General features: G+C 47.9%; 1 protein-coding gene across 2 annotated transcripts; it reads left to right on the forward strand.

Moving 5' to 3' along the window:
• Positions 1-12,817: 12,817 nt before the first annotated feature.
• On the forward strand, positions 12,818-51,551 carry LOC143178935 (homeobox protein prospero). 2 transcript variants are annotated; one of them, XM_076377876.1, is made up of 5 exons: positions 12,818-15,385; positions 16,232-16,717; positions 19,932-20,086; positions 49,485-49,629; positions 51,226-51,551. In XM_076377876.1, the coding sequence occupies exons 1-5, from the start codon at positions 12,818-12,820 to the stop codon at positions 51,403-51,405; spliced, it is 3,534 nt and encodes a 1,177-aa protein (XP_076233991.1). In that variant the 3' UTR covers positions 51,406-51,551. The 2 variants fall into 2 exon arrangements, with proteins under 2 accessions (XP_076233991.1, XP_076233992.1); XM_076377877.1 differs by having other exon boundaries at positions 16,247-16,717.
• The last annotated feature ends 20,538 nt before the right edge of the window (positions 51,552-72,089 follow it).

Raw genomic sequence — 72,089 nt, forward strand, 5'->3', positions numbered from 1 at the left:
GTACTTGAGAGAGCTCACCGTTTCCCTTATTCCTTCAATCAACGTCAGCTGGGGAGGCGAGTCTAGTGTGTACCCTGAGCAAATACTCGCGTGCTCGGCACTAGAGCAGCATAGAGCTCAATGACTACATCATCCACGAAGGTGGTGGTTAGCTAGACGCGCCTTTGCCCCATCCGGGCAGACAGTCATCGAAATCGATTCTTTCTCGTGAAATAAACGGCCGGCTTGCAAATACTGGACGGTATTGTAGTAAATATGCGTCCGCGCGCCTCTCGCTGAAATCGCGCTGCCAACGCTCGGAAGACGCGGTGCTTTCGAATCTGGACGGGTATCGTGACTCGAGTGAGCTGCGATCATTTGGTGGGGAAAAGTTCACTCGAATGATGGCTGAATGGTATTTCTTACTGTGCTATTATTTTTGGATTTATTATCGATCTTTTTGGGGGAATTGTAATTAGAAATATTTATGTTTTTTGAAACATAGCTAGAGAAGCGAAGCTTAAATGGAGGAATATTTCCTGTACTTTTTTTCTGAATATCTTTTTTGTTGGAGAATAGTTCCTTTACTTAAATCTTCTTTATGAAAGTGTTTATACTACTCAACAAATTTCTTCCTTCGTATGATTTCCATTCAGGTCTAAGGCTAGATTTAATAAGTTTGAATTTTTCATAGGGAACGGGCAAATTGAAATTTAGTATAATTAATAAATGAACCTTCACTAGTAGCTTAGAGTCTCATAAGCATCCCTCGACGTATATACATCTTATTTTTAGACTCATCATTATGAGGCTGAAAAAGTAAAAAAGCTATAAGTCAGTAGACCTCAAGCAATAATTTCCAACAAACGAAAGAAAAGGAACGTAAAAATAGTTCAGACTTAACAGAGCCCCCGAGCTCATCTACATATTCGCGACGCCTCGATCTCCTCAGGCAACCATTCCCCAGCAGAATCGCATTTCGGGTGTCGATGTCTCGTGGCTGGAGAGGTCTCGTTAAAATAGGAAGGAAGAGGGCCGGATACACGGCGGTTACGCATGCATCATGGGTCGTCTAAACAAGCTGTTTAGACGACTTCAAGTTAACCCAAATTGACTCAATTGGATTAACCGCGCCGTGGCTCACCCGACACTTGGGAACCGGCCTGTTCCGGCGTCACCGTATCCGCGGGAGTGCCAGTCCTTTGCTTCTCATGCAAATACGCGTCGCGTTATTCCGCCGTTTCAGTCCCGTCCTCTCCCTCGCTTCTTTCCTACTCCTTTTTTTCTCGCCCCTCCTCGGTTGCCTCGTTCGCGAATTTAGCTGGTTAGCTAAATTGACGGCGTTTGGGAAAATTGGCTCGTCCACTGCGTTCGCTCGTGGGGCTAAACAGAGGCTCTCACAAGAAGCCCCTTTTGTCTTCTCTATCTCGCCAGATCCCCTCCCCTCTCCCCTTTCTTCTCAACAACACATCCATGATTCGCGACACGTTGCATCACTCGGTCTCCCAGCCTCTTTCGACTGATTCGCGGAGAACGAAGTGTCTTCCGCTCCTCGAACCAGTTTCGCGAGCACACGTGACGCGGTGACGCACGTCTCGTCCTCCTCTGTCCTGTCTCTCATGTCAATTTGCGGCCGAGGGCCGCGGAAGGAAGAGACGGCGAGGGAAGAGGCGCGGGGCGACGCGAGGAGGAAGAAGAGAGACTCCTGAGAGGGGCTCGCGTTAAATCGTAGGATCGGGGGAGTGTTGCGTGGATTGGAGTGTCCGCTCCTTGGCTAACCGTGGACCCTATGCGTCCGTGTGACGCTCGCACATCGTCGTTCCTCCTCCACGCCAACCTCGCCGCCTCTCCGCTCCTCCTGGCCCCTCTGGCCCGATCTCTGTCCTTATTATCCCCGACCGAGAGAGCTCGTCTTTCTCTCTTGCGACCGCTCTCCGCGATGTATGGATCGTCGGAAGTCACCTTCCTCATTATCATACCAACAGGCTAGCTCGCTCACTCGGGCACAGCCTTCATCCTGTGCCCTAGTCACTTACGGATCAATGGTGGCCAACCCAAGTGCGGGACAGCCGATCGCTCGACGAACGTTTGCCCGAGCGTCGGCCACGACCCAGCGGCCGCGAGAACCACTGGCCTGGGGGACAAGACGCAAGTCCATTATACTCAATCACGGCGTGATTGGCTCAAACGATCAGACCACCGCTCGCCGCGCGTCGTTCCACGGAGATCCGCGCGCGGACGTGCCGCGTTTGGGCCTCGTAACGTCAAGAAAGGAAAGATCCTGATTTGCAGCCACTTGTCTGGCTACCGAATTTCCTCTTCCCTTGCGCGACACTGTTGAAGCTCGGAGAACGATTCTAGATGCTACAGTCTTTTAATAAGAGAGGTTGAAAAATATATAGAGAAATGGAGTTCTGCTTGTGTGGATAGCGACTCTTCATGAAGGTGTCATTACTAGCGAATACAATATTGTCCTCAAAAATGTATCCCTCGCTATGTGAACTTGCCTGTGAACTTCCCTACGAAGGAATACATAAGTCAGATTGTCACTTAGAACTCCATAATTACCATGCCTCTTTATACTTCTCAAAAATTCACGTCCCTTTCAGAAAACAGAAAACAATAACGCCACCTATTCATATTTGCCTCACAATCGTCCCATCCCAAAGTCAATCATCCCATTCATTCAAAGACAGCTCCACCCACGAGCTCCTAATTCATCAGCATCCGCTCAGCGGGCTAATTCGCGGCGACCAGGTGCGTCGCAGCAGAACGAGCAAAGGTGTGTCCCATGCATCTCGTTTCCAGGACCTCGAAATGTAGACCAAGGTCCAGCTGCAACAAAAGCCGGGGCTCTGCACGATGCAGACCCCATTTCGTGTCTATCGCCGCATCTGTTCCGCCAGATACGAAAGATGACTTTCCATCTCCTGATCTCACCCTCCCCATATTTATTGCAGCCATATTCGAGCAGGAGATTATCAGGAAACGACGGCTCGCGTTCGTGCTATCTCGCTATCGTAGCCGCGCACACGGCCACCTTAATGACGTGGAAACCCGACCATTTTTCGTTCTCGTTCTTTTTCCCTCATTTCTCCTCGGCTGGACAATGCGGCGTCACGAAGGAGAATATCGACGCCTCCGTCAGCCGTGTTGCAATGCGTCTTCCCTTTATTTCTCGTTCGACTAGCGAGACGTACACCGGGGGCGATAAATTCGTAAATAACGGTGCTGGAGGAGCCGAAAGTGTCGGTTTCTGGTTGCTGGCATACTTTCTCGGCGCTTCCAGACGTCGGTCACGAGCCAAAACGGCCGAGCACGGGAACTTTGGCAATTGAATATAATTAAGCAATCTCGGTACGACTGTCGGAACAGCCGGGCCACGAGGTGGCGAGGGGGAGTGGTCGGTAGGAGCGCAGCAAAAACCGCTGGTTCGAGAACAGGTTGGCCGACTGCCATAAGGAGACCTCGCCTCGGAATGCCAACGACAATAATGCCGATAATTCTGAACTAGTCCTGACTGCCAATATGCTGCGGACGTATCTACATAACTGCCTCGTGAAAGTAGCCGGTCGGCCAATAAAAAAGCGAACAGAGAAAGACCAGGAGCCTGTCGTTGAGCCTTCTCGATCCGCTTCTCCGTTGATTGCTCCGCTACGCGAATCTGGGACTCTTGCTTGGCACGGGATAAAGGAGGAGTGGCCTCTTATACTAAAAACTGGATGCTCTGTCGGCCGATTAAGTAGCTACCCAAGTGATTCGGGGAGGGAGGCCGTGGACGAACCGAAGAGCTGAAAATAGTGGATGCAGCCTCCACCCTCTGATGGCGAACTTTGATTGTTTACGTTTTAATTAAAACTCATCGCAGCTATTGGAATTAGTTTTGGTATTGCCGCTCTGGTATTAGAAACTGACGGAAGTTCGCGGTGTTTCTGATAAATAATGCATGGATTGCATGCGCTTTATCGCTCGCAGCGTTGTGCGCTGGGTGATCTGGAAAAGGGGTCGAAGAATGCTGGGGTGTATTATATTAAACGCAATGTGAGTATTTTATAGGGGACTAAGTGCTCGACAGAGCTTTCTTGTCTTCGAGTTTCAATTTTTGATGCTTCGTTGATTTGCCCTGTTGCGATTCGGGATCCAAATTCATCTAGATTCTAGACTTTGACTAGTTTAAAACTGATAAACTTATACAATTAATTACTTCTAAAGTTATCTGCTTATTTGAATATTAATTCACTATGAATCACCCCAGAGAGGTGCTTTAATCTGATCTCATGGTCCAAAAACTAAGTAACGTTCAGATACATGTAGAACCTGGCCTCACAAGTTCAGCGTGAAAGCCTCTCATTCCCATTCATCACACACTACCCACATTCCAAGGCAAACAGTTTCCGCTTCATTTTCCAGACCTAATTCCATGCAAAACGTTCAAATCCACTTTCATGCTCGAAATCTCCCTCCAACTAAGGAGGATTCCAAAACAGTTGACTTCTTCGAAGGTTGCCACGCGATTCACGCTACAGCAGTGTCACCCTTATCTCCAGCGGATCGGAGGGTAACGTCACGTTAAGAAAAGGAAATGGGCAGACCGTTACTCCACCCAAGCACGAGTCAACCGACCGTCTCGCGCGACTCTTAAGACGTTGGAAATGTAGGGGTTCCGTTTGTGCTCCAAGACGTTAGGGCGACCTCCGTGGGGCCGCCAACAATGGCAACAAGAAGCCGAAACGTCGGTTACGCCTTGCCAACGGCAGCTGGCACGCGCTACTCAGCCCTAAGGAGACCTTTCCTCTGCCTTCTTCGCCCTTCTCCATCGTCTTGCGCTGCTCGGGGACGAAGGGGGAGCGCAACCAGTCTCGAGAAGTTACCTTACCTGAATCCTGGGGGGATACCTGGACATTTAAATCGGGGGACGCCGCATGGCGAAACCACCTGAATACTAGCGAGGGGGCCTTCTTGATCTTGCAGCGGCGTAGAACCTCAGGGATCAATTCCAATTTTGAGAAGTTTCTAACTCTCAGCTTCCTTCAGCTTTCATTTTAAACTGTGATACTGGTTGTCAGTGGGGTATCAGTGTTCAGAGGGACCTGAAGTTTACTGAAATTTCCTTCCTCAATTTTGTAATTCAGAGAATTCAAATTGGTTAAATTTTAGTATTACAGGATTAAATTTAAGTTTGAATATCTATTCCAGGTAAAGTAATTAATGCAATACACCAGTAGCATGAGATATGAAAAAGCAAACTTTACTTTATGTAATTTGGTTCTACTGACTAAACTTCTTTGACGACAAATTTTTTATTCATTCTCTGCTTAATTATAGAATAATTGGAATGGCATATTTGAGAGATACTATACAAGTCAAAAGAAATAGAATAATAATGAGGCCTCCATATTCCTATCAGTCAGCAATTAATGATAAATTCTACATGATAATCAACAAGCAGTTTCGACCATCGCGAAACCCCCAAATTTAAATCCCCCACGAGCTTTAAACGACCGTCCCTCGCCAAGGTGACGTCTACGCCACTGAGGGCAAGGACCGTTGTTCCTACTTCCTTTCCAGAAGGAGGCCGAAGGGCGCCGCAGGATTTTTTGTAGCCTTCAATATTAGACGTTAGCGTTTCCCACAGAGAGAAGTCATGGGAACATATTGAAACCTCGCAGTGAACATCTCGTGAAAATTCTCCGAGATTTGCGATCGCACCTTGGAAGCTTTTCCTTTTCATATAAAAGATCCACGTTGAAATCCTCTTCCTTTCCCGACCCCCCTTGCAACCCCAGTATCTCTCAATATTATCGAATAAATGTACGTTCCCTGTCGCCCTTGAGTCTCTCGAAGACACTATTGTCCTATCTCTGCGCACAAAAAAGAAGAGGCGAAGGAAAGAAAAACTGTGCAAAAAAATCGTTTGAAATTTAACGCTCGCCCCTTTAACTCGCGCGATCCTCGCGTTCGGGAAACTCGCTCGGGGGCAATGTCACGGGCAGATCGCGGGGCCGGTTCCATTCATCTCGTTGAACCGAAAAACTCTCGGTGTATCTCATCGGTACACGGTGCCGCGGTAAAAGTGACGTCGCTCATTATATCGGCACGTATTATCTGTAACGCGGGCATGAATGGCGCGAGCCGAAATCGAAATGAAAACCGGAGGAAAGGTCATGTGCCTGGCTGGCTGGTAGCGCGCTATGAATAACCACGTCGGCGTGGCGGTGGTGGCGTTGACCCACATTGTTTTTGAAACGCGATTAAGCTCATTGAAAACGACCGAAGGCAGATTAATGGGGCCTGGGTCGCGTAATCGCGGGGAGCGAGGTAAAAAGCGAAACAAATTTAACGAGCTGTGAATTATGAAAATCGGTGACAGGCTGCCGCTTTTAAATGATTTCCCAACCACCCGACCCCGCTCAGCCCGCCGTCGCCCTTCCCTTCTCGCCCACACCCTCTCTTCCGCGGTGCGTTCCGACTCTGTTGCACTCGTCGAAGTTTGGTTTGGGCGTGTGCCAGTGAATCGAAACGATTCGAATGCAAAATAATAATAAAACGCCGGGTGAATTGCGGCGGCGGGGGGGTTGATCGCGCTGTGGGGGCGGCGACGGCGAGGGTGGGGGCAGGGTGGCGGGGTCAGGAGCGCATTAACGCAATTAACCTCCAATTAATAACACATCAATTGACACCCGGTCAACTTGTTGCATCGGAGCGGCCCGATAATGTGCGGAACGCGCGTGAGCCGTGTGTGTACACACACCAGTCGCCGAGGCCGCGCTTTCGTATGCGTGCACTATTGTGCATAGTAGGCTGCTTCTGGGAACTGGGCCAGGCTGAGGCTCTTTTCCGCGTGGAGACTCGGAGAACTGGTTGGAAGAAGTGCTGCACCATTTTCGTGCGCTAAGTCTTCTTGGAATTATTAGTCTGTCGTTGATTCTGAATGATGCGATGAACTTTAACGCTTTTGCTGTGAAGGTGCGAGTATTTGTTCGAGATTCTTCGAAGTACGCAGAGGGATCTTAGTTTTAGGGGATGTTCTTTGGAATTTATGATCTTGGAGTGTCGAAGTAAAGGTAGATGTTCGATCTTATAATGTTTTTTGGTTAAGTAGTTTTTGTATTTAAATTGTTACGTTCTAGCGTTCTGTATTTAAACATTGTTGAAGATAGATAGACTTTAACGTTTCTGTTTTGCTCTGGCATATGCTGGAAGATTACTTTATCACAGCAAGTAGTTTAGCTTATCATATCTATGATTTAGGGTCGTCCTCTCACACATTGTATTATTTGATGACACTCGAATGGTTAATCGAAATTGGTCTCGGAAAGAGTATCGGTTTATTTTGCTTATCAAGTATATTGGAACCGCCCCTGGCTACAGAGCAGCTCAACACTGGTATGAAGAGCGCAGGAAAAGAATATTTTAATCAAAGATAACATTTTCGATTTTAATACTTCATTACAAATACCAAAATTCCCTTAAAAGAATTACAAAAACGTCAATGCTCCTTAAACAAAACTGAAGAAACAGAAAACTAAATAATATTCTCCATCCTCAAGTAAAAAGTAATCCCCTTTTTTAAAAATATCACACATTTTTAATTACTCTTGTGTATGTATTTCTAGATGCAGCGCGCAATATATTCAGTAGGTGTCCACGTGCGTGCCACTGAAGGGTGCATCAGGTCGCGTCTAATAATGAAACGAATGCTAGAATAATTTTATATCGAGGGGAAAACGGTGCATAACTATGCGCGTGGGTTCATACGTCCGATGGACATGGACTGATGACCAGAGCCAGGTTCCCATGCAACCCCCTGCGAACACTCTCGCCACATGACACCTACAGGGGGTGGAATTCCGATGCACATGCCGGTAGCTCGGTTACGCCATCTGGGGTACGCGCACCATGTCATACATTCACCGTGTAGAAACCTGCCGTCTACTTGTACGTACGCCTCGCGCCGGAAGGAAGTTGTTAGGGTCGCAAAGTAGAAGTATTGTTTCGTTTTTCGCCGTGGCTACCAGTGCTGGCTGTTCCTTGCCAGTCACGCAATACCGAAATTCCTATTCTTTCGAGGCTGCCTTCTATTATTTCTTGATAATTTAAGTTCACTTGTTTCCTTAATTTAGAAAGAAAACGTACTTATTTGTACCTAGATAATTTATTGTTTGGTAATGTAATACAGTACGTTTAAAACTATCTGAAAAGCAATTTACATTGCTTAAATATTTCATATTTCCTCCCTTTCTGCTTGTCTTATAGCACTCATTAAATTTTCACAATGATTGTCTCTTTCTTTCCAAGGTGAATGTATTTGAGTGAGCTCGTCTGCCTTGGTCAAAAGACTAATCTTTCGATGCCTGTTAATTAGAAGCTTGCATGGACTAGAAAGTCAGGTGAAGGGTCACAAGCTTTTTCACGGGAAATAAAAGAGTTCCCAATTCTGAAGATTCATTGGACAGCTTTTCTTCTATTCGCCCACGGATTCATTAAAAAATTTCAATTCGCCTCTTCGAAATTTTACTCAAGGTCGAGTCACCGATAGGAAGCACGCGATCAATGGTAAGAGATTAACGAACGCCTTTCTCGCCCCGGGCTCTTTTGTGGCCAGGTCTCTTCCTGAATTACCCAAACTATAGGTCGGAGTTATCAGCGTCGATAGCTCGAAACAATGGCCACCTTGGGTCCTAACCCCTTAACGTCGGAGGTCTTCGTCAAAAGTCGACAGAATTACGAGCTTCGCATTTAACTTCTCCTTATAATAGACAGTTAATTTTTAGGGCTCCTGCATCCTCTTCTCGGTCACAACTCTTCCCCTTTTTTATTCCACGTTAATTCTCTTGATTCTCTTTTCTTCGATATTCGTTCAAGTCTTTCTTTAAAGATTACCCTCAGTTTTCTAGAAATTATGACGATGGTATTCAACACGCAGCGTTCGACGTGCAACTTCGACCAGCGATTTTCTAATCTCGTAACACAACCCCACCGACGTGACCTGTAATCACCCCCTCAAATCAAGTCACCTGCTTAAACGGTAAATATCGCATGACGCACAGGAAATGTCTGTTCGTGGTTCATCAGGCTGTTTTCGCCTCGCTCGAAGGTGATCAAGTATCATTACGGACCGAAACGTGTGGTTAGCAGTGTCAAAATTACATTTATTTCCTGAACCTTGCTAAAAGAGATATTTCTAAATTATTTGCCTTTGGAAAGTATCGAAATTCTCAACTGATTTACAATTCAAGAAAAATCAATTATTCAATAAATACCTCTAGAGTAACCCTACCAAGTTAGTAAAATATAGTCAAAAGATGGGATTAATTAACGAAGGACAATATCAAAAGAAATTGTATTGAATACAAATTCAGAAGCTTAAAGAAATTTCCTCAAAAATTCGTCAGCACATCTGCCAGAAATATATGCATGAAACTTTCTCGGGCACATTTTTACTGCGTGTAATTAGCCCGATGTCTGTCTACTTCCGAGTCGAGGTAACAGTGGGAGAGTTCCTAAAACCATTTCCGGCTGTGCACCTTTTATTCGCCCTGTCCCACGCATGGCAGCGTAAAAGGGAAGTACCGATCAAAGGTAGGAAGGACAGGAGTTTCTGACCCCCCTCGAAGAGCGCTCGTTCTTCGCAGGTACGATCGTAGACGTTATCGAGCCTGAGACCATATGTCACCCTTTTCAACCAACGCGTACACCCCCTCGGGCGCGCCTAAGATAATTGCTGGGGAGCAGTATCTACGGACAAAATCTTTCTTTTTGATGGAACTGCTCGGAAATTGTGGTGGTTCTGTCCAAATCGAGCGATATTCGCTGACACCTTTCAAAGTGCAAAGTATTTCATCGTTACAGAAGCAAATGATGGAGTATAGAATACTATGCACACGTTGGGGCAAGATATCTTCTTGAATTCTCTGATTGCGATGTGTTTCGAGAAGCTTCTTATCACTGTCTGCGTTTTCATTGATTTATACTACTAATTGAACTAAGAAATTTGAAATGGGGTATTCGTAAGTGAAGCTTTATTTTTCCTGTCAAAGAATAAAATTCTAACTCCTCTTCAAGCCTTTTTTACTCACATGTGACTACTTTTGAACGTGTTCCTTAATTTCTATAAAATTCTGAAAGAGTTATCGGTACGTAATTCATCAGTAATTCGTCAACACTGAGAAGGTTAAGCTGCCCACCACTTTCTTGACACGATTGCAATAGAGAGGTATCGAGAAAAACTGTTAGAACGATGCTACCACCGATTCGACGCTTTTGCCACGTGTTGCTATATACGCTGTTTCTCTTTGAGCCTCCTTGTTGCTTCATGAGCCATATACATATGCGCGTCTAGTCGCTCCGCCGATATATAGGGACGAGTAGTACTCGTGTCCTCGAACGCAGGCGGCTCGTGCGTAGGCAAACTATGGAATATGTCGGCCTATTGAGCGCAGGTGCTTTAAGCTGCTCAGCTGTTGCTTCGGATCCCGTGCACATTCACGCGAACACATGTACGCCGGCGTTGATATTGGTGCACGCTAAGCAGCGCCGTATCGGGGCTGCGGTGCGTGCAAACGCGGAGTCACGTGCACCCACGCACTTATGCGTGTCGACAATTGAATCGTGAAGCGATCAGGCCCTGTCGTCGGCGAATCTATTCGTCGAGGAACTCGATCATCATCGTGTGACGAGCACGTCGTGAGAAGCGCGAGTTCTTTACTGGCGATATCATATTTAAAATTAAGATCCTAATTTTGGAAACTTCTGCTCGGTAGAATCTATCGTGAAAAAGTATAATCATTCTGCTTGCATGAGAGAATTTTACATATTTTTAAGGGTATCTGTCTCACGAAATATTTAAAAAACTGTATAAGTTCTTTCCCCTTCTAGACTAGAGTAATATGACCGCATGACGATTAAAAATAAATTTTTAATCCCATAAATCAAAAATAAAGATTCATATTCACAAAATAAGTAAAATTCCTCTAAATCTCCAAACACTTTCCTTGCCCTAAAATTCAGAAAGGAACGACGAAGAGAGCATTGAAACGTAGACCGTTCCATCCCCCCAGGTTGACCAAGCCAGATGGCACGTCGATTAGCGACCGAGGATTTTCTATCAATTACTTTTTTGTGCTGCTCCCCGTCCCCTTCTCAGCTATCGATCAACGACGACGCGCAATCCCTGGCTAAGGTCTACTTGCCGGAACTCGACCTGCGTTTCGAATAAGAAATTCAACGCAAGTAATTTTCTTATGGCCAGTCCACCATGCAGGCCACTCTCTTCATCCACCGATCCTGCTTGTCACGGAGTTCACTATACTTCCAAGCTTCGGTTGAACTCTTGGACAAGACATCGGGCTAAGTTGCAACGGATTTAGCTTCGAGGTTTGTCGTCGTTGGTCGATCACTATATTTTTAACCGATGACACTTGCCATCTCTGTGTTTCCTACCACCATGTGACATAATCGTGCAATGAACCGATAAACTTTCCCTGTTTCACTGCGAAGCTAGGGTGAAAACGAGCTACTATATTTTCTGGCAATATGAAATTCAGAAGTTAAATCAGAGAAGAATGTAAAATTTGAAGTTCTTAATAAGATAGAAAATTAATGCTAAAAACTGAGAAAAGTATGAGTAGATTAGTCGAAATAGTAATAAGGTATCGTGTCTGTTATATTAATTGTTTTTATCCTCAAAGTCAGTCAAAAACTTCCATACGACCCGATTATTAGATTACCGCGAGTTATATCGGACAGCAGACGTTTTTATCTACGGAAACGCGAGGGTCTATAGACGGCGCGCGTCAGAAATAAAATACGATTCACGGTTGAACTGTATGTAGAATATCGATCAGGTCCCATTGACCGCGCGAGAGTAGGTGCTTTCGAATCTCAGCTAACCGGTGGCATTTTGTGATCTTCCTGTTGCAGGGAAATAAGGAGAGCCGCGACAACGAAAATCGAGACGAGGGAGCGAGGGGCAGCTAGCCCTTTGGCGAGCTCGAAGGATGCAGCTCCCAGGCGGGAGCGCGAGAATTCCACCCGCGAGAGCACCGGCCTCAGTTCTCGTGATCATTAAAAGGAGTAACATCGCATCGACTGGCAGAAAGTGTAACGGAAGCGGCGGCGCCGATCGTAGGAAGAACGCAAGGAAAAGCGTTAGCAGTGGTAACAGCCCCGACAACGAGCCGCGTCTCGCGAATAGAAGCCGTGATCCCGAGACGAGGACGAACCGCCGCCAGCGTGTGATCCCGAAGCCCCAGCTGTTGGCGTCAGCTCCACGACGGAAGGATCGGGGCGCGGAATAGTGAAAAGTAAGCGCAGAAAAGCCGAGGGACGACGGGGGAAGTGGAGGCGCGAGAGAAGGCGAAGAAGGCGAAGACGAGGAAGCAGGAGGAGTTGTTGGGGAAGGAGAAGGGTGCCGACGTTGTCGTCGTCGTCGTCGGCGGCGGCGGAGGAGGAGGAGGAAGAAGAGGAGGAAGAAGAGGAGGCGGCGGCGTCGGCGGCGGAGAGGAAGTGTAGGCGGCTGCGTAGGAGGAGGTGGAGGAGGAGAAGGAGAAGGCGACGGAGAAGGAGACGGAGGAGGAAAAGAAAGAGAAGGAGACTCCGAAGACGAAGAAAGTGGAGTGGGGAGAGTGCCGAGGGTCGGAGTGGGGAGGACAAGGTAGAAGGAACGAGGAGAAAAGGTGGCTGTGGTAGGGGTAACGGTGAGAGTATAGAGCAGAGAAGCAGAGGCAGCGGCGCTGAGCCACGAGGGGCTATTTGAGCGTGAAGGGGAGGGGTGACAAGGAACCCTGGCGGGGAGGGGACGCGGAGGCCTTCGGGGGGCCGACCAACCAGACGGCCGATGATGTCATCGGGGGAGGAGACCGAGTATTTCGCCCCCTACGGAGCAACCACGGAAAGCAAGCAACAGCAACTCCAGAAGAAGCAGAAGCGCACCAGACAGCGCGTGGACGCCGGCGAGCCGCGCAACAACTACTCGAGCATACCGCACTTCACCTCCCGGCCATCCTTCCACGGCGGCGGTCTGTACGGTTCGATCTTCGGTGGGAACGGGCCGACGCATCAACAGCAACAGCAGTCCCAGCACCACCAGCCGCAGTCGCAACAACAACAACAACAACAACAGCTTCAGCAACAACAGGCTGGAGCAACTGGGAGCCAAGGTCACTTAGGTACAGCTACGACGGGTCCCACCGCTCAGCAGCATTCCGCCCACGCGGCATTCGGCTTCTTCGGGGCGCCGGGTTACGGGCCCGCCAAGATGTTGAACGAGCTGCTCGGACGACAGGTCAAACAGGCCAGTGACGCCGGTGGCTCACCGCCAGAGGGCGGCCACGGGATGACTGGCGCCGGCATGGACCCAGCCGCGAATTTGCAATCGGGCGCTGTGGTTAATTGCGACGATCCCGCTACCGCCGAGCTCACCCAGCACATGCTTCGCGACATACTCCAAGGGCGCAAGCTCTCCGCGTTGGCGGTACAGGAGCAGCCGAACAACAACAATAGTATACACAGTAATAATAATAACAACAACACCACAGCGGATCTACTCAAGTCTCAGCAGCAGCACCAGCAGAGCCCGCAACAGCACCAGCAACAGAACAGTGATAGTGCGCGTAGTGGAACAGTGCAGAGTGACGGGGAGGACAGTGGTGATGGGAATAACGTCGTGAACAGCGCGAATCACAGTGATCGTGATACCGTGATGCCGGGTGATGCTGAGGATAGCGCCGAGGACGCAGCCGCGGCGGCACGTGCCATGGAGGAGGCGTTCGCCGAGGCTGGTATGGAGCCTGGGGCCAACCTCGATGGATCGGATTGCGAGCAAAGTTTGCCGCCCAGTCCCACGCAACCGAGATCGGGATCCGTGTCTGTCAAGGAGGAGATACAGGACTCGTTAAACATCAAACGTAGCCCTAGTCACTCGCCTTGTCCGATCGTACCCAAGACCGAGATCAGTTCACCGACGACGGAGATCAAACGAGCGCGTGTCGAGAATATCGTGAACACGATGCGCAGCAGTCCTGCCCTCCAAACGACCACAGTTAACGGCTGCAAGAAACGAAAGCTGTATCAGCCGCAGCAGCAGACCGTGCATCACGTTCTCCAGCACGGTGTCAGTGACAGTATGAGGGACGACGAGGAGGTGAGCGAGGAGGAGGAGGATCCTTCGACGATCAGGCAAAAGCGCGAGGAGAAGGATAACCTGAAGAGCCAGCTGAAGAAACTGCACGAACAGTTAGCGCTCATGCAGCAGAAGTACCTGGAGCTCTCGAGCAGAATGGACCCGGACACGAGCGAGAGCGGTGACGCGCCCCCCAGTCCTCAGCATCAACCTCAACCGCTACCACCTAGACCACCGCGACCTCATCCACCACCGTACAACGGCCTCCCGGCCATCCCACCCGAACACACGCATGCCACGGCAGCTATGTACCACATTGGACACAAAGCCTACCTCGAACAGCAACACGTTGCTCTGGAAAGGATGAAGCAGCACCAGGAAGCCGCGGTGAGGCAACAGCAGCAGCAGCAGCAACAACAACAGCAGCAGCAGCAGCAGCAGCAGCAACATCAACGTCAGAGTTCCCCGCCACCCCCTCCGAGTCAGACGCAGCAACAGAGCCAAAGCAACACGGGCCCGTCCACGCCGCAAACGCCCCAAATGCAAGCGGGGAGCACGCCTCTTCAGCATAAAGACTTCCAAGAGAGGTTAAGTGTGTTCAGAGGTGCTGCGGCGGCGGTCGGTTCTTCGGGCCCCCATATCACTGGCGCAGACCTGGAGGGCTTGGCGGACATCCTGAAAACGGAGGTCACATCGTCCCTCACGAATCTAATCGACAGCATAGTGATCAGGTTCGTTCAACAGAAGAAGCTCCTCGGCAAGCAGAGCGAGGCCGCGCAGGTGGCTGCTGAGCAGCTGAACAAGGACCTTCTGTTGGCGAGCCAAATACTCGAGAGAAAATCGCCGAGGACGAAAGTAGTGGACAGAGGAGCACCACAACCAGCCGGTGGCCCAAACGGGCCACGGGGGCCCCACAGTGGCGGGCCCCCTCCTCCACAGTCTACGGGTTTCCCACAAATCGGACCCACCATGGGCGGTGGTCCCCATGGCCCACATTCTGGCCCCACGGAAAACAATCTTAATCAGATGAACCAGGTGCACATGAGGCAGAGTGGTGGCATATTTCAGACGCCGAAACCGCCGACGATATACGCCATGGCCTCCATGCAGGCGCAGCAGCAGCAACAGCAACAGCAACACCAACAGCAGCGCGAGCACCAGCAGAGAGAACAGCAACAACGTGACCAATATTGCAACATGAGGAGCGACGAGAGGGAAGTGAGAGACTCGGAGCAGAATGAGGCTCTCTCGCTCGTCATGACGCCGAAGAAGAAACGACATAAGGTGATTATCTGCTTTTTTGTGATAAGTAGCCTTTCAGAGGAATTTGTTCGTGAAGTTGGATATTAAGTTGATCGAGAAATTTTGAGGAAATTATTTTCTCTAAGACATTTGGTTTCTGTACTGATACAATTTTTCGATCAACCTAATAGTGCTAGTTGCATGTGCTTTGAAATCAAACCGTGAGAACTTACGTTGACTGCCAGGGTTCTATGTTTTTCATGGTCTCGTGGATATTAAGATTTGTATTGTTAAAAATATAGATACAGTCGAACCTCTATAACTCAGAAGATTTTAACTCTTCCCCTGACATTCGAGTTATAGAGTTTCAACTGTATTTCTATACAAGATCGTTTAGGGAAATTAATACCGCTTGAAAGTTTAGAAATGTCAAGGTTTATCTATTATAAATTTCTTGAAGAAATCTGGAGTTGACTTCAACTTTCAAGGGAGTCAACGTGTTGCAAGATTATTGAATGTGCAGTAGATATAATACTATAGAAAGTTGCACTAATATGGAATACTTCTTATACTTCACAAAAAGAAGTTCAAAAGAATATTTCTAAATCCCACATGAACCCTTAACTGGTATGACAGGGCCATAAAAAATAATGCAAAAATTAGTTTCTTGACATTTTGATCTATGGCTCATAGCCTTTTTTATATCTACAAGTTACTCTTTTTAATTTAATAATGGTGATCCCTATACATTATATTATATTCCCATCATACCAGCTAAGGGTAAATCTCACGTTTCACATTAGAGCAACTGACACTACCTAGCCTAATATATGTATATGTGTAAACCAAACTCAGAATTTCACAATCGTAAGTCAAGGTATCAATTAGTATTACCCTTCGCAGGTGACGGACACGAGGATCACGCCGAGGACGGTGTCCAGGATCCTGGCGCAGGAGGGTAGCGGTTCGCAGGGAGGCAGCGAGAGTCCACCGCCGCCACCCCCGCCGAGACCGTATCACGCGCCACCGCCGATGCTGCCAGTGTCCCTGCCAACCAGCGTGGCGATACCGAACCCGAGTCTCCACGAGAGTCAAGTGTTCTCGCCGTACTCGCCGTTCTTCAACCCTCACACCGGTCATCCAGGCCAGGTACCACCCCCGGGGCCACATCACCTACCCGCGAGTCCTCCGGGCGGAGGTGTAGAACTCAGGGATTCCCCACCACTGCCCCATCCACCAGCCATACTGCATCCTGCCTTATTGGCGGCCGCCCAGCACGGCAGCCCGGACTACGGACATCTCAGGATGGACAGCAACGACCGGGCCAGCGATTGCAACTCTGGCGACATCAGCTACGACGGAGTTCAGCCTACAATATCCTTTTCTAATGCTGCCGCGAAGAAAAAGTCCGTTAAGTGGTAGTTGGAGAGCGTCCAGAACGGTGTCCATCCGAGATTGTCAAGGCTACCGACTGGTAGCCGAGCATTTCTGTTAGTAGAATCAAGCGCATAATGTCCGGTTCGCCTCTGGTACCGAGGCAATATCGCGGAGGGTGGAGGACACAGAGTCTGAACGTTCTCCAAAGAAAGTACGGTCCAACTTTCGGTATTAAAGCGGGAAAAGTATCCGTGCGGGGGAGTGCAAAAGCGACGGGTGAAAAACGACGATGCTTAGGAATGTTTTTCCCTCTGTAGAAGGGAAGCCAGGGAACTTCGAAAAACAACGGGGAATTTCGCGGGAGAAAAAGCTCGACCTGCCAGCAAGTAGAAGGAAGTCGGGAGAATGGCAGAAGGAGGGGGAGGCGGCCAGGGAGGAAGCTCGGACGAATGTTAGATTAGTTTGCCACGGAGTTAGGCTAATGTTGGCTGCACCTACGAGTAGAGTTTGTCCGGCAACAACGCGCGAGGTCGAAAGTTCTTTGCCTACTCGGTGCCCACCCTCGGCTTCGAGTCTCACCCAACTTCGCAAGCCAATAATCTGTCCCGCAATTTCGGAATTTAACCGCGGGTACGAGCGAGAGAGAAAGAGAGATGGGGGAGGAGGCACGTGAACTTCCCATCACGAGCGTCTCCTCGACTTATCGTAGATAAGCCACTTCTACTACTTCTCCCGGCGTATGAGAATCCATGGAACTCCGTTTCTACGAGTTAACTTCCCGCCAACTGGATTCCTTATACTTGGTAACGGTGTTGTATTTCTCATTGTTCACCTCTCTGCTTCCGTCCTCTAGCTTCTCCTCCATGATGCAACTAGAGGCCCTTCAAATTGAAAGTTGGGGAAGTAGAACCACAGTTTAATATAGAAAAATGTGAGCAGAGTACGGAGGTCTATACCTCTATCGTTTCGACTCTTATCAAGATTGTAGTTATCAGAATTCTATTATAATCAAGGATATTCTAAAAGTATTCTTCTGCCTCTTGTGACTGTCTTCATCTATAGTCCCTGCACTTTCTTAAAAATCTGTACATGTATCGAGGTCCAAATGCTCATCGTTTTATCTCTCATCATAATCACAATTCCCAAAAATCTCTAATGAAAGCTGTACCAACAGTACTCTTCAGCCTTCTATGACTGTCTTGAGCTACAGTTGATAGTGCTTTCGCCTATGAGCTCAGGATCGTCGAAAGAGAGACGTGTGTCGCGGGGGCGTGCAAACGCGTCGGCAACGATACAACGTCGGAAACTGCATCGGTGGTGTGTTGGTTCAGGTCGTTCGATCGACACCACGGCTTTCTTTGCCACCTTTTTAGCCGGCCTTTGATGTAAAATCAATGGCGCATTTTTTCACTCCCTCCTGTTGGGGCAGGTCGAGCGCATGGCCGTGCTACAACCTACTGCCGTTCACCGCTCTCCTCTCGATTCACCCTTGTCTGTCACTCTTCGTGCCTTCGACGTAGCCGAATATGCTTTTCACGCTGTCCGAGTTTCCTTTCTCGACACTGCGTGCGCCAGAGACGGGGCTGGTGCACGCAGTGAACGCTTCGGTTAAGGGTAACTGTGCTGTGCCAGTGTATAGAACTCTTTTGCATATATTGTTGCATATGTTGTATACGTTCCTGAATTGCATAAGACTGTATTCTATACTATGTTACGAAGATTGTGAAAGAGGAAAGGTTTAGAAAAAGTTACTGTTTCAGAAATAGCTATCTCTAACACTCCTAGCTTGAAAAAAAATTAGAAGTCAAAGAATCGTTTGAAAAATCAACTCCAAATAAATCAAGTTTGCTATAATTATACCTAGTTCACTCACAGTGAGAAAAATCTATTCCAAAAAAAAAAATGTTCAGTCAGTATCAAAATCCTGTTACATAATTGCACAGCTTCCTTTTCAACCATGCACGCCGCTTAGGTATAATAAGCACGAGACGCGTAGGCGTGGGCCACGCGTCAAGAGGGCACGAGGAAGGACCAGCTCGATAATGCAAGGGGTGACTGCGGGGGCGGAATAACCCTTATTACAGTATGTAGTCTGGCATCTCGTTATCGCCCATCGACGTTACCCCGCGAACGTAAAATGCGACGCGGTGTGCGCGCACGTGTTTGATGCGAACGGCTACACTCGTCGAGCCATTCGCTCGTGAACGACGACTTCGCTCAGCCGCGACTCGAAAGAGTTCGCGCTGACAGTAACACCCAATGACGATGAGCGTTTGTGAAAATTGTAAATGGTCTCTGGCGGAATTAGATAGCTTTCAGATGATCGAGGATCCACGTGGACACATTATCATCGACTCGATTTTTTTTCTCAGGCTTTCCACTATTCTTGGCAAAATTATTATTATGGAATCATGCAGATAGAAATTGGTCTTGTAAAATTAGGACGATGAAGGGTTCCCTTGTTTATTAAAAGAATTCTTAATTCTGTAGAAACTTTATTTATTCTTGACTCCTAATGTGGTAATGAATTCTTAAAAATTCTTATATTAGAAGATAGAATACAATTTTGTAACTGGTAAATCTGATAAGAGTTCCCTGTGAAATGTCTTTCGTCAATTTTTTTGGAACTATAGAGTTATTTCTTTATTACAATTAACGAAAAAGGCTTCACAGGTATTTCTTGCAAACCAGCAAAAGTAAGGAGAGCAGGTAGCAGAATCTTTCCTGAGAAATTTTCCTTTTCCAAGTAAGAGGAAAATTCTTAGGGGGCATTCCAGGCTAGTCAAGGGACAGGCCAAGTCACAGACGATCGGTGAGAGATTGAATACAGGGATCAGCCGAATAAGAATGCGATGAAACCACATCAGGAGATCCTATTACCGATAAGGAGTCGGTAAGGCTTCCGCTGAGGATACGGCCAATCGTGGGTCAACCTCGGCGAGAACGTTAGACCCCTACTACCCTCGCGACATCCACAGCTTGTACGATTTCTAATCCAATTTGATACGAAGGAAACACGATTAAGTTTGAGATATTTGCGTACACGCCATAACATATTGCCAAGCCTATTCTTCTTCTGGGCGTCTCCGTTCCCTGGGCAGCAGCCCACGCTCCACTATAAATAAATCAACGAGAAAGTTGGACCGTAAATAGCGCGGTTAAAAAAATTTCAGCGACCATTTCAGCAAGTATTTCCTTAACCACGGTGAACTCGTCGACGCTGACGCCGATGCATCTGAGGAAGGCGAAACTAATGTTCTTCTGGGTCAGGTACCCGTCCTCGTCCATCCTCAAGATGTACTTCCCCGACATCAAGTTCAATAAGAACAACACAGCGCAGCTGGTCAAGTGGTTCTCCAACTTCCGGTGAGTGGAATATACATCAACTATTTACGAACTCGAGCAAGGACCGTTTCCGAACTTCCACTTCCACTAAGAAACGGCTTCAATTTTCCCTAGAAGCGTAGCACAGCTAATTAGCCAACATCGAAACGGTCCTTGATCCTCCTACCTTGCATGTTCGCCGAGAAGACAACTTTTCGCCGTGTAAACGCGTACCGATTTCCATAACATTCTCGATTCGCTCGCGTAAAGTCCCTTTAGATATCCTCTGGTACGCCACGAGTCGCGGTGGATCTCGTAAATCTCGCGATCGATGTTCCCCTCGATCGACAGCGTGTCGCCACTCCCAGAACACGGTTGTCCATGAAAACGAGGGAAAAAGTGGACACGACTGTGGAAGACGTTTCTGACGGTACCAGTAACGTGTATGCAAACGAGAACGCGCCTTTCAAGGGATCGACCACTCCCTACGTAGAAACGGTCAGAGCCCAAGAGACGAGAGTCACGATGGGTGTGTCCGAATCTTAATTACCCTCTCTTCGGGCCGGGGATAAGTAACGTGGCTACATTGCGGCAGGTGGAGAGCGTAGGAGGCCGTAGGTACTGACACGTACCGGCCAGAAGGCATTAGCCTGATTATAATTAGCCTGAGTACAGTACAGATCCGAGATATAAGGCGGTCGAAGAGGCCGCGCGTGGCCACGCTGGATACATTATTGCCGTTTTCTTATCGCCTCGAGACCACGAACTTCCACCTGGGCCCTCTGACATTTAACATACCGTTGGCGGGTTGTATTGTCTCTTTGCGTGGTGCTTTGATCGTCGCTGAGGGTGGAGAATCTCGAGTGGAAGGATTAGATGAGAGGGGAGGAATAATTTTAGAGGGATTCTGAGTTATTTATTTATTACCTTGAAGTATGGATGTGTGAAGAAGGGTGGTACGATTAAGTCATAAACGATCCTATAAGTCAGAATAAGAAGAAAATCGAGAATGATAGGCTTGCATTTCACACTTTGTTTTTGAGTTATTAGTTAGAGACGTCTGAAGTAGCTATGACACGTGTCTGATTCAAAGACTCATTCTACTGATTCTACTGGAAACGCGCGCTAGCTAGGCCAGACGCACTGGCGGCAGTAGAATAAATAGAATAAGTGCTCGAGTCAGACGCATTTTAGGTAGAGTTTCAGTAGTCAATACCTGGAAAAAGAAGCCTCAAACCTAATTTTGTCATTCTTATGTCTTATTTTGTCTTGTAGAATCATCTTCTGCCCACTTGCACCACTCGAAACTATAGTGTACATACTTGTACAGAATATTTCAAATACTTGCAAATAATTCCTACAAGTAGCATCACATAAGAATTACTAAAATTACACTTATCAATCTCAACATTAGGTTTTTTCCAAACTCATAGCACGAGCGTCAGAATCGCGAACATTCTATGCAGATTAAAATCTTGTCGGGCACCGTCGTCGTCGAAAGCGCCTAAATTTTCCAGAAACTTGACACTCTGAAATACCATGTTCCCTCGTATCATCGACTTCCGATACAGCCGTCACAGTGGCCCGTTCCACCGATCTCGTACGAAATATTCGAAGCACTCGAGCGACCCGGCTAGATCAGCCGCAAAATTTAATTAACGCAGAAAAAGGTCCATTAGAAACGTCCCCATGGAAATGAGGGAAGGGCGCGCTTGAAATTTCGCCGTTGAAAATGAGCAAAAAGCTCGCCCAAAAATGTTGCCCGCGACACGAGGATAGATCGGGCCTGGTAGCACGTTTCCCACCGCTTTCTGGTTCTCGCGCGTTCACGAGCAAAGGCACAAGAGGCATCGTGCGTGGCATAAGGAAAAAAGATCAAGGATACGTGTTTCGGTAGGCAAAGGGTAGCGAAGCAGTGGCAGTTTCCAGGAACTTGTCCCTTGTGATCAACCCCCGCGTCCATCTCCCCTCGCCCTGTTTCGTTCTCTCGAAACATTTCCAGCGAGAAGGAGAGATCGACTAGAGCGGTTGACAAGAGGGGTCGCGGAGTGCGTTACCGAAAGTTTCAAACGTCCAGCGAAAATTGCATCGAAGCTCGGCTTCCAGCGTTAAGCACAAAGCTAATTAACTCGCTGTAACGTATATATTTCGTTACATTTTGTCGTGTCGGCCGCAGGGCTATTCGCTTCCTCTCTCTCTCTCTAGCTAATCCGCCTCCCCATTCTTCTCTGTTCCTTCTACGAGCACAACTCCCGATGACAGAACCAGCAGAACACGACAAGGGCTCGCGCAGAATTTCTCTTCAATCGAGACTGAGGTACCCCTGTCCATTCCTCTCGGTATTCGAATTTTTCACCGCGATATGGAATCAAGAGAAATTATATTAGGAAGGGTGGGTTCTCTTCTGTGCTTCGAGCTTCTTTTTCTTTAAACTGTTGATTGACGATTTGGTAATTAGTTCATTTTATATAATGAGTTAACATTGCACTAGTGCATACGAAATTGTAGTTTCACTAAAATTACAATTAGCAGCAAATTGGCTTTCCTGCTCACCTCTTCTGAGTTCCTATTCAGTATAGTCAACATGCAACTATGATGATTTCAATCATATTTCAATTTCCATCGCTCTCTCCGTCTTAATCACTGACAACACTGGGCCAAAAATGCACAGTTTCACTGTACATTCTCCACCGCCTTTCGCAATGATCGAATGCTCGCCGCAAAGCGCAGAAACATAACCCAGTGCTGTAACGTGCAATTAACCCGGTGACGAGCGATAAAATTAACACGTTCGACCGTCGGCGACAGATAAACCGTAGCGGCTGGTGGAAAATGAACCGCGAGGGGTGAAAAAAAAGGATAATACAACCTCCCTTCGAACCGTGCCGGTTATAATCTCAATGTTTCTAGTCGGTGCGTCCATAAATAATTTCCTCCTCCGTCTAACCCCTAACGACACGCGGGAACGCGGTATCCCCACCCCCTCGCCCCCGGCGATCGTTGAAAGGGAGAAATTGAAACTTTCCTCTTGATAATCCTTGCATATTAGTTTCGTACAAGTTTCCCGTAAAATGGCGATTAAAGGACGCGACGAAGGTGGCGGTCTCGCGGCTCATTAGGCACACTTTCACCCCACGGCGACCCTCTCCTTTGACGACTAATCACGTAAGGGTTTACACCGCCCCGCGGACACTTTTTCCTCGGACACGTACGGCGGCAGTCGTTGTGTCGAGCGTGCTCGATCTGATAGCCTAATGCACGGCTTCCTATGCGGAAATGCCTCGCCACATTATTCTACGTTTTACCGCCCTTCCTTCCACCCTTACTTCCCGACGCCCTCCGCCGACGTTGTACTTTTGTCACGAGAACCGTCCACCTCTGCCACCAACTGCGAGCTCTTTTTCCAATCTTACAAGGGAGCGTTTCCCACTTGTCGGGCCGCACGCGTGAACTGTTTCCCGCCGGTGGAAGACTTAATTAATGGTGAATTTGTGGGCGAAGTGGTACATGAAAATTGGGGAATATTTTTAGTGACTTCATTTTTGCCACATCAAAGTAGAATCATTTAATTAAAATATAGATTTCCAAAAACTAGAATTCAGAAAATTCAAAATTTCACTTTCCCTGAAAATTGAACTCTCTCAAATATCTCTACCTTTTTCGACAAAAAATTTGTTCAGAGTTTCAACCCTCCTCCACCTCTAAAACATCCAAACACTGGAATCAACTCCCCTCAGTCACGAAATAATCAAACCGAAGCCATCCACCGAATCGATAATTAACATGTCCACATTACCTATCGCGACTTTCCTCCGCTTCTCCTGGCAAGGGAAAACAGTGAAGGGGCGCGAAAGGGATCGGCGGGGGTCGGCTCGGGGGAGGGAGGCAGAAGGACAAAGCGATTCTTCGCACCCTATTTTCTCACGCGGCCGTCGAATCGTTCGCGCGTCCGATATCTTACGAAGACTCGTTGACGTCGGCCGTACATCATCGGATCTGCTTATACCGACGACGATATTGACAGCCTTCGTTCGATGGAGCTCGCCCGGGGGGGATGATTGGGGTCGTCGATGACAGAGCTGCGACGCCTCTGTTCGATGCACGTGTGTGCGCGCCGTACTCTCTCCGCCGCTCTGCGGCACGTTGTGCCAGCCATACGTGTCGTCTCTCTATCTGCCTGCATCTCCGCCTCTGTCCGTCTGTTTGTGCGCGAAATAAGGGGGAAAAACGCGGGAGGCACGGAGAGAAAGAAAGGGTGAGATCCGCGCGCGACTCGGGTTCGAGCGTTATCAGATCCTACGGCAGGACACGCGACTCGGTCGAGCGATCTTATCGGCCGGATGGAAGGAATTTTATGTCGTATAATGGACAGTGGCCGCACACGACACGGACCTCGCCAGACGATGGATTTGCGACGCGATGTGAAGCGGTTCTTCGATGTACGTGGAAATCCAGCAGCGATTCTTTTTTACTCGTTCTCGTTGCCTGTGGTTTTCGTGTCTGCTCGGCTTTGTTTGAGGCGCTGTCGCTGTCAGTTGCTTTGGAAACGGAGAACTGATGGGGATTTATTTTGGGGAGCGTTTGAATAGTTGTGCGGTGGTTCGGTTCGAAAAGGGTCCGTAAAATAATATTCTGGAAAATGGGAATTTTATAATAGAAATTAGGGCTTTTGTTTTAATTAGACTGGTGACTTGAGTAGCTTACAAATTAATTTGGTACTTTTGATGTTTGAAGTTTAAATCAATTCTAACCTCTTTCGATGTTGAAGCTGTCGACCTTTAAAATGATAAATAACGTTAAATCGCTGAGAACGCGTAACTAAACTAAAAAGGAGTGCAAGAAGGGATGGTACCGTGCTTCGCTGCCACGCGATATTTTAAATGCGTGTTAATGGTCGAGAGCTGAAAGTGTCTAGAACACGGGAGAAGTAATAATAAGGGAAGGCGCGCGATATAAACGAAGAATCGAAAGCTCTCGAGCGGTCGAATAATGAAGTCGACGATGAATTTACCCAGTCACGCTTTCGAGGGGTCGCTTATCGTCTCTGGATCCCCGATAATTCTCCAGCAGGGGGTGTTTACTCGCGCTTCTCTTTCTAATTCCTTCTTCGCTACGCTCTTATCAATCGACGATCTGTATCGCGCTGGACATTACCAGCCGCCCTGACCCCGTGCTGGTTAGGGTAATGACGCGGCAATTTTCTAAACTGGAATTTCCTTTTCCAACCCCTTGATTGCCGGCCCTAACACGCGACAGTCGTTAACAACCACCTTCCCTTCGCCATCTTATCATTTGTAGTCCACTGTCTTCCTTCGGAGTCCTTGACCACTTCGCCAACGAGGATATAAAATATTCACTAGAATATTTGGGTAATAAATGATGACATTCTTAGCGCTGAATCATCGTCGGAAAATTAGTAGATTATTGATCCGATGATAAAGAAACACAGTAGTGATCAATAGAATTGCACCACTATTTTAGAAATGTAGATTGCTCATAATGTAACTATTATGCTAAAACTAGTAGCTATACTTCTTAATAAATTGATCTATTAGATAAAGAAGGTAAACTAAACCTTCCAGTCACATAAACAGAAATCTTATTAAGGTAGTGCAATTTCTGTAGCTACTACTGTAGTTTTATTATTGAGACTATTTCGCCTTAGGTGCGTAATAATTGAGAAGTAGGTTTCTTCTTGATAACAGAAAATTAGTAAATTTGTATTGTAAAAGGACAGATAATGCTAGTAAATTTCATAGATGATCTACTCTTGACTTTTACTACTTGCATAAAGCCTGTATGATTTATTCTTGACTTTTACTACTTCCATAAAGCTACTGACTTCTACTACTTAAATTAAGGCGATCCTAATAACGTTTCATAGATTACTAGAGCTTCTATTTTTAATGATTCAACATCCAGCCACCCTGACTTCCTCCAAAAAAACTATACCCACCCACAAGTGATGTACTCGTACTACCAACCCCAACACTAACCCCAGACTTCAAACATCCCAACACTATCAATACAACCCTCTTCCCCATAATACCACAACGAACTTCACAAAGCCACATCCCATGTCAAATCTACACCCAACCCCATCACACCACCCACGGAACTTATCCACCACCTCAGGCGCCCCAAGCAACACCTTCCCCGAGTCCCTCGACCACCAAAACCCAGGAAGTCCCCAAGAAAAAAGACTAAAAGAGGAGTCCCCAGTAGAAATGAAAGCCTTAGGGAGCCGATCGCCCGGGGTTCACGGAAGTCTTGCCAGCAAACGGGCCGCGTAGGCCTGAGGCAGCCTCCGCGCGGGACTGCCGCGTGTGTTCGCTCCTCGGTCGGCGGCTTGCGTTTTAATCCCACAAAATTGTGCACGGTTCGCAGGAGGGTAGCGCGCAGGGGGTCTGACAGCGGAAGGCGTGCGTGGGCGGCTGCGTGGTAAACAGCTCGCCGGCGAGGACCATTTAGCAATGTTGGCGTGGCACGCGTGTTCCACGTATGCACGTGGAGGTAGGAGACCTGCACACGTGTGCGTCGGCACATACGCTCGTCATCGCGACGGCCGCCTCTTATTGCGAGGAATAAGCCGAGCTGCCGAGCCGAGGGAAAGGAAAAGGGGGACAGGAGAAAATTCGAGCCTTGAGGTAGGCGCACACGCGTGCATGAGCGTTCCACGCGTCTCGCCCACCTATGCAGACGCTCGCAGCCTGGAGGAGACGCGTGCTTACGTTCGCAGGTAGCGGACCGTTCCCGCGGAGTATGTGAGCTTCCGGGATAGAGCCGGAAGAACGGCAGCCTTGTAATTACTATGCACTCGTAATCTTTTCTACATTCCCCCACGCTAGCCTGTTCTTCTTTCACTCCTGCGTTCGCTTCCTGGTCGCGTTCCGCTGTTCCCTTTCGCCCCTCTGGCCATCGTTTCGAGTCGCTTCTCGGACGATGCGTAGGCGACACTGTAATTGGCCCCGGTCTCTATCCCCACGACTGTGAAACTCTGCGACTCTTCGAAAAAGAGTTGAATACTCTCTTTGCACTTGGTCCCGAGGACCGACGTATGACTGGTTGCTCACCGAAATCTGGGATAGGGTATTCTCCCGCGGAACTTGGTTCCTTTGAATGGGCTAGATGGATTTTCAGCCTGGCAACAAGTTCACGATTGTCATCCACTTTTCCCTGTCGAGTTTGCGATCTTCTCTCTCTCTCGTGACGTCCTCCCGAGCAGACGATCCTTTGGGATCGTTGACACCGGGACGTCCTCTCCCTCGAGGATCCGTATCTGAGGAAAGTTCTCTTTTCGATTTTCTTCTCCTCCCGCGCCCGGTCCAGCCCTCGACGGGGAAGAAAGGAGCCTGGGCAAAATGAGCAAGTACGAGTTCTTTGAGACAAAAGGCGACGGAGGAAGCGAGAGGCACGCAGGGCCAGAGGTAATACGCATCGAACGTGGAGGAGGGACGACCGCGGGGATACAGTGGCGAGAAGAGGGTAGAGCGGAAGGTGATGATGAGGGGGTGGCAGGACGAGAAAGGGGTAGAGGGACAGGAGGGTACAGTGGCTCCAGAACCCTCTGATACGAAGAAAGAAACTTTGGTCTTTGACTTTCGGGCCGCGGCCTTGCTGACGGCTATACCTGGCCTTCGAAGGGAAGGAACGAGGAAGAAGAAGACGCGGTCTCTTGAGCCGCCGCGAGGCCCTCGAATCCACAAAGAAGAACCCCGTCCTCGTGTTCGCCCCGTGTCTGCACACTGCCAGTTGTCCCTCAAGCAGCTGTATGCGTACGCCCAAGGAACCGTGGTTACTCGAAAGACATAAACGATCCTATATAGATCTCAAAGAATCTCGCGCCAGCTTCTTGATTAAAACCTGACCACGCAGCTAAATGAAGAGCAACTCGCGCGTTTCGATGCTACCAACAGTGGCCTCTCACCTGCAGGTACCTGCACTACCGACCTAACCCTCTGATAGACTTTTATTCCCTCTCGGAGTGCCTCGTTCCGGAGCTCCAGGAGTGCTGACAGAGTCCCATTGATCCTGTATCGGTAGCATTCACGTAATTATTGAATTCTTTTTAACGTGAGGCCAGTTTGCTTTTCCACCCACGCAGCGGTATGCACACTCCACGCACATGTTGCTTTCAGGAGGCTGGAATGCGAGCTCTCGCCAAACGGCACTCTTTCTCTGACTCCAGCGTATCAATTGTCGATATTGCACGTTGGATGGTGAATCGATAGCCAGCTTCTGCACCAACCCTCCTGCCCTCCCCCGATCACCGCTGCTCGCCTGTGTCCGTGGTCCGACGAGCATTTTCCAGGTTCGTGCGCGTCAGACGGTGGTATATCTTGGAGCGACTTGAAAGAGGCACGGTGGCGGTCGGTTGTTCGCTAGAAAGCGAATTTTTCGGAAGAAGGGTAATCCGGCTTACGGCGGTGCAGGCGGGATGAAGCACCCTGCATCGAGCCAGCTTACCCCGTGCGTGGTGGTTGTGCGCGTAAACGGCAGTCACTTAATTAAAAATTACTTAATTACGTTCTTGGCACTAATTAGTGGCGCTTGGCTCTCTCTCGCCCGTGCACCTCGACTGCCTAGGCGCACCGCCTCCTCTTTCACTCCTTTCTCTTCTGTCTCTCTCTCCTCTCTCTCTCCTTCTCTCTCTCTCTCTCTCTCTCTCGGCTCGCACCGCCCACACCACGGCCTCCTTCAACCTTCTCTCGCCCTCCTCGCCCGTTAGCTGCCTCCTCCATCTCCTCTTACACCCTCCTTCGCTTCTGCACTCCGTTCACAGCCAGCCGGCAGCGAAATCTCTGTCTTGGTTCGCATTCTTCTTCTCTCTTCCGCCGCAGCGGCAACCGAAGCCCCCTCCTCCCTTCTCTCCACCTCACGCCGCCGCCAACAATCCACCGCCGCCGTTGCCACCGCTCCCTCTTGCCCCTTTTCTTTCCCTGCTCGCCGGAAGTCGGGCTAGCAACGAGTTACCCGAAGCGCCGTAAACTTCCGGTTAACGTTATTCCTCTTTTTATTCAGTTTTCTTCCCGGTTTTCACGCAACGACGACGAGCCACCGCCCCTCCCTCTGCCTCGTCCCCGCTGTGGGATCCAACTTCCGCCGAGATTACCCTTTTGTCGACGAGCACACGACCCGCGGAGTCATCTTTGAGACTCTTCGTATTACCTCTGCTCGCGAGCCCTCCTCCCTTCTACGGCGCTGATAACGCGGAGCTGAAGCGTTTACCGTATCGAATCTCGGCTCTCAGTGGTGCAGTTCGCGTGGTTGCGAGCGTTCTTCAGTTGCGAGGTCATCCCCTTCGAGGGACCTGCGGCTAAGGTAGTGGTACCTTTTCTATACCGCGTGTTTGCTTCTTGGGGCAGAGTTGAATATCTTTTTGAAATTGATTAAATTGCCCTGTCGTGAACTCATTGCTGATGAAAGCATAAACGAAAGCAGTGCCCTAGAGTTGACTTAATCCTTATCAAAGGGTAGAGTCACTGAGAACTCAAATTTATTCAAGTTTAGAAAATTGAAGAAATCGAATTTGATCCTATTGGAGATATAGTATTAAGGTTTTTGAATCATCTCGTCTAGAAAAAGTAGTCTTATTCCTAGACCATTCTTCTTTCAAGAGGCAACAATATTTCTCGCCTTAGTAATCTCACAATTCTAAATTTTCTCTACCATTCACTATGCCTTGAGAGAAGTCTGAATGGTCCCCGTGGCGAAGATCCCTTATACGACACCTCCCTGTCGAACGATCACGAAGAATAGAAGTTCTGATCAGTCGGACGAGAGCGAACAAGCTTACCACCCTCGCGAAAATGTCAGTGCTGTAACATAAGGGGTTTACGCTGGCGTTGCATCAGGCAGGCAGGCAGGCAGGCAGGCAGCCAGTCAGGCAGCAGCAGCGCCGTTCCTTTTCGAATTTTTTGATAATGAACACAAGTAGGAGAAACACGAAGGGTATTGGCTGGGCGGGCAGACAATGCGGTGGCCGCAGGGTTATCGCGGGAGAAACAACGAAGGAGGCGGGGGTTGGCTGACAGGGTTTCGATGGGAGCGAGCCTCCGTTGCGCGGGGAGAGAAAAGGAGGAGGAGGAGGAGGGAGGGAGAAGCGGGCAGCGGAGGGTGATGCCAGGGGACTTTATAGGGGATGTAAGCATCGCCACTGCAAGGCTAATCCGCCACTATGAGCTGCTACTTGCAGCATGAGTACGGTACACTCCCTGCCAAAGACTCTGTTCCCTGCCACCCCTCCACCCGCTCACCGCCCCCTCGGGGAGTCTTCTTTCCGGTTCTTCCTGTTGGTCGAACGGAACGGTTCGTTGACCCTGGCAGGAGAGAAAGCACGGCAAAGGACGAAAGCAGATATTGCTTCTTCGTTGTTCTCCCCTGATGAGGGTGGTGCAATGGTCTCGCGACAATTAACACTCGGGGTTGATGGAACGCCGCAGCTGACTTAGGAGTGATTAGAAATGATTTGAAAGTAGACCGAAGTGAACTCGAAACTAGTCTGAAAATCTAAAGTGGGTTACAGTACATGGGGGAGGTTTCGTATCATTATAAATCTTAATGAATCTTATCAGAGACATAGCATAACAGTCTATCAGCCTAAAAAAATAATCTCCGAAGTCCACCCCATTCGTACCCCAAAAACAGTAGCCACAGAAGTATAAACCACTCCCACAACTTAAACAAACGCAGCTCGTCCAAAACCCTCTAAGACCCTCGCGTCATCTTCCCCGCAGCCAATCACGGAGCGCAAATCTAGCGACCGATCGGAAGCTCGCCAGGCTAATTGCAATCAATTCCCAGCATCCCTGTCCCCAGGACAAAAGTACGAAGAACAATTGATTAGATCTCCACGGAGCGCGGATATTGCACAGTGGCCTGATTACGCGAGGCCTTCGAGTCCCATCGTGCCGCGGGTATTTAATATCTCGAGAAAAATGCCGGTGACTGATCATAAAGAATTTCATTGTCCCAGGCACGTTGAACAGAGTCCGAGGGGCTCGTTATCCGCGCTGGCATTGTTCGCCGAATGCATTCCTGCCGGGCGCAAATTACTCCGAAACATCTCCGGGTGCCGCGGGTATCAGCTGCTCTCTAAGAAATATTGGAAATAGTTGGCCGATCCGCGAAGGAAACACTTGGCACGGTGCCTAGTTCCCTCTCGGCGGCTTTAGCGTCCGGATGCGCGCTACTTGCGATGCATTACTTAGCCGGCGAGTGCAAGCATCAAGGGGCGATGAGGAGGAGAGGCAGAGGGAGGGATAGAGGGGGGCCAGACCCAGAAAATTCATCGTCCAATGAATGCGCCGTCTCCAGCGTCGGCTCTCCTCCTCCCCCTTCCTTCGTTTTGGTTTTCCGACCTCTCTGTGTGCACACCGCCGATCGCCTTCGCCGCGAGTACAAAAGGGATGCTCCAGCCGCGGGGGGTGGTCGAGGGGGGTATTAAAATGCGATATTGACCGGTCGGTTCTCCGGAGTGACTAAATATTGATCGTTCTCCTTTGCGATCCCTTTTGTTTCATCTGCAACGGGAGAGGCCAACTGACACGAATATCTTCTTTGCCTGCCTTAAGACGAGAGACCGGGGCGGGTTATTACCGGGACGGGCTCGGTTTTCTCGCGACACTGATTCCACTCCTTGAACCCCTTTCCTCTACCCCAACCTGCCACTCGGTGGTTAAGTACACGCGGACTCGCCGAGCCTCTGGCTTTGTAATTGTTTTCCGTGGAGCAGGGAGGCGCGCATTTTTTCAGACGCACTGAGAAGAGCAGGTTCTGGGAGATGTAAGAACTGGGAGACCAGAGGCGGCTGGTTCGGCTAGGAGACATAGGCGTTTTAAGTAAATTAAGGGAGACCCTAGAGACATTGCGCTGGGTCAAGGAGGAGACTTGAAAGATTTGGGAGGGTGTAGTTAAGTATAAATATTTTTTTTAGTTTCTTGTCAGTGCGGAGTTTGTAGCTTGTATGTTGTCGTTTCACAGTGACTGAATTTTTGCCTTCTTTGGTCTCACTTAGAATTTTAGGGATATTTCTTTTAGAGGCAATTTTCGCAGACATCTCAAATTCACGATTTCAGACAACTCAGACAAAGTTTAAACAATTGGTCACGAAAGGACCCTTTAATCGAGCTCCTATTAGAATTACAATACCGAGAATAGAACCAAGGTTCCTCTTCCCCATCCTCCAGTCACACAGGATTCTTCATTCCAAACTCCCGTTACCTCCTCCCAAACTTCGCCACTCAAAACAATTATTTCAAACGCAGTCTGCATTCGTCAAGCCAAACGTCACTTCTCCCATAATTTCCCTCCCTCTTTCGCTTTTTCGACTGCACCGGGGCACAGCAGAATAGTCAAAGGACCTCTAAATGAATCCCATAATCGCGTCATGCATTCCATTATTCCGCGGTGCCTGGTGCGCGTGGTCCAGACGTCGAGCGTCATTTTTCATCCACGTCGTTCGTAAGGATTTCCGCGAAAAATCGTGCGCCTGGCCGAGCGCGTCCTCCGTCCCCCTCCCGCGCAGAATCTGTCGAGGGCGAGGAGCTCTGCAGGGAAAAACGCGAAATGATAATGTACCCCGTATCCCGGCCTAATCGGCTTTGTATCCGCCGTGATGGCTGGTGGACCTGGGGAGAGGCAGCGAGGGACGAGGAGGGGGAGGGATGACGCTGGGATCCTGGGGGCAGCTGGGAGACGCGAGTCTCCTACGGCCTCCATGGAGGATTTAATTTACATCCACCGGCGAAAAACGCGGAAAACAGTTTATCAAAAAAGTTACCGCGCAGGCTCCGACGACGGAGAAATGGAGGACAGAGGAGGCGAGGGAGCGAGAGAGCGGCTGAGGGCGGAGGGCGAGAGGAGGCGATGCCGGAGGAAAAGGGGGTGCGGGATAGAAAGAGGGTTCACGACGGCAGAAATGAAATTGTCCGTGCATGGATTACCGTCGACTTCGTTATACCCTCGAATTAGTCTCCCTCTCCCCTCCGCCCGTCGGCTTCCCTCTTTCTCTCGGCTCTACATGTCCATTCTTCTACGTCTCTGTCGGCCGGCGCATCGTTTATTCACCGCTCCTAAAACGGCGCTTAAGTATTTTTTAATAAAACCTCTTATCCCGTGCGAGCACTTATACCCTCTGTCATTTATCGCACCTCTCCGCGGCTCTCTCTACTGCTAGATTTCTCTTAATTGCTCGGCCGATAAACACCGTCGTTCAAGCTTCTTTCTTCGGGAGTGAGGCTGGGACTGAGGTGGTCTATGGGGAAATCGTGTAAGCGTTCTTGTGAAGGTGATCAGTGGCATCTATAGATTCTTTAGGCAGAATAGGAGTGGAGATACTTATTTTGGTCGTGTATCATTCTACTTGTTCTTTGTCACACGAGATATTGTGACATGTCTGGGGATTGAAGAGAGCTTCTCGTTTGAGGTAGCGATTTTTTTATCACTATCGAGGCTCGAAAGTATCGTCGGCCATTGTAGGTGGAATTCGAACGAATTATCGGTGAAGAGGAAAGGTTCGAGCGAGAAGAATGCTCGGACGTGATCCCCGACGCGTGAAACGCCTCTCACAGGGGCGGCTCGTCGAGCGTAACTTTAAATTTCCCGCTAATCCCTCCGGGAATCGGTTCGATGCCTCTTGTGACGTTTCGCGGCAAAGCATCGGGATTCGAAATCGGCGTGAACCGAGCGTAAAATTACTGTTTCGGCCAACATTTACCCCGACACTCGCGGGGGTAACGTTCGACTGGACACCGACTCTGAATTGATTTCATTTGAAATCCCATCCCCCCCTCTCGATGTCCCTCCTACCTTTTCTGTGTCCGTCGCTCGCCCTCATCCCTCCTCTCTCCCAGCGGATCGTTGTTCGCCACCCTCGATTTTCTGCTTTCTCTCTCTCTTCCCCTCTATCCCTCTCTCTTTCTCTCTTTCCTCTGCACCAACCTTTCTGTCTTCTCTCCTCTCTCGTTTGCCCTGCGTGTCCCATTCTCGCGCTTTCTCTCTGTTCCCCTCCTCCTCTCACCCGTTTGCTCTCCTACCCCTCGTTCAAATCTCGTTCGAGGTCCGCGACGCCTACGTACAAGCCGGGCGAAATGCGTTTCGATCCGCGCCATTTTCTATCGGTCCGCATATCTCCGCGTGTCCACCCCCGAAGCGGCGCAAAAGGGGACGGGGGAGGAAAAAAAGACGGCGGCGGAAGTAGACTCATTAGCCTGGGCAGCGCGACACATGGATGGAGAAAGTGATACCTGCAATCAATAACGGGCGTCGGTGCGCGCCCTTTCGAAATTTCTGCAATATCGCAGGACGATTGCGAAACGATGCGTGCGGGGCGTATTCGGCGATGCGACGCTGGCCTTCATCAGGCTTCTGTTTCGTCCTTTCGTGCAGCGGGATCCGAATACATGGTCCTGGATACCACGTGTGGCTTCATTCGAGGTGGGTCTCGGGATGATTGGGGGCTGAACAGGGAGAGAAAGTGGGGTTGTTGAGAAGTGGTTTAAAATTGAGGAAAAGAAATTAGTTCTTTAAACAGTACTGTCTCTGGTTAGTACTGCCACTAGGTAGCTTTGGAAGTCAGAATTAGTTTGTAAGAATAGAAGTAGGGAGTTTGGTATCAAATGTTAAATTAGAGACCCAGTTGAGTAGAGATGTATAATAATTTAAATAGGGCGTCAAATTAACTAGAAATCTGAATTAAGTAAGAATCTGAACCATGTAGAGATCCAAGTTTAAATGAGTGTGAAGCGCTCAAATATGAAGACAACTTACTTAAACAAACAAACGACACAGCCTAATGATGTAGTTTACTTCCATGACTATCAAAGCTAGGTCGAATGACCTCCCAGTACTAAACTTCTTACTGCAAAAATACGCATGCATAGATAATCTTCTAAACACCAGCTTCACCAGATACAAAGTCACCCATCACTGTGTACAGTCAATGAAATACGAACACACATGCATACCATGACTTACAAGCCAACGAAGATGCTATGGAAAAATTAGACGCCATCGGTCAGCGATATAACGCGAAACGTTACGGTTGGCGTTGCATCAAAAGAGCGTATTACAAGATAATTGAGCAACTCGGTTAGCTCAAAATTCAACGAGCCTCGTCGATAGACTCTGGTTGATCAATGAACCTTGAGCGAGCCAAAGAGATCAATGAACGCGAATGACTCGATGATGCCAAGTAGGAACAAAATAAACGGGGCCTCTTGTCAAGCTCGTACGAGAGGTTTAAATGAAAAGGCTAGTAGTTTTAAAAAAAGAGAGAGAGCGAGAGGGAGAAAGAAAAAGTAGAAAAAAAGAAGGAAGATTCATAGGATATCCAACAACGACCAGCCCCAACCCGATAATATCCGTTGTCCATTCAAAGATACGGGGAGAGGGTTGGTATCACTGATCCCGGCGCCACGTCATTCGATATTTTTGTCAGTAAAACGATATCAGGCAAATTGCATCTGTCCTTTACGCCGTGGCTCGGAGCCAGATCAAACGGTATTCGTCCCTGGATATTACTCTTCCCTCGGCAGCGTCTGCTCCCAGGCACCGCTTTCTCGTGCCTATCTGGGCGTCGATCGAGTACCTTTCGACGCTAGAAAGGACGCGCGAGATCGGGCGATAAATTTAGAGACGCTTCCTGATCGGATTTATCGAATGATTCACTTTGTTTCCGCTTTGAAAAGCGTCATCTACCACCAGCACTCTCATTTTACATTTGGACCGATTAGGATCGTCGTCTCTGTGGAATATACTTTCAACTACTTGCTATAACGAGGTAACAAGTAGTCTCACGTGAAAATATAGTAAAGTTCTTAAATAAAGAAGCAGCTTGAGTGACCAATTTGATGTGATTTAAAAAATAATGAGGTTCGAAATTAAACCGTGCTATAAGCATAGGCAAATCATCAGCGTGAAATAGAATTACGTCCTAAGTGTTCATTAGAGGCTTTCATGGGACTAATCCCATACGTAACATTTCACTTTAGGGTCCCACAGAATAGATTACATATTCATCATCCACAGCTCCATTTAACTGCCGACTTTGTAGTTTCTCTTCACTCTCAGTAGTGATTGACACATAACAAATATGAAACCTCTGATCATTAGATCTAACAATCAAAAACTGCTCCCTCAGTAACCTAATTTAATTCACGACTCGTTCTGTCATCAGCTGTACCTAGAAGCGACTATAAATTCGTTCCTAGAACCTCGACTAGCGCCTAATGTACTTTTAATTTGGCGCTCCTCCAGAGTAACTGGTTCAAACACGCGGCAGAGGCCGAGAACCCTGGGCAATGGCCGCAGGAACGGGACTCTTATTGGCGTCGTATGTAAATCGCCCATATGCCGAGTCGACTCTTAAGCACACTGCAAGCATGCGGGCAAACAAAGTACGCAAAGCACGACTATCTTACGACACGGCATACGGGCGACAAGTAGGACGGTGTTGTTAAAGGAGTAGCAACCTCTACTGTGTCTACGGAGAAAAATATCGAAGGCCATGCTTCTCGCTCGTGGAGGACTTGGTTGCGTAGAGGAATAGAATACCGAGAACATATCTCGTTCTACATGGAATCCTAAATAATTAACTTTAGATAAATAGATAAGTAAGTAGATTTGATGAAAACAGAGATAGACTTAAGTAAGACTTCAATTTGTAGTAATATTATTTCTAAGTGGGTTAGAAGATTTACCAGAGATTTGAAAACGAAAGTAATAACTTTGAATCGAATTTCCAGCGTATGTAAAATTTGTATAAAAATAGAATTGAGATGATGAAGCCTTTAGTAAAGTGTCCCAAACTTGTAAGTAGATTGAAGGTCTTTCAAGACCAGTTAACTCAGAAAGCATGAAATCCAATCTACCAACGTCGCGTCATGGGACGATTCTCATCCAGCGTTCTTTTCTCAGTTGAGACAAGGGTCCCCGTATACCTGGGTCCTATAGGGACGAGGATCGCTTAAGAGCCATGAACGTAAGCCGTCCGAATATTTACGGTAGCTTCATCCGAGGTCCCCGGTGGTCGACAGTTGTCTAGCAAATCCTATTTACTGTTACCCAACAGACTATGAGTACTAGAGACGCTGGGAGGGTGCCTATCGCCCCTAGCTAACCTACTGCCCTACTGCCATGAGTCTCACCCCTGAAAGAGACTCTCTCGTATCTCTCCTTTCTTCCTTCCACTAGCACGCTCTTCGTCTCCCTCGTGTTCTCTCTAGCCGCAATCGGCCTCTTGCTTTTTTTCCCTTGCCCCTACCCCCATACACGTCGCCATCTTTCATCGCACGCGTAACGGTCCTTCATAGATCGGATCACGCGATGGTCTCACGATACTCCGTGGGACGAGCAGCCGTGTTTTTCGAGGATTCTTGCATCAGGGAAATCGTCCCCTCTTTTCAAACGCACCCCTTCAATTTTGCTGGTCATCGGCCCACCATTGAATACAGGAACCGACAAATCGAAGGGTATCGACAGACACTTTTGAACACGTGCTGAATTATGAAATTTGTTAACTGTTAGTTGGACCCCAGAAAAACACTTGGGTAGCTATTGTTTATTCTCTACTTTGATGCAACTCATTTGCATGACGAAGGTTAGCGGTGGTATAAGGTGGAATCCTACAGAGATGTTTTCATTCTCGGAGCAGGAAGTATCATCGCCGGAAGGTTCCCTCGAAAAACGCGACCTAGACCCGCGTCACTATTCCGGCTTGCAGCTCTTTCAGGCTGCGCCCGTAATGTGGTTTAGCGTGGCATGACAGGAGGTACACTTGACGACAAAGAATTATTGATTTTTTCTGAGCGGGTTGAACGAGTTGCTGGGCGGTTGAGCGGTCCCGGTAGGGTATTCGACAAAGGATGTTTTCCGAGTCCCTAACCTAGGTAACCCTTCTCCTACGCTTCTCCCAACCGTGTGTACGTGTTTTCATGTGTTACCCGGACTCCGTAGGCGTACTTGCACCCGCGTCGACGTGCGTGCACGTGTGTACGTGTGTATGCGCCAGGGGTCCGTGCTGCTGTATCTTTCCCTGTCCCTCCTTCCGACTTTCCAGCCTGTCCTCTTCCCCTCTTTTTCGTCTCTCGCTGCCCGCACGCCGTGTGTACTCAGCCGATGCACCGAGGATTTAACTGCCTCATTGTCGTCCCAGCAGGCATCGGAGCTTCGGGACAGATGTGCAAAATTTAAGGTTAGAATACCAGAGAAATCGTCGCTGACGACGAGGTCCCGTCTCGCTCGTTTCAACCTCTTTCATGATCCTCGCGATGACGGTTGCCCCCTCGATCCTCTGAATGGGGAGCCGATGACGGACGAGTTTCCTCGAATCCAGTTGATAAATAGGCTTGCGGAGGTATTCGTCAGATGTGATGGTCACTTTGGGGTAGTAGGATGGTTCTGATTATAGGTCTGGGTGAAGAGACAACTGCGGTCTGCAGTGATACTTCTACTGTCAAATTCATTAGACAATTTAGGATCGAAGTAAGGTCTCGGTCCACTTAGAGTTCTAATACATAAGTTGAAAGAAATATAGAAAAGGACAGAAAATCACTCCTTATCATAACAGATCAGCAGACTCTGCCAAGTCCAAGACCCCATCACCAAGCGTCCTCATTTCTCCAAGAACCTCGCCACAGATCTCCCTTCTCTCTAGTTAACAATCATCATCCCGCTCCCAACATATCCCCATCGCGATCAGACAGTTGAACGAGTCCAGTCCAAAAGGTCAAAGACCCCCGGACTCGAAATCCCAGCAGAAAGGCAGCCGGTTGCACGGTCAAGTAAGACGCTCGAGAATGCATCGTAGCGGAACCCGTAGGTAATTGAACCATTAAAAATTCGCTCGATTCAGCGGGTCTCCCGTAATCAAAGAATACTTTTAAAAGCAAAGTGATCGGGCACTTTGGCCCCGCGTCTGACATCCCCTCCAGCGTTGTAGCAGGCTACTGACGGCCGCCGCGCCACCGCCGCCGCTGAAAGTGCATCCACGTTAGAGCCTCGGTCTTTTTGGCGCACCGTACACCCGAATAGTCTAGTCTAGCTTTCGCACCTTATGCACGCGAGGCTGCACATGCATAGTGCAACACGGCCGGTGCACCGGTTGGCGCGAGGCGGGACGGGGGAGGGCACGGCCGCCAGGGAAAATCGATCGAATAAAAAAATGCTTGGCCGATGTCGACGTGTGACGAGGACGCGAATCGCGGCCGATAGGCGGAGGTGGAGGAGGACGAGGACGACGGCGGGGGTTAAAGGAGGGGTGGAAGGCGGACGGGGGCTTAGTATGCTGGCAGAAGGAGGGATAGTCCGGGACCATTGAAGAGTGAAACCGCTCAAAGCAGCTGCCCCCACATCCCCCCTCCCTCTGTCTCTCTCTGTTGCACCAGCGACCAACCTTTCAACCTCCTCCTCGCCCCTGATCCTCGGCTCGCTTCGGCCTGTGCGCCCACCGACCCCAGAACCTCGACTCTCTCTTGCTCTTCGTAGCTTTGAAAACCACCCCTCTCCGCTCGGACGGATCGTGCAACCCTGCACTGGCCCCCTCTCGCCTTGTGCTCTCTCCTTCTCGATCGCCCTCTCCCTTAAGGGAGCCCAAAACCGCGCGGCAAGAGTTCTCCACGCGATGGAGAAAAAACCGGGTTATGCTTTGCCGATTGAGTCTGTGGATGTGACGCTTTTGGCCAGAGGTGGGTCATGGGTGGCAGGTTGAGTCATGGTAGGTGTGACAGATTTTGAGACAAGGAGAAATGAAGGAAGTTGAATGCAAGGAGTTTATAAATCCTAGTGCAAGTTGAGAGAAAGGGTTCTGTGATTAATGTTAGCGAGTTAGTTTAATCGGTGAGTCACTGTTAGTATTGCCTGTGGGAAATATAGATAAGAGTTTTCACTGGGAACGATAAAAATTCTCTTAATAATTAAGTCTGCAACTTCCAGGCATGAAAGTATCCAAAAGCTGTATAATCACAATCTTCGCTACTTGAACTTAAAAAGGTCAACCGATCCATTTCAAAAGGCACTTATCCCAGCAGCAAACTCAAGAAAGGACATTAATTCATAACTCGTCTTCAATCGCATCTCCCATTCCACTAGCTCGTATTCTTAGCTAGCTCAATCGCAACGAGAGGCATATTCTTGGTTAACTCCAAAAGAGATCGATCGATCGTGTTTACCCGTCAAGCTCGAGATCGTCTCGCTTTCAGGGGCCATTCTCCTCGGGCCAGAAAAGGGTCAACGAAATAAAAGAAGCATGCGCGCTTGCTATCGGTTACCAGGACGCGGATCGGGCAAAGTATGCAAATGCTTTTCGATTTCAATGAGCACCAGTCAGAGCGCGGACAAGTTCTTCTCTAATGCTCTTTGCATAATAAATTCCAAGTGATTTGCATCGGTCGAGCGTGCGGCGAAATTACTCGCCTATCTGTCTGCCGGCGATGCTACCGGGTAGAATGAAAACGAGTTAGCGAGGAGAAAAAGCCAGAGGATCAACGAGGGGCGAATAAGGGGGACGTGTGTCTAAGGCAGCCAGATGTAGAAGAAAAAAGGGAGAGAACGAGAAAGGGGGGAGAAGAGGGGAGTCGAAAAGCAAGGGGCACACGAAGAGTGTGCGCGCATTGTAAGATCGGCGCGTGCGGCACGCGGAGCCTTCGACTGGGCTAAGTCCCTGTCCCCTGTCGTGGAACCCCCGTGTGTCAGCTCGGGGCCCCCCCCTTTCCTCACCTCTCGCCCTTCTGCCTTTTCGTGCTACCGTTTCTCGAGTTCCCTCTTTTATGAAGGGCGAGGGCCCAGGAGCTCATTGTCGGGGGCACATCTGCTGCGCGATCGACCAACGATTGTCTCGCAAGCTTAGGAAACTTGCTCGTGGAAAAAAGGTAGCTTAGCGACGGGGAGACGTAGCACGCGGTCGAGATACGCGTGTGTCCCCTTTGTGGGGATGACTCGGGTGTCGGGGGACCTCGGACGAGTCCATGTCACTTCTGTGACTGGCTATCTGAAGGGTGATAATTTTTGAGTCGCCTTCCTTTGGCGAGAGGTTACGCTTATATTTCACATCACAATATAATTGTAAATTATTAAGTAGCTCTGTAAAGGTGTTTCATAGGAGAATGCTAATTTTAAATATTATTGAGTGAAGTATTTATTAGAAAACGAAAGAGAAGCTTCGGATAGAAATCGCTCCTTATACAGGGTGTTTAGTTTAATAGTTTACTGTAAATGGTGTTAGCATTGTAAGTGCTACCGACACTTATTACAGGGTTTTCAATTAAACAAATCTCGCTGTATTAGATACTTAGTTATTGCTTTAGAGATCCTCAGTGTAAAAATAGTTAAAACACTGGACTAGATAAATTCTATCTATACTAGTATTCTATAGTACCTATTTCTACGTAAGGACTAATAAAATTTTATTAACCACTACTCTCTATAAATCACTCGCACCATCGTAGGAATAAAAAGACAAATCAGCCGCCCCTAAGTTCCTGTAACACGAATTCTAGCGTGACTTCCCTGCAGCTGCATCTTCACTCCCCAACCAACCCTCGCATTATATATCCAATCCCTCCTGTTCCACGTAGAACACGAAAAATCGCAAAATCCCGTGTCTCGCATTCGCTCGCGAAAGGTGTGTGCAGGGTGTCGCAGCTGTCCTGGAAGTTCCTCAGGCCGCTGAAAGAAACTCCAATTACGTTCCCCAGCGGTAATTTAACCGCGCGACACAGAGCCCCGGGAAAATGATCTAATTCGCGTATCCGTTCGGTGGATGCCCCCGTAGGTGCCGCGGAAAAGTTGATCGTTCCACGGCTCGTCACCCTATCCAAAAGCCGCGACCGGATACATCGCCCTCGCCGTTGCCCCCTCCGTGGCACCCTTCAGCGAGCGCAACAACCGCTTCGACGGTCGCAATCAACAACGCGCACCCTCTGCGCTCGCCTCGGAACCTCCGCGCCCACGGAATGCATCCGTATACTTGGCTGAGTGGCCGTGACGGAACAGAATGAAGTAATCACTTGTTAACTTGTATTTTAATTACTTGATTTTCCGGTGGGCGTCGACAACGGCGACCAGCCGCGGCCCGGGGGAGAGGGCACGGGTAACCGCGACGCCGAGCGTCGTTTGCCGCTGGAAGTCTGAGTGTAGATGGCGTTAAAGTGTTAATTACTAATTAAGAAGGGTGCACAGGGTGCAGCATCAAGACCCTGCGCGACACCTTTTTGAACGCGCCCTCTGAATGGACGTTTACGCCCTGACGGGCAAACGCGTGTACTCACCCATCCATCCGCGCGCTCATGAGCCACGCAACCACCGACACGTTCGCGCGCACACACACAGAGGTCGATCTGTCCGGACGCGGGGCGGAACAGAGAGGACATGCGTCTGTGGACGCGTCTACTCGGCTGCACGCGCGCGAGACGCGAGACACGAAGCGATGCGACCAGACGAGATGCAACCAGACACACACAGACGGGGGCCAGCGTTAGCTTGCCCGCGCGCGCCTGTGCCACGGATGCTTAATGTTCTCTCGTTATATGCACTTTCACGCCTCGTGCCCGTTACCCGTGAGGATAAAGTAGAGCGTGGCACGACGTTCCTCTCGAATTCTTTGCGAGCTTCTTCTTCCGCACCCTCGCTGCGCGACCGCCGCGGTTTTTCCAGGCTGTGACGACATCGGCCGCCAACCAACGTGGCCTCACAAAGAGGCTACGCGTGAATTTATCTCTGCTGATGGCGGCTGAATGCGCCGGTAAGCGCCGCCGCGCGATGTCTCTCTGTTAATTGTGCTGAACGTGCCAGCCGTTCTGTAAATGGACCCGTTTCTGCCCGCTGATAATTACAAGGTGAAAGGAGCCTGCTGTGGTAATAAGGAATCGCCTGGCTACCCGTTGTCGAGCTTCCTTGTGCCACAAATTAAATGCTCCTTTTAACGCTCCTCGAGACCAGACTTTGCTTCTATTGCGCTTGATATCTGTGGATCAGGGATTTAGGGTCAGGCTGGGGATTGTTGCCTTGGAGGCTGTTCAGATTATTTTGCAATTATTGATATAATGGTGTAGGTCCGAGGTGAGGCTAAAGATTTTCGAAAACTTTTGAATAAAGTAGAACTTCAAATAAAGTAACTGGGGTATAGTAATTTGTGTTTTTCAGTCTGGAAGTATAAGTATAGTTGGTATTGAGATTTAGATAGCAAATAATATCCGTTTGAAATCGGCGTCGATTTTAAACCTTTGGTAACTTGGGCTTCTGAGGTTCAGTGAAAAATGGATTGATCGGATTTAAGTTTCATTCTTTGGTAGTGATAAGGTCTCTTGTTGAAGTACTTATTTGCATCTAGGTCTAGGTTTAGATATTTATAATATAGTAATCTTTGAGTATTAAGTTGAACTTTACTTATCAAAAAAGAATTGTAACCCAAGTTAAATTTCCTCTGAACCTAATTTCAACTTTTCTCAATCCTTCTTCTGCTCATCTATGAAAATTTTAATCTTACTCGAAAGCCACTTTCAAGAATTCATAATACCTGTGTACTATTCAGATCAATTATACCCAAACCTTAATTTTACATTATCTCAAATCTATAAAAGAACAGACTAATTCCAGACCCAAGTTCCGCCTCAAAAGCTTAAATCAATGAAACGCCAAGACCATCGCGCGCAACAGATGAGCTTCCCTCAGCCTAGCGTCACGTCCCAACCCAGCGAAATTACCGTTCGAAACGATCTCGTAAATCGATTGTAATTTCAAGGGATCGATGTTTCCCCTCGCAGAGATACATTTAAAGGATGCAAAAGTTCGTCGGCACTGGCACAGCTGTTTCTACGAAGGGAGGAGGGGGGAGTGAACAAAGGTTTCAAGGTGATCGACGCTGGGTCCGACACTTTGCGAATCTTGGCAGATTGTTGGCCGTTTCTTAAGCGTCTTCTCCCCTTCGAGGGAGTCGCTCGTGGGAAAGTTTCGGCAAGAAAGCCGAGGGGTTGAGACTTTAAGGGTCAGCGTCGGTCTTGGGGAGCTGAGGTGTTCAGCATTGTCGAAGGTCGACCGACTTGGCATAACCGTTAAAAGGGAGCCGGCTGGTTGGCTTAAGAAGCATGAGTCGTGGATCGTGGTGAATAGGGGCGGGCCGGGGGGAAAGCGTGTAAGGCGAGAAGACGCGAGTCGTCGTTATGGCAAGAGTCACTTTGCAGCCAGAAAACGCGCGCGCTTTTCCACGCCCCTGTTTTCAACCCCTTGTTTGCCGAGTCGCAATGCAAATGGCTTTCCTTTGAAACACGCGGAAACGTTTAATTTCTCGAAGGATAGAGGAGGTCCGGTGTTGCCTCGCTATAGATTCACGGTTACTTGCGGCGGGCTTATAGTAAGACATCTCTTAAGTCAGCTAATATTCTTGTACCTCGGTCTTATCTCCTCAAATATTTTGTTATGGACTATTTGACAATACGGTGAATCTGCGAAACGAGCTTATAACGAGGGGACAGTATGTCTTTCAATTATCTACATGGGCTGGTTGTACGTGGGGAAGACGCTTCGGTGAACGACAGGGCTGCACGAAGATCGTACCCCTTTTTTCCCCGAATCGGCCACACAGTGGGGAAGGAGTGGTGCAAAATTAAAAAAAAAAAAAAATACAGCCTAGCGTTCCCCCTTTTAATTGGTACTCTCGCCTATACGGCGTGCAACCGTTTACAAAAGCGACGCGTCGAAACAGCAACTCGCGGTGATAAAGATCACGCATGAAGGAGGCGTCACCTCGACAACCATCATTGCCATTAAACGCTTCAATACGCGGCACCTCTAAAGCTCGCATTGTTGCGTCGCCTGCGCCACAATGCTCGCTACCGTCGCGGAAAAGGAATTCACGAATTCGTCGCCTGACGATCCCTCGTTTCTTTTTGCTGAGATCCGCGAGCGCGAAAATTGGGGGATTCGGAGAACACTTTATACAGAGTAGCAATTTTATTCTTTCAATTTTCTGTAGAAAATTGAGAAGGCTTGTGAAATCACTTTCATTTACTACAAATTTCTGTTTCCAGAAACTTTTTATATAATTATTTTTTATCAGCATCAGATTGAAATTTTGTTTAGAAAACTAATTAACTAGATATCTGAACCTAGATTTCTTAAACAAATTTCTTCATCGCGTTTAAAGCCTACCATTCTAATTTAACATTGTAACACTTTAAAGTTAATATAATTCTATCACATTTTTCTATTATTTATTTTATTATGATTAATCCATTCAGTAGATGCTTTTACTTTTCGCCGTACATGAAAGGCAACTCAATGACGCGTGGGAGTCCATTAAATCGTAGTCTGAGAACGTGCCCCCTAGGTCGAACAAATTGCAGGAAATAAGGATACTTCTAAACCTTCCCTCTCCCGTTTCAAGAGAGAGAGAGCGTAGAATCTCTCGCGGAGCTAAGGATCGCGAATAACGCGAGGTAACGATTTCCGTTCGCGGCAAGGGCTAATTATTCTCTCCTCGAAGACACCCCGCATCTTCGTCGCCTTTCTAACCACCACCGCCCTCTTTGTCTGTCTTTTTTTTTCGGTGGCAAAGGCAGCTCATAATTAGATGCTAATAATCGGCACCCTCCAGGAGGATCACGCTCTTTTCCTCTCTGTCTCCGTTTCTCTCTCGACGTCGCCCCGTTGCAACGGGGCGCAAGAAAACCCAAGCCCCTGAAGAGCTTATTATTATCCTAATTATACAATACTATAATGAATGACTCCGTGGCTCACCCTCTAGCCCTTACTCACACTATCTTCCTCTCTGCTCCTCTCTCTCGATCTCTCTGTCTCTCTACACCAATCTCTCCCTCTCGCTCCTCCTTCTTTCTTCTCGCTCACGGTTGCTCTTCTCCTCTGCACTTGGTGGTCGAAGAGTGGCAATTCTAGCACTCGGGCTTTTTGTCAAACCGACTACGGAACTAGCGCCGTCTCCCTCGCGCCCTTACACCCTATTATGCGACCAGCCTCGTCTCTCGTCCCGTTTTCTCTCTGTCTCCTCTGGTGTCTGTTTTAATTAGGCACTTCGCGGATATATATACGTATCTACCATGCGGTATTACGGGTAGGTACATAAGCCAGACCCAAGCCGAGCCGAGCCCAGACCTAGCCCAGTCTCTGCCAACCATATTCCGCCTATACTCGGCGATCCGACGAGCTTGAATGCGGTTGATGGGTGGTTGAGTAAGGATTATAGACGCAGGTGACACATACACGTTGCCTCCGAGAGCCTGAAGTCGGGGGTGGCTCGGCCCTGATGGGTGGGTGCCTGGTGACGGTTCAAGGAGACGGTTCGAATAGAGAGACGAAAAGAGAGAGACGAGCACGTGGGCGCGAGAGCGAAAGGGAGGAGGGCTACGGCAGGAAGCGAGAAAGTGAAAACGCGAGAGCACGCAATCCGCCGAGAGACGGAGGGAGTGAGAAAGGGCGAGGGACCACATGGGATTCTGCAGAGGCACGCTCCTCTTTCAATTCTCCTCTCTCGTGTGCACAACCTTCTCTGACTGACTGCCGATAAGAGCACGCGAAATTGTCTTAATTGGCGAGAGAGCCAATCTGGAGTGATCGAATGAGAAGAGCCTCTCGCGTCTCTGCCACCTGACTCCTCCTCTCGCTCCTTTCTTCTGCACGCTACCTATAGCTCGCGACGTGACGCACGAAGGATCCCATTGTTTTCTTTCGCTGGCTCGAGTGCGTTCGATCCACGAGTGCCGGAACGACGGTGATCTTGTCCCCGCGACTATCGATACCCCAGGTCTTCTTCGTTATCTCGGCTCACGAGCATTCCTCGAAAATTAATGTTGGGTACGCTTGCGTTTCGATCTGGCAAAATCTCAGCACAATGTCTACTGCCTCATGCGTTATCAAGAATGAAGAATAGCGAGGTCTCGCGTGAATGCACCTTTTAAAACCAACACTGGGGAGCGTTCCCTTAGGTATTCGATCTAAATCTCTAATTAACCTAACATTTCACTATCGCGGAATCCATCTCCTCTACTGAGGAACTAAGGTCCTCATAAGGCAGTTCTGTAAATTCAATTGCAGCAACTATCACTGCCCAAGAAATGCTCAGCTTAGAAAACCCGAGTACCCAAGGACCCCAAAAACTGATCAAAGACGCTGTACTAAATATACAAGAATCTTAACGCAATATTCGATATTACACGGTGCAGCAAGTTCGATTCGGACAGGGATATGGAAAACGCTGGTCGATTTTCTGTTAGACGGGGTAGAGGACGCCAGGCGGAAGCAATCTTAAAAATTGCTCCCAACGGCACCGAGCGAAGACCAAGCAAGAGTCGAAGGTTGAACCGGTTGGCTCACATTGTCGAGCATTCAGGGACCTCGAGTTATACAAGCCGCGGCGGCACTACCGACTCGTTGGCTTCCCGCTGAACCGTACTTCTTTGCATCCCCTCGGGAACCAAAGTGCAAGATCAACCTGACTGCCATTCTCGCTGCCATTCTGGCCTGCTACTCTAGGATACTTCCACCGCTGGGGCGGCTGACTTCTGTGTGCGTTTAAGGGTGAGGAGGACAGGGACCCCTACCACCGGAAAGAAAGATCGAGAGAAGAATGGAAAAATATCCGGGCAAGTAGCGAGCTCCGTTCACCCGTTCTCCGTGCACTCAAGTCATTCGCGCGTTTGCTTCGCTCGACTTGCTCGTTCCGCGACACAGAAGAATACGACGGTTCTTCCTTTTCTTCCGGGAGACTCCGAGCGTTTCCTCTTCGACGGCCATAAAAAATGATGGCCTGGAGGAAACTGCTTTGGACTAGTCCAGTGGCTCTAGATTTTGGCTTGAGGGTAATACTGCAATCTTAGGAATTGCGATTTCAAACGAGTAGAAGTTTGGTAAAAAAGGAATAGAGAAATTGTTAATATAACCCATTGCAATACTTTGACGATTCTGACTTGTGCACGTTTCATAGTGTCTTCGCTGCCAATTGCGCGATAACGCAAGACGAGAATTCTCTGCAAGTAACCGATCACGCACCATCGCGTGAGGAATCTATGTACGTTCAATGGGAGCTCTGTTAGTGGCAGTTTAAGGTAGACACACGTTTCAGATCGGCAGCAAACATGATAACATTACGAAAGAAAATTGTACAGGAAGGGGCTAAAAGTGTCATAACGCAATAATTGGGATTGATCAGGCCTCCTCAGTTTACTTCCAAAACTACCCCTCAATGGCAGCATACTTGATACTTCTCAATACTGCTCCTTAATTAGAAGCAAACATCCAACAACTGAGGAACCCGAATTTTTCTCCAACCTGCAAACTACCCCGACCTTCAACACCTTTAGAACATCTCACGAAAGTCATTCCTCTACCTCGCGAAAGATCTAACGACGAAGAACAAAACACGATGCAACAGAAGTAAAATGAAACGCAGTGCAAAGCTTAGTTCCCTCTATTCTCAGAACGTAACAGGAGCGCTGCATAGGCCCGATGTTTCAATTGAAATGAAATAATTAATTTCTTAATCAGTGGAAGTTGCATTGAGGCCAGCCGCGCGCAAAGACGCGAGGCCACAAAGGGCAACGCGTGTCGCTGAAAGTATTCGTTTGTCTGACGGCACGACAGGCGTTTCTTTCTCCGGTTTTTCGGTGAGATCCACCGAAGCGGAGCCGCCCCTACGCGGCTGAGTCGCGGCCCTCCGCGAGGCAAGTCACGGGTCACTATTACTATACAAATTACCCGCCAATTAGTGACTGGTGGCTGTTTGAACTGCGTTAATTAATGAACGTAAACGGGAAAGTTCACGGCGGCGGCACGATTTTTTCCTTTGCCGAGCAAGGAAAGAAGAGAAAGCGTATAGCGCGCGCGAGATCTCTACCAACAGCGGTGGCGCGCGGGCGCGCTCACGCGCCCTCTCTTGTGTCTCTGTGGAGGTCGGTGGGCTGCCTCGACGAGGGTGTCGAGATCTTCTTGGACGATACACTGTAACACGTTCTTAATAGTCTCTTTGAATCGCGTCGCTTGCCAGCCGACGAGGAGTTGTACACACCTCTTCGCGGCTCTCTCCCCTTCTTCCTTCTTCGCCTTCTCACGCTTGCGTCAGACCACTTTTAGTATCGACCCCCTTAATTAATTATCGGTACCGCGTTAGCATTCTATGCTGCGCGACGGTTAACTTTCAGCACGACGTCGCAACGATCACGAAGGAAAAATTATCTTTGCATTCCCTGCGCGGTGGGATGCGAATTAACCGGAAATCGAGGGTGTTCGAGTCGTGAGTTCGATTGGAAATGTAGAAATCTTTAGCTGAAAATTTGAAGTACCAGAGGAATGATAATTAAACATGGAATTTTAGGAATTTGAATTTGGAAGAGATTTGAAAATGTGTAGTGCGTTTGGTATTAAAATTTTAGGGTAGTATGCTAGTTAATTGATTATTTAAGTTTTTACTTACTTATATCTGTTTTTTATTTTTCAGGGAGTTCTATTACATCCAAATGGAGAAATACGCGAGGCAAGCGGTTTCAGAGAATGTGAAGAACGTTGATGATCTTAGGGTCGGGGGTGACTCGGAAATTTATCGAGTACTCAACCTTCACTACAACCGAAATAACCACATTGAGGTAAGGAAATTTCAGTATCTACTTAAACACTTCTCTAACTCTTCTCGCACTCTGAACTCAATTTTCGACACAGAAAAGTACCTACATTTTCTCTATATAGGTCTAAGAATTAAGGATTAAATAACTGGCATATAAAATCAATAATCACTTCCTATATCTATTCCATCTATCGCTCTTTAAAAAATCCCCTAAAACTTCAATTCCACTAATAAAATATACACAGAAATCTGAAGACTCGAGCAAACACAATCTAAAAAATTTGTGTTTTTAACCTGTCACGATCTCAAATACATCGACTCGATATAACGAAGACCACTTACACCCCTTCGAGCACGAAACCATTTCAAGCGCCGCGAGTTGCGGAACAGAATTCCGTTTACGCGTCGCTGGCCGTCAAAAAATCTCGCATTTCCTCCGCGAATCGTTTCGTACGTCACTCTTCCATTGTAGGTCGCAATTTACTTTCGCCAGTGGTAACGACTGGCCGATTGTATTTTCGCGGCGGTCGCGTGACGGCGCGTACGTGCACATGCTAAAGCAGCTATTTAATAATTATTTAACGAGTCTCCGGTGGAAACTCGAGGCTCCATTCTTCCTTCGCTCTGTTACAATCGCGGGCCCGCTTGTCGCGTAATTAATTACTCGTGTTCGTTAATAACCCAAACGTACTAATTATAAGTGGGAAACTCTTAGAGTGCTCGCGCAACGCGTCGCTCGTTAAGCGATACGTAACATCGCTTTAATTCTTCGGATCCGCGGGGCCTCCTTCGCCCGGCCGGTAATGAACGCGGAGAAATTATCTTTCTCGTTCGCGCGACGCGGATATTTTCCTCCCGCGTTCGGGATTCCTCCGCTCGTCGGCAAACTCGTCGATTGACTCTTTTGACGCTCCTCTCCGCGTGAAACGCGAGTTTACTACGCTGCTGAGCTTCCCGTCTTTGTTTCTCCTTTCCCCTTACACATGGAATAGTAAAATTGAGAAATAACAGTATGTAATGTTCTTCCGATCGAGAACAATTTTTATTTATTTAGGAAATCAAGTTTTGAGGAAACATTCGACCGAGATTGGAATCACTTGATAATTCAATTTATATTTAAGTTAATTTATAGGGGAAGAGTACTGTACGATATTTTTAGGTTCAAGTTGGTAGAGTTAATGAGGAATAGGAATTACAAATATTTATAGTACAATGAAAAAGTCTTTAGATTTTTTTAATTCGCGGTAGTTATCGTGGGGCGCTTGAAACGTAATAAGTAGAAGTGGTCAGTGGCTAGTCAGGCATGTTTCAATAGACTTTTGAATATTTCATTGGCTTATTCAGTATCCTATTCTATCGAATTTTTATTATTAAATTCTTATGTCTTTGAAATTTCAATTTTGAGAATGTTGTATAGTCTTTGAAAATTCCTTTAGAATATATCTCAGATTCACATGTAGAAATATTTCAAATATCCTTCACTGGTATATCCTTACTTTGATCTACTATCACTAATAACAGTAAATACATTCTTTAAAAGAACTTCTCCATTTGTGAGTCAAGTCCAAGGTACCCCCAGATTCGAAGTTAAGTCTAACGAAGTCAATGATGATTTCAGGTACCGAGTAACTTCAGGTACGTCGTGGAACAGACGCTAAAAGAGTTCTTCAAGGCGATTCAGGGCGGCAAGGACACCGAGCAAAGCTGGAAGAAGTCCATCTACAAGGTGATCTCGAGGCTGGACGACCCGGTGCCGGAGTACTTCAAGACCCCGAACTTCCTGGAGCAGCTCGAATGAATTAGGAGGTCGCGTGGCTCTTGCTCTTCGTGGTGCGCGGGCTCACCAGCGCTCGTCGGCTCCCGTTAAAAACCCATGGAAAACGGAAGGAAAGGAAAGCGACAAGTGTGAACCTTGGACGAAGATGATGGGAAGACAGAAGAGGAACGGCCCAAGCGAGGAAGGATCGCATCCGCCAGGAGGTACACGTCCTTCGCGTAAAGCGCGTTCAGGTATCCTTAAAAAAGCTAACATATCGCAGAACGAGCGTGAGAGGTAGACGCGAGCGAGAAATAGGGAAAAACGATAAAACGAGGTTAGGGACATAGGAAGGCGATCACGCGCGTTTCGGGCGCGTGGCGCGTTTGTCAAGGAACCGAGCGAGGAACGCGACACGCACGGAGGCATCGATCATCAGCAGGGACGATGAGGAGTGCCGACGAAGGATCAGGCTGTGACCTAATCACGTGACGAACGCGTCGTCGCGCGGGACGGGTGGATGAACCGATGTTTCTCTTACGCTTCGTGCCTTCTAATTCCTCACCGAGGGCCCCTCGGCCCTCGGTACCTCCACAGTTACTTCCGGCGAGGCCACGAACCGTCCACCCCGTTCTCGCCGCGACGACTCGGACACCGAACACTATCGAAACCGACGGTCTTGGGAGGCAGCGAAACAAAAAAACGAAAAGAACGAAAGTGAGAGCGAGAAATAAAGAGTGACAGAATCAGAAAGAAGAAAGCAGGACGGAAGCGTGGTCAACGAACGGCAAGGATTACAACAGCGACATCAAACACACGGATACCAACAGCTTCGAGCGTCGAGTAATCGTTTCAATTTGTTGCGTACTGTTCACGATTCAACGCCTAATTTGTAAGAACGCGCACGGTGTCGTAATTCAGGGGGAGGGAGTTTGAACGAAAGGAACCGCGACGACGAGCGACGGCACAGGCTTTTCTCCCGTTCGAGCGAAGAGAAACGAGGTGTACGGCTGCCCGTTTTTGTCCATATTTTAGAGGAGCCAATTGATGCACTATTATTGTCTGACGGTGGAGCGAGAGATCCGCTGGACGGATCCTCCGCAGCTTCCGGCTGAGAGGCAGAAGAGGAACCCTTCTCGGTGGATCTTCGGGAACGACTCGAAACGGACGCGTTCGTCCTCCGTTTCGAGCCGTTTTAGGCCGCTTAGGATGACAACGATGGCCAGTTTTCGCACGGCATTCGTCACGCCGTGTGCCTCGTGCTCTTTCTCTTGTGTCGTTCGACCGCGCCGCCGTCGATCGTCGTCTCGGCGACTATCTTCTCTTTTTTCCAGCAGGGTTCCCTGTGGTTCACTCGAATCGATGGGAACGTGACAGATCCACGCGTCACGATACTTCCTCCCCTGCGCAGCGGATGCGAGCATCGTTCGATGGATAACGTCCGGTCGTACACGGGGCGACCCGTGGCCGACCAACCAGGATCTCGATCCTTTCTTCTTAAGTTGTACATATAGAATTGTTTGAGACGACCGCACCGTGCAATGGCGGGTTCGAGATCGAGACGTGAGAACAACGCTTGGCTCGGTTGAACGTTAATGGCGGACGCCGCCAACTCGGAGGAGCGCCTGTCAAGGGAGGCCTTGGCGCGGCCGCGACGGAGCCGAGCGTTCGCGTCCTGTTTCCGTGACAACGATGACTCCTGATCGTTATTATTTTTTTCTTGGCTTCTGGATGCCGTACAACGTCGACGGGAAAAATGAAACGGATGAATAGACGAAACGGAGGAATGTGGAACGGAGCAGTAAGACCGCGTTACATTGAACGAACGGGACAGTGCACGGATCGTATTACGCGTGTAACAATTACGTAGAGATGTTTTTTAAATTGATGGTTAATTGATATATTATAAACGAGGTTAGGCTAGTCGCAGTGGCAGGAGTACGAGTAGCAGGGACGACAAAAGGGAAGGGCGAACGATAGTTTAGGACTGGTCCAGGGCCGGGCTGATTTTAAGCGTTATTGATAATAGGGAAACTCGGGGGATGATAGATGCGAAACGTTGAGAGGAGAAAATGTAGAAGAAAGAAAATTAATTGAGCAAGCCGGTGTGTAACTATATAACAAAAGTAGATTTTATTTAAAAAAGATGAAAAACGTATATGTATATATATAATTGCATCAAATTATATGTATATATATTAGACTTAACGAGACGAAAGACGGATGTTGGCGCGATTTGAATCGCGTTAAAGGATGCGCGACAGAAGGATAAACGACCCTATACCTCCCTTATCCCTCTTCTATCCGACACCTATTATACGACCACACTACACACATTCCTACAGACGATACACGAGCGTACACACACACGTACACACGCTGAGACAAATGCTTGAAAATGGTTAAATCGCGAGAAATCCGACGCAGGCTATGTGTTCTTATCGCACTTTATTTTCTTTTCCGCTATAGAAGGTTTGTAGATAATTCAATCGGACGGTATAATTATAATTATAAATATTATATATATATATATATAATATATGAATCTCGGGTGGTAGCGAGTCCCTGTAACTTAACCTACTTACTTTTATCGATACTATTAATTTTCCACCACTGTTACCATTATTCTCGCTAATATGTGCACTATTATTATTATTGTATCTATTATTATTATTACTGCTTATTATCATTATCATTATTATTACGATTATTAGTACTATTATTATTAGTTTGTGTTACGAGCATTCCCCCGATACGTGACAACTTTATTTGATGGAGTATCGTCATCGATTGTCAGTCGATTTAGCCCGTCACGTAACGTCATTATTAGCACGTCCCTTTTGCGTCGCGAGAACAACACGAGCAACTCGCTCCTTCCCTGTTCCCGGTGTCCTGTCCTCCCCCCTCACCCATTCGACCCCACTTTGCATATCTCTTACCCCTATACTTTTAGGAGTTAATCCCCTTACCACGCACTCCTCTCGACCCCACCCAATCTTCGACGACATATTGTCTACGTTCTGGCATTTAGTTACTCATTGTATTTAGTTATTGTATCATTTATGAATTATTATTATTATTATTATCATCATCATGATTAAGCATGCAGTGTACACGGCAGAGAGAAAATTAAAGAGAGAAGCAACACACGATTATAAACACGTACACACACGTTTTTTTTTTGTAAGCGGTGAGTCTTAACCTAGTCACGAGTCACTATTTTTTAATTTTAACGGTCTATTGATTATTATTTTATTTATTATTATTATTATTATTATTTACGGCAAATAAAAGCGAGACATCGGATTTCAGTTGTCCTTTGTTGTGTGCGTTCTGTTCTTCCATTTTTGTAACCCTCTCCACCCCAACCACCTCGATTTCGAAATTTGTATAAAAAAGAAACTAAAAGAGAGAGAGAGAAAGAGAGAAAGAAGTCTCGAGCTGAAACGTTTCGAACTTTCGACTGCCAACCAGGCCTACCTTCTTCTGTCCATATAAACGAAACTCTCTTCTCGAGGAAGGCAGAGGCGATTTCCGGTCACCGGAAACCAGCGAACTTCGGACCGAGTCGTGACGAATAGGGCACGTAACGAGGCTTCTCGTTTCGTCCACGTAGATGAAGAAATTTAATGTTTCAGAGGGACGTGGGAAATTTCGAACATTTCGACTGTTAGACGACTAGAGATAGTGTGGCCTAAATTAGTATCTCCTTCGGCGCTGGCCTAAGCCTTTTTGGTCTAAACAAACGTTTCACGGGGATGGGGAAAAATGGTAGAAAATTTCGTGGAAAACGACGACAATGTACCTGCGCGCGCGTCGAGCCTCGACGTTTCGGGACCGCGACTTCCGGTGATGCGCGTCGCTTCTGCCGATTCCTCGTCTTCGATTCGGTTTCAGTTCCTATGTTACTCGCACCTGTAATCAGTGATAATGCCACTCCCAAGGGGGGAAGATTTAGCAAGTTGGTCCCGAGAGAGATTTAATCTACCAATGCGCGATTAGCACAGATATCGTTTTGCAAAATCTGCAAAGGAATTCTGGCTATTTTCGATTTATTTCGTGTGAATGGCCTAGGTACTGAACACTTGTGTAGGTATTTTGAGAAATAGTCAAAATAGAAATTCGATTAAATATAGTTAAAATTAAAGATAGTTAAGTGAGATGTAAAATTTGTGTTTCAGTGTTTATTAATTATTTGATGAATCTGAGTCTCCTTGGAACTTTTTTAAATTAAGTGTCTTCAAATATTGAATAACAGTACTGTTAATTTTCAATGATTTCATTAGAATAAGAAAGCTGTTCAGTAAAAAGGACATTCACCAAATCGAGCACCTTGAACAACGGAAAGTAACCTTCGATTAGGCGGAAAATAGATTTATTAACACTATTTAGGTGAATTGAGTCGCCGCGAACGAGTATAATCGATAAATTATTTAAAGTATCGTGGAAATTAGTCTATATAAAATATTGAACTTATTTTCGCAAGTTTATCGTTCTCTTAAACGCACGTATATAGCGTGCATAAATCAACGAAATTGCAATTTCTCTGATTTCCTGCAAAATTGCGAAATTCTAGCGCGCCTCGCGGACGCATTCGTGGATTAAACCGATTCTAACCGCTTCACGCGTCAACATCTTTCTCAGAACGAAGCATCCTCACGAAAGCCCACCGAAAATCTTCACTAATAAGAAACCAAGCCTCTTCAGAAACAGTGAACAACAATTTCATACATTTTCCAACATTTCTAAATTCCTCAACAATTACAAAATTACTATACGAAAGAAAACATGAAATTAAACAACCTAACTAAAAAAAAAGAATCACACAAAATCACTTTTTCTCTGGAGAGGTCATAAACCCATAAGTCTAATTAACAAAGTCTCATACCACCAATAACAGCCAACAAATCAGCAAGCACCCTGATACTCCGCATATTCTTGCGACACTGATAACCAACCAATGTAAGCCAACCGATACCAGAAGTGTAACAAGCATAATTACAAAGGAAGCCGCCCAGCAATAGTACCGATTCGTACCAGCCAATAACCGAACTCGATTCAATCGCATGCTCATCCGGAAGCAGAAGCACGCCAACAGTTGACCGACAGTTTACGCGGCCAGGCGACCCAGCCTGGCGCCTCTAGACGACGAACGTCCGATCGAAGTCCATAGAATTCCCGAAAAATCCCGAGTCGTCCTTCTCATCGCAAAACAGTGACCCGCCCGCGCGGGCGGGCGTTCCTTTGAAACGAGACACGCAGCAGAACTTCTCCGTCAGAGCCGAGGAAAGCATTCGTCGAGGCGTGGGCAACGGTACCGCGCAACGGGAGACGATTTTCGATTTATTTTCTCCGTCGACCGCGGATCGAGGGTCCCGGCGCGAAGGACGAACCGCCACGGATCACGGTAACGAATCGCGAACACGCGCACGAATCCTGAGGAAGAGCGAACGAGGTCTGGAGCCAGCGTCCTGCTCGCCCTGTGCCCTGCAACGAGTCGCAGATTTCGAATTCAGCGCGTCCGAGCGCCTGGAGTCCACGACAGAGGGGGCCTCGAAAGGGTCCCAGCTCGTGGGCCCGCGTGGACGTCACGCGGGACAAATACGACAACCGTGGTGACGGCCCCGCGGAAGGGGCGCCGCGAGGCAGAGTTGAGGGCCCTGGCGAGCTGACAGGTGCTGGTGGAGACTGTTCACGGAACAAAGGGGATTTTTCCTATGCCGACGAAAATATCTTCACACGGACCAAGAGAGTCCGCGCGATCCTGTTCGAGGTATGACAACGACGAAGGAGGAGAAAGTGGACGACGACGAAACCGCGAAAGGATGAGTGAACGGAACGGAATGCCGATCGACTCGCCGTTATTACGTTTTTTTGCGCGGCGCGGGGCCGAGGCATGGAGAAACGAGTATGACGTGAGCGGAAGTGTGAAGGTAACGACGGGCAAAACGGACAGAGAGCGTAAGGCGGAGATGATTGATGGGAAACGATAATGCATACCGTAAAATACCTAAACGCGTAATCTCTTAAGGAACATGTGTAAGCAGAATTAAGTAATAGTATTTAACGTTAAACACTTGCAAGCTATTAATTATTATATAAACGATTAAACTCAAGGTAATTAAACGGAGAAAATTAATGATAACGATTAAATAATTGCGTAAAGAAAACCGAGCGGATGGTCGTGTCACGCTGCAGAACAAATTCCACGGGCACCCTCGCCCGTCTCCACGGTGGAGGATGAAACAGAATATGCAAAAAAAAAAAGTATGGAAAAAACAGAAGACACACACACACACTAATAAACTAATTATTATTGTACGATTATATATTATTATTACGATTATTACTATCGAGTTCGAGAATCGTCGTGATAAATGATAAAGATGAAACAGACGCGTACGAATAAGAGATAGACGAGTGTTTGAGATTAATATTCGGATGAAAATAGGGAAACGAAGTGAGAACGAGAGAGAGAGAGAGAGAAATGTGAAGAGAGAGAGATAGAGAGAACGTGTGTTGATTGGGAGTGAGAGAGAGAGAGAGAGAGAAAGAGATGGGAGCTGAGAATACTTCGAAGTATGTTCATCGAGAATAATCATTCCTCAAACTATTAGAAACGTAATTAGGGTATATTTATTATGACGAAGCACGCGATTACGGAGGATAACGTAACGATAATGCAACGCGCGCGGTACAGAGATAGGCGAAGAAGAAATAAGTGAAGCGAGAGAGGGAAAAAATGATATATTAAAAAAGTGTTTCTTTTCTCCGTAAAGGTGTCTCATCGCGAACCGGAAATCGCGCCTTTCGGTTTGGATGCACGCGACGTTGAACTTTATAGTCTAGGGACGCGGGACGAAATGGATAAGAAATTTTCGAGTGATTCTGGAAATTCGTGTGCCTGTGACTTCGAGGAACGAGAGCGAGCTAGACAAGGGGGAGGACAGAGAGAGGACGAGAGACAGAGAGAGAGAGAGAGAGAGTGAACGAGAAAAAGGTGAATGAGAAGCCATGTTTTTATGCGAGGGAGCGCGTGCGTATGCGAAGAAGAAAATAGAGATTAAAAAAAGAGGAGAGAAAATTAACGGGGCAGAAAAGAGAAATAATAGTAGGGGAGAAGAATTACTGATTGTTGACACCGAGTGAGCAAAACTTTCTGTGTGATAATCTCGTAGTACACGTAGCGCGTTAAGTCTACAAATACGTTTCGGTTAGGGGATTTTTAGGTGAGAGCGATTAAGAAAGAGAAACTTTTTAAAAAAGACGGAGATGAAATTAATCTGCGTGGGTGACGGATACGTGGAACCCTCTGGTCGAGGACCTCGGGAGGTGTCGCGTGCACTTTTTACGAAAATTCGTCGGCGATCCGACAATCTACATATCATCGTGTATTAATATCGATTCGCGTGTTAATTTCGTTACAGGCAGCTCGACGAGGCCGTCGACTACTCCGGCCCGTCGAATTAACGTAGGATAATTAGTTGTTTGCTTTCCTGAAACGTAGCGCTACCCACAGAAGCATCCTTCGTCCACGACCGCGAGATTCGAGACGACGTTTCCACCGTTTCTTTTGACAGGCTAAAGAGGCAGTCGATTACTCCTGCCTCGACCACGAACTCCACCAATTGCAGGCCGTGATGTTCCAACGAACGTTTCGTTGTTATCACTTCGATCGTTTCGCGTCCTTCGTTGATAGGTTCGAGTTAATCATGCAAGATTACGTTGGCCTCAGGGACGTTTCCATTTGCTTTCGATCGGGTCGTTCGTTCGAGGGGCGTACGAGAAATATTCAATCAGAAATTTCGCAGAATGAAGGGACTAAGATCGAGTGAATTAGTTTAAGTAATAATCTTTGGCAGCATTTTCGAGGTCTATTTCGCGGCGAGAAAGGGGGAGAGCGAGCGAGTGCGAGCATGCGTGCGTGAGTGAGGGCAGAGTGTAATAGAAGTAGCAAAAATTCTAAATTAAAGTTCCTATCGCTTCGCCTTCTAGCTGAAACGTTCGACGAGTGGCCCCTGAACGAGCGACCCGTCCCTTTGACATAATCGCATCGAACGCCGTTCAACTACCTCGAATTAGACAAAAAAACACTGACGGCACCACCCCACAGCCACCTAAAGCGGCCTGCAACTGGCGGACCGATCCGCGTCTTAAGTTCCACAGGCCACGAGACGAGAGGCTGTCGATACTCCAGCTCTCGGAAGACTGAGCTCTTCCCATTTTAATCCCACGGTCACTTGATCCCCAGCGTCTCGAATCGAGCCAAGTCGATAGACGAGAAAGAGTCTCGCGTTGAATCGAGCGCTTCTCGAGGCCCCGCGCCCCGTGGGAACAGGAAGCGTCTCGAGGAAGCGGAACCTCTCGACGTCCGTCAGCCGCGACCACGAGGATCCGTTGATGTCGGGGTTAGGTCTGGGGGGTGGGTGGGTGGGCATGCTAGGGACGGGGGTTACCAGAGGATAGACGACCGACGAAATCGGGAATGGTGTAGAAGCGTGTAGGGAGCCAAGTGTCCTTGATGCGACCGTCGTTGTAGCCACGAAATCTCGCGATCTCAACAGGTGATTTCTGTCTCGGTCAATGGGAAGTGTAGACTGTGGCTTTGTTGGCTATTTTGATGAGTTTTTTTAGATTCGAGTAGTTTGAAATTTAACGGAGAATCTTGGATTCTTTCATCAGCGTTTAGGGATTTTTGTTTTCTTTTTTAATGTGATGGATCTGTTGAATCGTTCCGTCAGTAATGTCTTTTTGTGAAAATTACTTTAGGCGCGGAGAAATTAATAATCATGGCTGTTTTTCATTATTGATTGATGGATTGTTATCTGCTGTGACTATGTTTCATCTCTCAGGGAACTTTTGGATATCTTCTATGAAAATTTGTACCTTTCGAAGATAGAGTGTGAAAGAAAAAATGACGTCACTTATGGAACGATTTGATGACCCAGTTACAACTTGAAAGTTGAATTTGAGAATTAAAGTTCGAAGCAAACATTAGAAATCATATCATTCCATATCTCATGAAAATCCAGCTGCTCTAATTCCAACGAAAACACTGGAATGAGATTCCTATCAAAAATTCAAAGATAAACGATCACTAATGAGACCATTTATCTCATAAAAACAATTCATGGCACGAAATTGCACCAACGAGAAATTCAACACGCTACTAAAATAAATACCGATAAATCATGTTCGAAAAAACATCCTGAAATTCCTAGGAGTCATAAAATGGTCGACAAAGCGTTCAAAGTTATCGGAAGCAGAAAAGGGAGAATAAAGGGAAAGGGGGCAACGACCGAGAAGAAATCCGTGCGAATTGCGATTTCGAAACTGAGTTCGGAGCCACGGGCGAAAGACGTTCGGCGCAAATCGATCCTAGTTGAGGGTGAAAGATGACCAGAGCGAATGGGGGCGATTCGTGATGAGCGGCAGGCGACGGGGCGAATGGGAAATCGAGCGAATGCGCTGGGCGACAGTGTACGATGAGCGAGTGCGTTGATGAGAAATCGAAAAGAAAAGAAGAAAAAATTGAGAAAAAATTATACAGAGAGCGCCGACCTCCTTGCCTACCGGGAGGTCCGCATATATGTATTGTAAAGAAACGAGACTAGTAAATGATTAAAAAAAAAAAAAGATAAAGGAGGGAGAGACAGTGAGAAGAAGGGAGATTAGGAGAAAGCGGCGAGAGTAGGAGAGGAGAAATTATTAGACCAGTTGTAAGTGTAAGTTAACGAGGAGTTTTCTCCCCCACCCCAGAAACCCTTTTCGTGCACGATACTTTTGGCAATTCTTTCGCGAGCGTGAGTGTATATCCAAGTGGTTGAAACGAGTTCGTGCGTGTGCCGATTACAGTGCGACAATACGTGTCTGCGTGAAAGATAATGAGAGAAAGGAAGAGAGTGACTGCGAGAGATAGGAAGTTCTTTTTTCGGAAAAAGCAGAGAAATTGTGAAAATAGTAGAAGGAGAGAAAGGACGGAATCAAGTGGCCCATTGCAGGTCCGTCGACCGACTCAGTAGCGCTATCGAGGAGGATATTAATCGATTGCGAAAGAGGCAGGCAATACACACAAAGCACCAAGAATGGCAGGTACTAAATGTCTCACTATCTATCTATCCAACCCTTCAGCCACCGAGTGTGAGAGGAGCGTGAATCTTGACTAGATCCTGGCATACATCCATCCGTTTCAATGTCTACATACTGCTATATCTTTCGTCCTTTTCGAGCCGAAATAAAATTTTTCGACTGGACTTGTTTTCTCCAGAACGAAGAAAAATTGCTTCTTCGTTTCTACACAGATTCTCGGTTTTATAGGGAAGAATGAATATTAGCTCGAAATCTTTGCACCGTTCATGGCGACGTCACAAGGAGGTCGCGAATCGTTCTTCCCCCAGCTGATTTTTCACCCCTTTCCATCACTCTCATCTAGCGATCCTCCGTCACCCGAAACTTCTAATTTATCGTTGCGATTCCTGCGTCTAGTGAATGAGTCGAGAAGCCGGAAGTAGAGGTGGTGAATGGACGTGCGTGTACCCGAGAAGAGCACACACGAGATGAGAATGCGATTAATTGTTTAGATGTCTGTGTATTCCTGGAATGTATCAGTCGCGCATACGTCTCAGCCAGCGAAGTCGTGTTAGGTTTAAATACGTATTATCGTATGTAGGGAATCGTAGGTGTATTTAAGGTTTTAAAAAAAAGGAGAAGAAAACGAAACGAGATGCATACGAAGCAAGAGTGCAAAAAGGGGAGAAAAGAATCCGTGGAAGAAGATTAAAAAAAAAAAAGTGAGAGTAAGAGAACTTATTTAGCGAGAAATGAAGAAGAAGCGAAGACAAAACAGTAGAGCAGCAGCATTGCCCAACAGACAAAAAATATAAAACAAGCAGAATACCTACGTTGATGTGTGAGGATGTGAGCTAGATCGCCGCGTTGAGTCCAAATGAAGTCCTCAGAGATAATATAGAAGCGCAGACCCTCCGCAGATTGGGGCGAAATAAAATAAAATAGGGAAAATGAAATAATATAAAGTAATAAATAAAAAAGAGGAGAAAAAGGGACGCGACCATGGGCATGGAACCGTTGGTCGGCCATCCTCGTCGTTTCCCCGCGCGACCAAAACGGTTCAGGGGTTTTATAATAGTCTTTAAAGCTATCACGCCAAAGCCAATGACAATACTTTGATAAAGCTAAATGTTAGTCGTTAAATTAACTCGTGGAAACCAAAGTTTCGGAGCGGAAATATTTTTTTCGAAAGGTGTACCGAAAAATCGAAAGGGGGAGCTAACGGGACCGACGATTAGATGGACGACCACTTTGCCCGGTCAGCTGGAACGTCTTGTAAGAATATTGTGGGAATTGTTTTTCTGCGCTCTGCTCGGCTCGATTCGTCCAGCCGAGTCGGGGCAACCTCCACATGCAAGTACATTTTCGGTTCGGAACCTCTGCCTCCCTACACCTGGGATCTCATTGACTTCTTCCAATTAATTACAGTATGATGGCCCTGCCATGGGACTTCACTGCTCTAGTGACAATTTCACTGGACCTTTTCTTCAACTCGAGCGACGCTATCATAAGAAACATGTTTAACCCTTCTACATTCCTATGCACAATATAGGAAATACACAGTGAATTTCTTTCACTTCTGAGGAGATAAAATTGTGATAATAGTAAGACATCTGCTTCACAGATCTTCAATATGGTATTCAGGAATATTACTTACCACTTCAATAGATATTTATTACATATATATCTATATAATTGCAAGATTTCTATCACTGCACAGTGATAGTTTATAAATTTCTACGCACTACTTAACAAAGTAGCGAGACTATAGTAATTTTTAAATAGCAATAGAATTTGATACTCTTTGACAGCGTCGCTCCTAGCTAACTACAATCAATTTCCTTTGCAATAGCCACAGTAGCGTGGGTCGTGCATACTCCGGCCCCCAGCTGACAGCAACCCTCCCAGCTTGGGAGACAGAGGTGTCCCAGCTCACCAACCTGCCTACTTTTCACGCATTACGATATTTGACGACTATATACCACTTTCGACACGAGAACATTTCCTTTCATACATTTTACCGGCGTTTTTCTGAGTTCGCTTTCGACACGAGAAGTTTCGGATACTATTCATTGCTGTCCTAGGTTGCGCACAAGACGACACACAGAGACGTGGCGCGAGGGGACGTCCCCGATCGCTTCTCTACGAGACAATCCTGTTCGAGCTTCGAAAAGGGTGTAACGTCGAGTTGAGGAAAGAGAAGGGGACGTTCTCGCCGCGACGGAGAGCGAAAAAATTCCGTTTTTCGGCAGACACCAAAAAAGGATAAAACTCAGCTCGAATGGCGAGCGGGAACGTAAGCGCGCGATGGGTAGATCCGACGTGCGCGGCGTTTCCGCGAGCTCCGCCGACGAACCGCACGACAGTGAGTGCTCGGCAAGGCGGAGGTCCATCAGTCGCCTAGCAGCACACCCACACACACGCGTACAACGACACACGAACACAGAGCGAGAAAGAGGGTCACACACGACGCACCCGTACACGAAACACGACAGGACACACGCACACCCGTCACACGTACACGCAGTTTCGGCCAGAATCTAAAAAGACACATCAAGGAAAAAAGTACAAGTTTATCACGTTGCGCCTTAATGTTAAAATTAAAAGTTGATCAAAAGAGTGGAAGAAGAGAGAGAGAGAGAGAAAAAAAGATAATGCGAAGCGTATTCTTAACCAAAATCGGCCTTAGTATATACTTTCTGCGGGCCCGCGGGCATCCCGACGTGCGACCTTCCCCGTTCGACCCGCCCTCCCCGAGCCCCCAGCCCTCTCTAGATTGTATAAAATGATATATTATAAATATATGTATACATATAGAATTACATCCGCCGGCGGCGGGGCGTATCGAAACCTCGCAGCTAATTCAGCAAAAACCACCGAACCATCGAACGACTCAAGACGAAGCGAACGACGAGCAATTATGGGAGGAGGACATGAGTCTTCTCAGTCCCCGCCGCGGCCAGGTCGGATTCGAAATTCTTACGGTTCGCGGGCATGTTGGAGGCGCGGCGCGCGCCAGCGCCAGAGGCGAGCCGACGCGCGCTGCGTCCACGTTTCAAGGAAACGCGACACCTGTCTTTCAGAGGCCCCCCGTCCCAGGAACGCCGGAAGGTCGCCTGTCGATCGGCCCCGCGGCCCCCCGTGAACCCCTGCTCCCGCACCCCGCGATTTGTCCGACACCCTTCACCCACCCACACCTTCCCGCAGAACGAACTCCCGGTCCGCTCGAGGCGGAGCAGCGGCAGAAGACGCTCCAAGCGGAAACCCAACTCACACATACAGTATACAGTGTTCAACAGGCATCCGTCAGGCGAGAGAAAGCGAATGGGGATAGAGGCGTTTCCTTTCTCGCGTCCGAGAAGAAGTTGATCGAAGAAAAACACTTCCTGCATAGTTGAGCGAGGATGAAGCTAGCGAGGCGAGTGGACGGGTCACGAAGGAATCATTCTGGAGTCGATGGGCCCTCGTCCTGCCGCGAGAACTTGGAAGAATGGTGAGCTTTTCAGAGACGAGGGTGGAGAGTTGAAGGAAGAAATTTGTGGAGATCTGGTTCCCGCGGACGAGGCGAGGGGATGTTCAGAGCAGATTCGAGAGACTCGTGGAGCTTGCTTAGGGAGAAAGGAAGAGCGAAAGAGGAGCGAGAAAGAGAGGAATGGAGATCGAGGATGTTGAGGAGGGATCGACCACGTATTATCTCGTCGCATAGATCCGCGGTATTCTTTGCCATCCGTTTCTTTTTAACCGACGCATCGGGAACATCTCCGACAGACTCGACTTGAACCACTCGAGAAGAGGGGCGAGGATCATTCGTGCAGACTGCCCGTTCCCGGCTGAATTCCGAAGTGCACGCGGTGCTGCGCATCGGCTGAGCTCGTCGACGGGGGAGCGATATTTTTATTATTAGAAATGGATGAACTCCCTTTGGTTGCATGCAAAGTGGAATATGAGAGGAATATTTCACTCGAGAATCAAGAACTCTGGGATTTTACAAAATTTGATATGGCAAGTGGGAACCAGGAGGTATTATTTATATTATTTCATCGATGATACGAAACTCTGCATAGAAAAATTAAGGCGAAAACAGTGACAAGGATAATTAAGTACAATCATATGTTCCCTTATGTGATATTAAATTCAGTGTTTGGAGAACTGAAAAGGAAAATATTCTACTTATTGAAGGAACGATTTACAAAAGAATTCATAAGAAAATCCCAGATTAGAAAATTTCAAATTCACCCTAAATTAAAGAGAATTTAAATAGTACAAATCAAGGAAGACGACTACACAGTTCCCCCAAGTATTCATTCCAAGCCACCCTCAGCCGATCTCATCGCCAGCGTTCGCGCACTCGGGCCAGCTTCAGCCGATGTACCGATTTCTTCGCGGATCAATCCACCGTAAACCAAGAAGCCTAAAAAGACAAAGAGCGATCGTTTCGGCAGCCTTTCCGGTCAGAACGTTTAAAATTCGTCACGGAAATCAGAAATACACGCGGGCTCAACGCCCGCACCTCATCACAAACCAGGATCCCCAAAACCAACCTTGCACCCTCTAAAAACCGATCAGCACGCGACGATCCAACCGACCCCAGTCCAATCCGACAGTTAATTCGAACGGATCCGTTCAACAGATAGCAGGACACAAGAGACAATAAATACCGCAGCACACGTCAACGACCACGCAGCAGGAGAATATCACAGCCGACACACATACACGCCACAGTATCTAGGGACCGTGACAATGTTGAAACGTTGATGGAACAAATGCAATCAGCCACGACGAGGCGTAATGCCCCGAAAAGAAACGTAAGAGCATCTCGGGATCGCCCCATCGAACCTGAACCAGCTGAAAGTAGAGGGCGAAGTAGAAGCTCAGAGAATCTTCTTCGACTTAGTCGTCAGTGTACATATACGTAACGATATCACAGGTAGATGCATATAGAATTATTCAGACAGGCAATAATCGCATGGGACAATTGTTGCTCGTTCGTCCGATTCGTCGATAATTGTGGACGGGAGTAATCATTCCAAGGAGCGATAATAACGGCGTACCGACGGTAATTACGGGCACGTAGACGGTGTCGGGTGCAGCTGATGCCCGACGCCGATCGATAGCGAAAGGAAGCTGAATATTTTGCCGATACCTTAAACCAGGACCAGCCTCATCGAGGACTTGCTTCAGTTCGGCAGCGTACCACACTTTCAATCTCTCTTACAGGATAGTTTTACAGAGCAGACACGTCAAGCCAATCGACGCCGGTTTTCTTTTCGACAGAACGGTATATTCACTGGGTTCCTCAGCACACATCATTTCATTCGCTTTGGACGTTGCAATATCGACGCCTGATTGGGCAGCGAGACGATGGTAGTTCGCAGATTGATTTTAAGCTCGTTTACAGGACACACGTCGAACCCACTCGACGAAGGTTTTCAGTTTCCCTCACAACCACTGGCTCTGATACCTAATCGGGAGTCAGTCCTTAAGAGTTACGATGATTAGATAATGGTTACACAGAGACTTGCTTTTATTCCTACGTGAGATTCGATGCGACAGGGATCAGAATGTTCGCGGTGGACAAGGACATAGGGGCTCCAAGGATCTCGATCCAGCGAGCACGGGCCCTCGATGGAATTGCACGCGAGAGGACGAGGTGCGATGTCTCGCGACTCGCTCAGGGGGACAGCATTACGAATCGAAGCGGCGAGAGCATCGTACTTCCTGTGATCGATCCGGAAGCCGAGGAAGCTGAACGAGACGCCTTGTGGTAGGCAGAGGATCGTGATCGATGCGAAGAGCGGAGCTACGTGAAGATGGCACGGGCCCGCGAGGCGCGCGGGCGTACGCCGACAGGGATCGAGGCCTCTCTCGATCGGAGCAGCGACCGAACTTAGAAGGATAGGAAGGAGGAAAAGGAATAACAGAGGGACATGCACGCGTGACACACACTTGCGCGAAAGACCGATTTGAAACGAAAAGGAACCTGACAGGCAGGGAAAAGAAGCGTCAAACGACACGGAGAGAAAGAGGGGAGGGGCGTGTGATGGCCCCTCCAACGCCGATCGGGAACCGATAGTTTTAACGAGGGAACCTTGCCGCTTGCAATTCGTTGAAAACGCGACGCGTTCTAAGCAATTCGCATGACGTAGAAACGAAAGCGAAACTACAAAGAGCGTGTATGGTATTCGGGAAGAAAGGGAGAGAGAGTATGACCGATGGAAAGAGAGGGAGGGAGAGAAAGGGGGAGAGAGAGAGAGAGAGAGAGAAAGAGAGATTGAGAGAAAAAGAGGGAGAGAATGTGGAAATTTCGAAACAAGGGAAAGAAGAGGAGATGAAGGGACTGAGTGATCGGGAAGGAGAGCTGTTCTGGATAGGTGGACAGAGAGTGAGATGGTAGAGAGAGAGAGAGAGAGAGAGAGAGAGAGAGAGAGAGAGAGAGAGAGAAAGTAAGGGCGAGAGAGAAAGAAAGGAATGAGTGACAATTTTTGAACAAGAGAAACTAAAACGGAACGAGTAAACAGACAAAGCAAACAGAGGAGGAGAAAAAAAAAGATATGTGGAGAGAATATTGAAATTCATGGAATCACTGGAGATTCGCTATTCGACTTTCTGATTTTTCGCAGATTTTCGCGCGGGACAACAGGTGCGTCCCCTCCGAGATCCCATCCCGCCCCCGTAACCACCGCTGAAACAAAGACACAAGCGACAAGAGCCACCACCACCACCACCATTATCACCACTATCACCACTACCACCAACCTTCCACCCCCTCGGTAAAAAGAATCCTTCCCACGAAACAAGGAATATAAGGCTTGCTTCCAAAGGAGTAGAAGTGAAGAGAGAAAATGAATATGAATAAAAATAATTGATAATACTAATGCTAATAATCCGTACGCGTTATCGAAACCTAATAAGAAATAAAAAAAAACCTATAAACTACCTAACAATAATTATTAAACGATAAAAGGGTTAAGAGTATTGATTAATTGAATTATACCTAACGATTAATTAAAATAATTAATGACTAATAATTAACTTATAACGATAATACGATTATAATGATTACATAGTATAAAAAGTGATGGAGACGATGAAAACGAGGACAACCAATGATAGAAAGCGAGAAAGAGAGAAGCGAGATGGGAGAGAGTAATTGAAACATGGCGGCTAACAAACAATCCACCGAGACGAAGCGGTCCGGCAACTGATACAATCGGCCGTCCGATCGACAGAGATAGGGGCGGTGCCGATCGAGCGTGACGTTGAATAATTTTTTTCCTCCGGACGATCGCGCTCGAGTTCCCCAAAGAGATAAAAATTCGTGTCCTCAGCGCAGACTCGATTTTCCGATTCGGTACGCGGCCGATGCCGCGATGCCCCCCAACCGCAGGCGTCGCGTAACCCTCGCGTCGGACACTCTCTCGTCGAGGTGGTCGTTTCTTACCCATCATTTATACGCTAGCTTGTAACTTGAGACTTAAATAATTAATGAAGAGCGAGAGAGAGGGAGAGAGAGAGAAACGCGTGAACGTGAAGAGCGAGAGAGTGAAGCATAACGGTGAGAGAAAAAATGAGAAGAAGAGGAAGGGATTAACGCACTCGCGAGATACACACTCACACACAAAAAAAGGAACACACGCATACAAGCATTAATGATACCTAATGATATAATTATATTATTGATATAACTTACGATTATGAACTAACCTAGTGGTATTATATGAGGACATAGTTGATTGATCTGTTTAATATTGAATGTCTGTAGATCACGGAGCGTTTGGAACTCTATGCTACCCGACGAGCACCCCGTAACCCAGCTTTTCCCGACCCTTTCCCCGACCCATTAACCCTACCCCCAACGTTACTACACTAATTCCTGTCCCAACGCCACGCAAATTATCACAATGAAATATATATATTTGTATATATATATATTAAACCGCGTATCACTTGAAACAATCGTTGACCGAATCGTACCCATTGTACCCTGGAAAAAAATATACCCATTGGATGCTATCATGGAAACCAATTGGACAGTGAAACTTACTGATGTCAAAAACGTAACGAAACCTAAAAATTCAAATTCAAATTTGAAAATAAACGCTGGATCTAATCCTTTTCGTCTGTCACGCAGACGAGAAACGTTGGAGCTACCTGTATCGTGAAGAAGGGTTCCTTATCGTCGAGTTAAGAGAGGATACTCGAATCCTTCAACAGTTTCAGGAACGATCCAACGGGAAGTTTCGATTGATCTCACTGAGAGTGCGAATGTTTCATGGAAGGATGCGCAGAAGGCACTCTACTTTTAAAACCGGATTTCAGTTCCACGCCTTTTTAACCAACCCGCGTGCCATCTTGGCGCGCGTGATCCACATACAGCAGCACTAACTCGAGGACAACTGGTTTTAAGTTTCGAATCGAACAGGACGACGCAAATAGTTCACGGACAAGCAATAGACTCGGGGGGTCGAGCAGCATCCCCCAAAACACAGATAGCCTTCAAACAGAGCACATCCACGTGGAAACGACAGACTGATATCCGATTAAAAACGATCGAATCGAAGAACGCGTGTGAAAGAGTCACTTCGGCGTTAATCGAGCAAAGATAGATCAGCCAGCGTAATTAGCATAATTCACACGAGGCGGAAGTCCTCCAGCGCGATCACGTATCGTCCACTAGCGAAGAGAATCCAAAAGGAAAGCGAGGCCTAGAAAAGGAAAAATTCCGCGCGAAAAGAAAAGAGAAAGATAACTTCTCCAAGCCCTCTGCCTCTGTTTTTTAAGCGTGCCACGTGACGTCCATCGACGAGACCCCATCGACAAGGGCCGATCTTCTCGATCGACGTCTCCAACCGTACAATTGTTGTGTTTACGTTTTGCCCCTAGCATATAGCTTTCTTGGTGCAGCGACGATCGTGTCGTCCAGGTTGCCCGCTCTCAGGAGCAGCGTGAGGCCTCGACTCCGCCCACTTTCGGCGCGAGCAGATGTCGCTCGCGGCTCCCACGGCGCGCTGGGCCCACGATCGCCACCATTCTTTGTACATTCACCGGTATGTTCGTTACCTTTTGGAACGACCACGTGTTTTTTCTTATTAACGACGTTTTATTGCTAGTCTCTCAGTGTCCATCGCCAGCCCCTTCTTCGTCACGACGAGCCTCACCCGCGTATGTGATAAAATAGTTACGTTCTGCTGTTTACCTCGATTGATTATTTCGACTGTTGACTCGTTGAACCGAAACGGGAACGAGGCTCGATCGTGACGCCTCGAGTCTTCGAAGCGGACAGGGGCCCAGATGGTGCTGGCTACCGCTTGGAACGGTCCCCATTCACGAGGGGCCCTCCACCGCGTATGTTATGTATAGATTTCACCGTTATCAGAGGGTGATCGCAAACAGTTTTGGGGATTAATTGAATACGAAGTCAGGGACCTCTAGGAGCCGCGCTAGGTTACTCGTGGAACCGTCTTGCGAACGCATCGATCGTTCACACTTTCGCGATTTCGTTTCTTTTCCACGTCGTTCAATTCACAGCGGCCGCGATCGATTACCGATTGATCGGTACCGACGCGAACCGGCGACGCTCGAGTCGTGAGGTAACGATACCTGATCACGGTGATTGCCGAGCCTTACGTTACGCGAATATAACGTGAACTCGATACTCCGGACCGATCGAAGGGTTCCTGTCGGTTCTATGTGCTTCCGCATTAGTGAGCAATGTTTCCCTCTCCGACGAAATTCTGCCAAGTTCAGAGAACGATGGAATACACGTAATACACACACACGCCCGTACATACACATACGCGCGAGCAGACACTGGCTCGAGATACACGACGATTAACACGCAGACTCTTCTCGTTATGATCCCAGTGCTCGAAGTCCATGTTAGAATGGCCTGTCCCAGCTATTCGACGGAGATTACGTTGAATGGCCAGCTGCCCTAACTCTTTGATAATCGAAGCGATGAACGATTGCTGCATACTGGAACCGTTAGTTCGGCTTTAGTTTTCTCACTTGGACTGAGGATACAGTGGGAACTATTTCGCGACTTATCACCTGGTGATCGTCGTTGATACTCCGACTGATCGCTCCAACTATACAAAATCTCTCAGGGTTTCCTTTATCGAATTTCACAACGATACTCATAGTTTCCCGATGTTTTAATCGATTCAGTGCACACAAGCTACTTTTGCGAACATAGTTCCCCACTGATGATCCTCGGTGCTCTATTTCGGCAGTGTCCCATGGAGTCCCATAGCAAAGACTCTCGACCCAGAGATACCCAATACTATTTGACTGCTGGTTTTCTGTTTGGAAATGGATCTGACTCAGTCGACGCGTCGTCTTCGTAAGGATCGCGGAGCAGGCCATACCACATGAGACTTGAAGCACAAACGACCCTGGGTGTTAAGTTCGCCCTTGGGCAAGACCAGGCGAGCGTCGGGCCGGCTCTCAATTTTGAAATAGCCATTTCGACGAAAAGCGAAAAAAGTGAACAGACCCCCAAAACCCGACGCAATAGAGGAAGGCAACCGGATCAAAATAACCGCCACACGAATCAACAGTTTCTCGCGCGGGGCCCGGCCGCGGCAGCCGCCAGATATTTCCGCTTTAGAAGAGATGAAAAATTAAGGTTATCCTTGACCCCTGACCCCGTCCCACGT

Source organism: Calliopsis andreniformis, chromosome 5 (assembly GCF_051401765.1).
Source record: "Calliopsis andreniformis isolate RMS-2024a chromosome 5, iyCalAndr_principal, whole genome shotgun sequence".
NCBI classification, from domain to species: Eukaryota; Metazoa; Arthropoda; class Insecta; order Hymenoptera; family Andrenidae; genus Calliopsis; species Calliopsis andreniformis.

What these genes read in the sequence shown, in the direction of transcription:
- LOC143178935 (XM_076377876.1), top strand. Translation starts at nt 12,818, where the DNA reads ATGATGTCATCGGGGGAGGAGACCGAGTATTTCGCCCCCTACGGAGCA. An exon ending in CGAAGAAGAAACGACATAAG is followed by an intron (nt 15,386 to 16,231) that starts GTGATTATCTGC and finishes GGTATCAATTAG; the next exon opens with TATTACCCTTCGCAGGTGAC. An exon ending in ACCGAAATAACCACATTGAG is followed by an intron (nt 49,630 to 51,225) that starts GTAAGGAAATTT and finishes TGATGATTTCAG; the next exon opens with GTACCGAGTAACTTCAGGTA.